At 41.7% G+C, this 60,948-nt stretch overlaps 2 protein-coding genes across 2 annotated transcripts in view; both read right to left on the reverse strand.

Moving 5' to 3' along the window:
• The window catches only part of LOC311130573 (lysine-specific demethylase 4B-like), a 67,249-nt gene extending 51,835 nt beyond the window's left edge, over nt 1-15,414 (reverse strand). Inside the window, exons 1-3 of the mRNA XM_084163340.1 lie at nt 15,298-15,414; nt 434-774; nt 1-52 (exon numbers count right to left, since the gene is read on the reverse strand). The exon at nt 1-52 is cut by the window's left edge and continues 124 nt beyond it. Coding sequence (XP_084019466.1) covers nt 1-52; nt 434-760 — 379 coding nt within the window. The 5' untranslated portion in view covers nt 761-774; nt 15,298-15,414. The remainder of the gene's footprint in view (nt 53-433; nt 775-15,297) is intronic.
• Nucleotides 15,415-17,322: 1,908 nt separating this feature from the next.
• Nucleotides 17,323-40,621, reverse strand: LOC311131405 (E3 ubiquitin-protein ligase UHRF1-like). Its single transcript, XM_084164369.1, has 17 exons — nt 40,546-40,621; nt 31,847-32,009; nt 31,480-31,746; nt 31,066-31,226; nt 30,203-30,418; nt 29,821-29,936; nt 26,398-26,584; nt 24,942-25,065; nt 24,279-24,386; nt 23,983-24,087; nt 23,566-23,672; nt 22,920-23,082; nt 21,490-21,627; nt 19,912-20,038; nt 19,547-19,701; nt 17,676-17,774; nt 17,323-17,566 (listed from the first exon to the last, which is right to left on the reverse strand). The coding sequence occupies exons 2-17, from the start codon at nt 31,997-31,999 to the stop codon at nt 17,420-17,422; spliced, it is 2,373 nt and encodes a 790-aa protein (XP_084020495.1). The 5' UTR covers nt 32,000-32,009; nt 40,546-40,621; the 3' UTR covers nt 17,323-17,419.
• Nucleotides 40,622-60,948: the final 20,327 nt, after the last annotated feature.

A 60,948-nucleotide genomic window follows, 5' to 3' on the forward strand; every position in this document is an offset into this window, starting at 1 on the left:
CCTCGATGGTGTCATACGACTGCCGCGGCTTCCAGCCGTTTGGAGGAATCACCTTCAAGAAGGGAGGGAGGGACGGTGAGAAAGTGAGTGAGGATGTGAGAGGAGATGAGAGTGAAAGTGACAGAGCAAAAGAGGGGACAGAGCAAGAGAGGGGAGGAGGTAGAGGTAGAGAGAGAGAGAGAGAGAGAGAGAGAGAGAGAGAGAGGGAGAGAAACATGTGGCCAAAGTAGGTGGCGCTACAGTAACAATACAGTAACATTGAATGGCTGAATTCAAACTAAACTGTCAGAATCTAGAGCACCCAGGAGATTTTCAATGTGAACTGTTGTATTGTTATACTGCAAAATATACACAATAGGACGACTTTTTCAGAGTAGGTCAGTTCTAGTAGGTCAGAAAACCATTTATATGAAAAGTGTGTACATGTATGTACCTTTGCCAGGCCTGCACGGTGTGCTCCTTGAGTCTCCATGTAGGCAATGTATTTGGCAAAGTCCTTGAATTCCTCCATGGTGGGCCGGAAGGTCATGATCTTACACCCCGGGTTCATGACTGGGACTGGAGGAGCAGTGGCAGGGGCTGGATCTGATGCTAGCTCTGGGGCTTGAGCTGAATCTGGGGTTAGTTCAGTGGCTAGCTCTGGGGCTAGTTCTGAGGCTAAGTCTGGAGCTGGATCTGGGGCCAGGTCTGGTGCTGGGGCGAGGTCTCGTGCTTCCAGCAACATGGTGGCAGTTGGATCTGGGGGCACTGCCAATGACATGGAGGCAGGTAGAACTGAAAATAGAAAGAGAAAAGAATGACAAACTAGAATCTAGAACAACAAAGCAATAAGACACAGCCAGACCTGTGACCATATGTATCAATTGTCTCAGAGTAGGAGGGCTGATATAGGATCAGGTCCCACCTGTCCATGTAAACGTATTCATTTTTATCTAAAAGGCTAAACGGATCTTAAATCAGCACTCCAACTCTGAGACGCTTGATACATACGGCCCCTGAACAACAGAGAGGTTTAGCCTAATGAATGACTACAATGACTACGAGGTTAGAATTTGATTCTAAACACTTCTACATTAATGTGGATGCTACCATGATTACGGATAATCCTTAATAGAACAGCGCCGGAAGAAGATGGCTGCCGTTTTACAGCCCTCTAACCAATTGTACTATTATGTGTGTTTTTCCGCGTTATTTGTAATTTATTTTGTACATAATGTTTATGCCATCGTCTCTTATAACCAAAGAGAGCTTCTGGATATCAGGACAGCGATTACTCACCTCGCGTTGGACGAACACTTTTTCTTCAACGAGGCGTTCGCGAAGGATATTCTACAGACTCCGGACAAGGCCCAGATCCCCGTCATTCGCGTGAGGAAGAGACGGAGATATCGTGGACGTAGGTCGGGGTGCCTTGTAAGGATCCGACGGCGAACGAGTAAACTGCCTCTCCCATCAATCCTATTAGCCAACGTTCAAGCTTTGGAGAATAAAATGGACGATTTAAGATTACGGTTATCCTACCAACGGGACATTAAAAACTGTAATATCTTATGTTTCACGGAGTCGTGGCTGAATGACAACAATGACAACATTCAGCTAGCAGGCTATACGCTACATCGGCAGGACAGAACGGCAGACTCGGGTAAGACGAGGGGTGGCGGTCTCTGTATTTTTGTAAACAACAGCTGGTGCACAAAATCAAATACTAAGGAAGTCTCAAGGTTTTGCTCGCCTGAGGTAGAGTATCTTATGATAAGCTGTAGACCACACTATTTACCAAGAGAGTTTTCATCTATACTTTTCATAGCTGTCTATTTACCACCACAAACCAATGCTGGCATTAAGATTGCACTGAATGAGTTGTACAAGGCCATTAATCAACAGGAAAACGCTCATCCAGATGCAGCGCTCCTAGTAGCAGGGGACTTTAATGCAGGGAAACTTAAATCCGTTCTACCTCATTTCTACCAGCATGTTAAATGTGCAACCAGAGGGGAAAAAACTCTAGACCACCTTTACTCCACACACAGAGACGCATACAAAGCTCTCCCTCGCCCTCCATTTGGCAAATCTGACCATAACTCTATCCTCCTGATTCCTGCTTATAAGCAAAAACTGAAGCAGGAAGCACCAGTGATTCGGCTAATAAAAAAGTGGTCAGATGACGCAGATGCTAAGCTACAGGACTGTTTTGCTAGCACAGACTGGAACATGTTCCGGGATTCTTCAGACAGCATTGAGGAGTACACCACATCAGTCACTGGCTTCATCAATAAGTGCATCGATGATGTCGTCCCCACAGTGACCGTACGTACATACCCCAACCAGAAGCCATGGATTACAGGAAACATCCGCACTGAGCTAAAGGGTAGAGCTGCCGCTTTCAAGGAACGGGACTCTAACCCGGACGCTTATAAGAAATCCCGCTATGACCTCCGACGAACCATCAAACAGGCAAAGAGTCAATACAGGTCTAAGATTGAATCATACTACACTGGCTCTGACGCTCGTCGGATGTGGCAGGGCTTGAAAACTATTACAGACTACAAAGGGAAGCACAGCCGCGAGCTGCCCAGTGACACAAGCCTACCAGACGAGCTAAACCACTTCTATGCTCGCTTCGAGGCAAGCAACACTGAAGCATGCATGAGAGCACCAGCTGTTCCGGACGACTATGTGATCACGCTCTCCGTAGCCGATGTGAGTAAGACTTTTAAGCAGGTCAACATTCACAAGGCCGCAGGGCCAGACGGATTACCAGGACGTGTACTCCGAGCATGTGCTGACCAACTGGCAAGTGTCTTCACTGACATTTTCAACATGTCCCTGACTGAGTCTGTAATACCAACATGTTTCAAGCAGACCACCATAGTCCCCGTGCCCAAGAACTCTAAGATAACCTGCCTAAATGACTACCGACCCGTGGCACTGACGTCTGTAGCCATGAAGTGCTTTGAAAGACTGGTCATGGCTCACATCAACAGCATAATCCCAGAAACCCTAGACCCACTCCAATTTGCATACCGCCCCAACAGATCCACAGATGATGCAATCTCTATCGCACTCCACACTGCCCTTTCCCACCTGGACAAGAGGAACACCTACGTGAGAATGCTATTCATTGACTACAGCTCAGCATTCAACACCATAGTGCCCTCAAAGCTCATCACTAAGCTAAGGATCCTGGGACTAAACACCTCCCTCTGCAACTGGATCCTGGACTTCCTGACGGGCCGCCCCCAGGTGGTAAGGGTAGGTAACAACACATCTGCCACACTGATCCTCAACACGGGGGCCCCTCAGGGGTGCGTGCTCAGTCCCCTCCTGTACTCTCTGTTCACCCATGACTGCATGGCCAGGCACGACTCCAACACCATCATTAAGTTTGCCGACGACACAACAGTGGTAGGCCTGATCACCGACAACGATGAGACAGCCTATAGGGAGGAGGTCAGAGATCTGGCCGTGTGGTGCCAGGACAACAACCTCTCCCTCAACGTGACCAAGACAAAGGAGATGATTGTGGACTACAGGAAAAAAAAGAGGACTGAGCACGCCCCCATTCTCATCGACGGGGCTGTAGTGGAACAGGTTGAGAGCTTCAAGTTCCTTGGTGTCCACATCACCAACGAACTATCATGGTCCAAACACACCAAGACAGTCGTGAAGAGGGCACGACAAAGCCTATTCCCCCTCAGGAGACTAAAAAGATTTGGCATGGGTCCTCAGATCCTAAAAAAATTCTACAGCTGCACCATCGAGAGCATCCTGACTGGTTGCATCACCGCCTGGTATGGCAACTGCTTGGCCTCTGACCGCAAGGCACTACAGAGGGTAGTGCGTACGGCCCAGTACATCACTGGGGCAAAGCTCCCTGCCATCCAGGACCTCTATACCAGGCGGTGTCAGAGGAAGGCCCTCAAAATTGTCAAAGACTCCAGTCACCCTAGTCATAGACTGTTCTCTCTGCTACCGCACGGCAAGCGGTACCGGAGTGCCAAGTCTAGGTCCAAAAGACTTCTCAACAGCTTCTACCCCCAAGCCATAAGACTCCTGAACAGCTAATCATGGCTACCCGGACTATTTGCACTGCCCCCCCACCCCATCCTTTTTACGCTGCTGCTACTCTGTTAAGTATTTATGCATAGTCACTTTAACTCTACCCACATGTACATATTACCTCAACTACCTCAACTAGCCGGTGCCCCCGCACACTGACTATGCAACGGTACCCCCCTGTATATATAGCCTCCCTACTGTCACTTTATTCTATTGTATATATAGCCTCCCTACTGTCACTTTATTTTTTACTTCTGCTCTTTTTTTCTCAACACTTTTTTGTTGTTGTTTTATTCTTACTTTTTTGTTTAAAATAAATGCACTGTTGGTTAAGGGCTGTAAGTAAGCATTTCACTGTAATGTCTGCACCTGTTGTATTCGGCGCATGTGACCAATAAAATTTGATTTGATTTGATTTGATTTAATGAATCATGAATAGTGGGTTCGATCCCCGGGACCACCCATACGTAAAAATGTATGCACGCATGACTGTAAGTCGCTTTGGATAAAAGCATCTGCTAAATGGCATATTATTATTATTATTATTATTATTATGAGTGAGAAAGTTACAGATGCAAAAAATATCATACCCCCAAGACATGCTTGAACCTCTCACCATTCCAATAACAGGGAAGGTTAGCATTTTTTGGGGGGTATGATATTATTGCCTTTCACTTTCTCACTCATCATTATTCACGATTCATTCAAGATTATCCGTAATAATGGTAGCACTCACATTAATGTAGTGTTTAGAAACATATTCTATTCTTATTTCCAATTAAAGTGACTCCAAAATGTCACAATACATTATTTACCATACATTTCTATTGGGCACAAAATAATCTGAAACACAACCAAAACAAACAGCAAATGAATCCCAAAAATGTGCAGTCACAAGCTTGATGTAGTCATTGCGTGCTATGAATATGGGACCAAATAAGTGCTGTAATTTCTAAACGGTTCACCCGATATGGATGAAAATGCCCTCAAATGAAAGCTGACAGTCTGCACTTTAACCTCATAGTCATTTCAAATCTAAAGTGCTGGAGTACAGAGCAAAAACAACCAAAAATGTGTCACTGTCCAAATACTTTTGGAGCTCACCTTATAGGCTACCCATTAATGTTCGTAAACAATGAATTTGTAAACAAGCAATGTATAGCCAAAATATGTTTATAAATGATTATTTTGGTCTCATCTACTGTCAATCCTTGCTTGGATAACTCCAACTCCAACTACACTGAACAAAAACATAAACGCAACATGTAAAAGTGTTGGTCCCATGTTTTATGACTGTTAGTCGCTTTGGATAAAAGCGTCTGCTAAATGGCATATTATTATTATTATTATTATGAGCTGAAATAAAAGATCCCAGAAATGTTTCATACCTACAACAAGCTTACTTCTCTCAAATGTTCCACAGCCAAAGCCATAAACCCCACTACTTTCTAAAATGTTTCTTCTTAAAATCTGATTTTAAACCTAACCCTTAACCCACTGCTAACCTTATGACTTACCGTAACCTTAAAGCGCATTTTTGTTTTCATACATTTTTACGATAGACAATTTTGACTTTGTGGCTGTGGTAACTAGTGACAACCGCAAAGTAGCCTAAACGGAAATTAGACGGCCACAATTATTCCAAAACGCAGCTCGTTGTTGGAACACATATTTCCCGACTTGAGTCAACCAGTCCATTTAGAATTTGTGATAAAACTGTTGTTATTTGGCAAGGAATGTAGCTTGTGTATCCCATCAGTTAAATACGTTTTTATAGTCACTCATTTCTGTAGGCCTAACAGGAGCACACGTAGAGGGAGTGGTCGGAACGCAATTGAGTGAGTTTGACATGGAGGGGAAAGGGAATTTAGGGAGAAGAACTGTTTGATGCTTGGCTTGGTTTCTTTTTTGTTGTGCCCCACAAATGCACATGTACAAATGGAACACTAGTCAAAGCAAATTAATGGCATCTTCAAGACATAATTTAGACCTAATAGTTTGACAGTATTTGAAAAAAAATTGATCTCTGGTTAAAGATCGAGTTTTAACGTCCGTTCGAGTACTAGATTACTCATGCCCATCCCTAGTCAGTTCATGACATTATTACTGAATCTGAACGTTTGACCCCAAGGAATTATTTCCCCAAGATTATTTTGAAGGCTCAGATGGTGTTGGGATAGGTGGTTGGTTAGCCTACTGAATTTACAATTTAGGTATAGTTCTAAAATCTAATCTGCTGAATATGAGCACATACAGCTCTGGAAAACAATTAAGAGACCACTTAAATCAGCATCTCTACATGTATGACAGCCATTCCATTCCAGTGTCTGTTGAATTCCAACACAGGCACACCTCATTCTACTGAATTAGGTACTGATTAGGTGATCACCTGAACCAAATCTTATTTAACGAGGAAAAGTATAAAAACCACTGCTGTGGTCATCACTATCCTCTTGCAATAGGACCAGCTGGATGGCAAAAACAGTGCTAATAGTACCTCAAAAGTAATATTAATCAAAAAATAACTATTGACCATGCCAAAAGAGTTGAAAAGGAAAGTTTTGAGTGAGGAAAAGAAGGGTTAAATTCTGGCTTTACTGGCAGAGGGATACAGTAAGCGTCAGGTTGCTTCCATCCTTAAAATGTCAATGACGGCGGTTCATAAGAACAAGTTCAAGCAGCAGACATTGGGGACAACAAAGCTACAGACTGGCAGAGGGTGAAAACGACTCTACTGACCGAGATGACCACCAACTCATTTGAATGTCACTCAACAACCGTAGGATGACATCAAGTGACCTACAAAAAGAATGGCAAACGGCAGCTGGGGTGAAGTGCACGACGAGGACGGTTCGAAACAGGCTCCTAGGGGCAGGGCTGAAGTCGTGCAAAGCTAGAAAAAATCCCTTCATCAATGAGAAGCAAAGAAGAGCCAGGCTGAGGTTTGCAAAAGACCATAAGGATTGGACCGTAGAGGACTGGAGTAATGTCATCTTCTCTGATGAGTCCAATTTTCAGCTTTGCCCAACACCTGGTCGTCTAAATGGTTAGACGGAGACCTGGAGAGGCCTACAAGCCACAGTGTCTCGCACCCACTGTGAAATTTGGTGGAGGATCGGTGATGATCTGGGGGTGCTTCAGCAAGGCTGGAATCGGGCAGATTTGTCTTTGTGAAGGACGCATGAATCAAGCCATGTGCAAGGTTGTCCTGGAAGAAAACGTGCTTCCCTTTGCTCTGACATTGTTCCCCAACTCTGAGGATGGTTTTTCAAGCAGGACAATGCGCCATGCCACACAGCCAGGTCAATCAAGGTGTGGATGGAGGACCACCAGATCAAGACCATGTCATGGCCAGCCCAATCTCCAGACCTGAACCCCATTGAAAACTTCTGGAATGTGATCAAGAGGAAGATGGATGGTCACAAGCTATTAAACAAAGCCGAGCTGCTTGAATTTTTGCGCAAGGAGTGGCATAAAGTCACCCAACATCACTGTGAAAGACTGGTGGAGAGCATGCCAAGACGCATGAAAGCTGTGATTGAAAATCAGGGTTATTCCACCAAATATTGATTTCTGAACTCTTCCTAAGTTAAAACATTAGTATTGTGTTGTTTAAAAATGAACATGAACTTATTTTCTTTGCATTATTCGAGGTCTGACAACACTACATATTTTTTGTTATTTTGACCAGTTGTCATTTTCTGCAAATAAATGCTCTTAATGACAATATTTCTATTTGGAATTTGGGAGAAATGTTGTCAGTAGTTTATAGAATAAAACACATACCTATAAATAGTAAAACAAGAGAAACTGATCATTTTGCAGTGGTCTCTTAATTTCTTCCAGAGCTGTATATGAACACAAATTAAAAGGAGCAATCTGGGGTTCAAACAACAAAGTGGTGACTCAAACACTTTTTTGTAAACAGCAAAGGGTTGGGGCTGAAGAAATGTAACCACTCAAATTCATAAAGGGTGCTATGGACGCAAGGACTGACCATCCAGGCAGGAGATCAAAATATGTAGGCCTACATTGTTTTCAAACAATGGAGTAAAATTAGCTTATTTTTAGAGTTCAGGTGGTGTAAGACAGTTCATGATGATGGATATTATATTATTCAAGAATATATACAACGGCTATATATCATTCACTTAAAAGTCCAAAGATGGATGTAGGCTAGCCCAATAATGAACTAAAACAGCCTAATGTTACTCCTTATAGTCCAAGGACCTTACATGTTCTGTTTCGAGAAGAATTAGCTCTGGCAGCAAAAACAGCCAAATACTCCATCTAAACATGAATTGAAACTCAATGGCGAATGTGCATAAAGATGGCAGAATTTAGATATGTCATTGTTTTAGCACTATCTACTGAGTTTTTAAACTACGGCACGCGACATGGTTCAATGTGCCAATAAATCAGCACAATCAACTTTTTCATTATAATTTTTTTATTGTCGTCATCTTGAAGCTAGAATTGGGAACATGTACACTGTGCTAATGACCATACAAAAAAAGAGTAACCGATAGCAATGTACAATACGGCGAACTTAGCAAATGCAAAATATAGACTGTTTTAACCGGTATTAACACAGCTGCAACCGACAGTATTTTTCAGGGACAACATGTTTGTGGTGTCCGTCTTTCATTCACACACGTGTTCGGGGAGCCACACTACATGGCCAAAGGTATGTGGACACCCCTTCAAATTAGTGGATTTGGCTATTTCAGCCACACCCGTTGCTGACAGGTGTATAAAATAGAGCACACAGCCATGCAATCTCCATAGACAAATATTGGCAGTAGAATGGCCCCTACTGAAGAGCTCAGTGACTTTCAACGTGGCACCGTCACAGGATGCCACCTTTCCAACAAGTCATTACATCACATTTCTGCCCTGCTAGAGCTTCCCCTGTCAACTGTATGTGCAGTTATTGTGAAGTGGAAACATCTAGGAGCAACTACGGCTCAGCTGCGAAGTGGTAGGCCACCCAAGCTCACAGAACGGGACCACCAAGAGCTGACGCACGTAAAAATTGTCTGTCCTCGGTTACAACACTCACTACTGAGTTCCAAACAGCCTCTGGAAGCAACGTCAGCACAAGAACTGTTCGTCAGGAACTTCATGAAATTGGTTTCCATGGCCGAGCAGCCAGCCGCACACAAGCCTAAGATCACCATACACAATGCCAAGCGTCGGCTGGAGTGGTGTAAAGTTCGCCGCCATTGGACTCTGGAGCAGTGGAAACACGTTCTCAGGAGTGATTAATCACACTTCACCATCTGGCAGTCCGACGGATAAATCTGGGTTTGGCGGATGCCAGGAGAACACAACCTGCCCCAATGCATAGTGCTAACTAGGGCTGTGGCGGTCATGAAATTTTGTCAGCCGGTGTTTCTCAAGCAAAATAACTGTCGGTCTCACAGTAATTGACCGGTAATTAACATAAACACATTTAGCATCTCCTGGCTTCCACACATAGCCTACAAGCCATTAAAAAAAGTATAATAATCCATGTAATATAGCCTACACCTTCACAATAAATCCATTACTTATTTTAGACAGGTCTAAAGAAGCATGATATGAAGAAAATGTAGTCTATTTCAGAAGAAAATAATAACATACTCTGAGTTGTCCTTATGTTAGATCCTGATGTGGCTATGCAAAATGGCTGTGGGCTACACTACTTCATTTAGCAGACTGGATTTGCTTATAATTCTGTGGCATTATTTTATAGTATAAAGAATACAATTGAACAAAGCTGAAAAATATATAAATATTTTCTCCAAGCGATTTGAGGGAGTGCGCACATGCTGCTATTCTGTGCTGAGCAGTTAAAAAATAAATAGGTACTCCTAGAGTGGCCTGCGAAAGTATTCACCCATTTTACATTTACATTTTAGTCATTTAGCAGACGCTCTTATCCAGAGCGACTTACAGTTAGTGAATACATTTTTTTTTTATATATACACTGCTCAAAAAAATAAAGGGAACACTTAAACAACACAATGTAACTCCAAGTCAATCACACTTCTGTGAAATCAAACTGTCCACTTAGGAAGCAACACTGATTGACAATACATTTCACATGCTGTTGTGCAAATGGAATAGACAACAGGTGGAAATTATAGGCAATTAGCAAGACACCCCCAATAAAGGACTGGTTTTGCAGGTGGTCACCACAGACCACTTCTCAGTTCCTATGCTTCCTGGCTGATGTTTTGGTCACGTTTGAATGCTGGCGGTGCTTTCACTCTAGTGGTAGCATGAGACGGAGTCTACAACCCACACAAGTGGCTCAGGTAGTGCAGCTCATCCAGGATGGCACATCAATGCGAGCTTTGGCAAGAAGGTTTGCTGTGTCTGTCAGCGTAGTGTCCAGAGCATGGAGGCGCTACCAGGAGACATGCCAGTACATCAGGAGACGTGGAGGAGGCCGTAGGAGGGCAACAACCCAGCAGCAGGACTGCTATCTCCGCCTTTGTGCAAGGAGGAGCACTGCCAGAGCCCTGCAAAATGACCTCCAGCAGGCCACAAATGTGCATGTGTCTGCTCAAACGGTCAGAAACAGACTCCATGAGGGTGGTATGATGGCCCGACGTCCACAGGTGGGGGTTGTGCTTACAGCCCAACACCGTGCAGGACGTTTGGCATTTGCTAGAGAACACCAAGATTGGCAAATTCGCCACTGGCGCCCTGTGCTCTTCACAGATGAAAGCAGGTTCACACTGAGTACATGTGACAGACGTGACAGAGTCTGGAGACGCCGTGGAGAACGTTCTGCTGCCTGCAACATCCTCCAGCATGACCGGTTTGGCGGTGGGTCAGTCATGGTGTGGGGTGGCATTTCTTTGGGGGGCCGCACAGCCCTCCATGTGCTCGCCAGAGGTAGCCTGACTGCCATTAGGTACTGAGATGAGATCCTCAGACCCCTTGTGAGACCATATGCTGGTGCGGTTGGCCCTGGGTTCGTCCTAATGCAAGACAATGCTAGACCTCATGTGGCTGGAGTGTGTCAGCAGTTCCTGCAAGAGGAAGGCATTGATGCTATGGACTGGCCCGCCCGCTCCCCAGACCTGAATCCAATTGAGCACATCTGGGACATCATGTCTCGCTCCATCCACCAACGCCACGTTGCACCACAGACTGTCCAGGAGTTGGCGGATGCTTTAGTCCAGGTTTGGGAGGAGATCCCTCAGGAGACCATCCGCCACCTCATCAGGAGCATGCCCAGGCGTTGTAGGGAGGTCATACAGGCACGTGGAGGCCACACACACTACTGAGCCTCATTTTGACTTGTTTTAAGGACATTACATCAAAGTTGGATCAGCCTGTAGTGTGGTTTTCCACTTTAATTTTGAGGGTGACTCCAAATCCAGACCTCCATGGGTTGATAAATTTGATTTCCATTGATAATTTTTTTGTGATTTTGTTGTCAGCACATTCAACTATATAAAGAAAAAAGTATTTCATAAGATTATTTCATTCATTCAGATCTAGGATGTGTTATTTTAGTGTTCCTTTTATTTTTTTGAGTAGTGTATATACTGGCCCCCCGTATAGGAATCGTGTGGGCAGAACTGAAAAATTGTGTGTGCGAGCAAGGAGGCCTACAAACCTGACTCAGTTACACCAACTCTGTCAGTTGCAAACGCCATGCTCTATCAACTGAGCTACATCCCTGCCGGCCATTCCCTCCCCTACCCTGGACGACGCTGGGCCAATTGTGCGCCGCCCATGAGTCTCCCGGTCGCGGCCGGCTGCGACAGAGCCTGGATTCGAACCAGGATCTCTAGTGGCACAGTTAGCACTGCGATGCAGTGCCTTAGACCACTGCGCCACCCCCTTGGCATTTTTCCTATTTTGTTGCCTTACAACCTGCAATTAAAATTTATTTTTGGGGGGTTTGTATCATTTGATTTACACAACATGCCTACCATTTTGAAGATGCAAAATATTTTTTCTTGTGAAACAATCAAGAAATAAGACAAAAAACTTGAGCGTGCATAACTATTCACCCCCCCAGAGTCAATACTTTGTAGAGCCACCTTTTGCAGCAATTACAGCTGCAAGTCTCTTGGGGTATGTCTCTATATGCTTGGCACATCTAGCCACTGGGATCTTTGCCCATTCTTTAAGGCAAAACTGCTCCAGTTCCTTCAAGTTGGATGGGTTCCACTGGTGTACAGCAATCTTTAAGTCATACCACAGATTCTCAATTGGATTGAGGTCTGGGCTTTGACTAGGCCATTTCAAGACATTTAAAATGTTTCCCCTTAAACCACTGGAGTGTTGCTTTAGCAGTATGCTTAGGGTCATTGTCCTGTTGGAAGGTGAGCCTCCGTCCCAGTCTCAAATATCTGGACGACTGAAACAGGTTTCCCTCAAGAATTTCCCTGTATTTAGCGGAATCCATCATTCCTTCAATTCTGACCAGTTTCTCAGTCCCTGCCGATGAAAAACATCCCCACAGCATGATGCTGCCACCACCATGCTTCACTGTGGGGATGGTGTTCTCGGGGTGATGAGAGGTGTTGGGGTTGCGCCAGACATAGCGTTTTCCTTGATGGCCAAAAAGCTCAATTTTAGTCTCATCTGACCAGAGTACCTTCTTCCATATGTTTGGGGAGTCCCACATGGCTTTTGGCGAACACCAAACGTGTTTGCTTATTTTTTTCTTTAAGCAATGGCTTTGTTCTGGCCACTCTTCCGTAAAGCCCAGCTCTGTGGAGTGTACGGCTTAAAGTGGTCGTATGGACAGATACTCCAATCTCCGCTGTGGAGCTTTGCAGCTCCTTCAGGGTTATCTTTGGTCTCTTTGTTGCCTCTCTGATTAATGCCTTCCTTGCCTGGTCCGTGAAAAAAAAGAAGAGGGTGTCTTGCAAGCTGAAGAACACCATCCCAACCGTGAAGCACGGGGTGGCAGCATCATGCTGTGGGGGTGCTTTGCTGCAGGAGGGACTGGTGCACTTCACAAAATAGATGGCATCATGAGGAAGGAAAATGATGTGGATATATTGAAGCAACATCTCAAGACATCAGTCAGGAAGTTAAAGCTTGGTCGCAAATGGACAATGACCTCAAGCATACTTCCAAAGTTGTGGCAAAATGGCTTAAGGACAACAAAGTCAAGGTATTGGAGTGGCCATCACAAAGCCCTGACCTCAAGCCTATAGAAAATGTGTGGGCAGAACTGAAAAATTGTGTGTGCGTACAAGGAGGCCTACAAACCTGACTCAGTTACACCAACTCTGTCAGGAGGAATGGGCCAAAATTCACCCAACTTATTGTGGGAAGCTTGTGGAAGGCTACCCGAAACGTTTGACCCAAGTTAAACAATTTAAAGGCAATGCTACCAAATACTAATTGAGTGTATGTCAACTTCTGACCCACTGGGAATGTGATGAAATAAATAAAAGCTGAAATAAATCATTCTCTCTACTATTATTCTGACATTTCACATTCTTAAAATAAAGTGGTGATCCTAACTGACCTAAGACAGGGAATTTAATTAAATGTCAGGAATTGTGAAAAACTGAGTTTAAATGTATTTGGCTAAGGTGTATGTAAACTTCCGACTGTATATATATATATATATGATGGGATGTATAGACATTATGGACAGTATGTGGATAGAATATTTAATATATCTGTAGGATACGTAGGATAGAATAGTATATATACAGCAATAGTTGAATAGGATGGCATTGACTAGAATACAGTATATACATATGAAATGAGTAAAACAGTATGTAAACATTATTAAAGTGACCAGTGATTCCATGTCTATGTACATAGAGCAGCAGCCTCTAAGGTGCAGGGTTGAGTAACCTGGTGGTAGCCGGCTAGTGACAGTGACTAAGTTCAGGGCAGGGTAATGGGTGGAGGCCAGTTAACAGTTATATAAACAATTAACAGGTCGGACATTTCCGACTTCCCTAGTTCCGACTAGCATGTGAACACAGCATTAGCTAGCCAATGTCACCATGACATCGCCTACAAGCGTGATCAGGGATTTCTATTGGAGAAGCAGTTTCTGCCTATCTTCATACTGTACTGTCTTTGTTACTATCGTCAATAGGCGCTAAATGTAGTTAGTGTCTATGAACGGGTTAGGATGTAGCCTACCAATCCCAGATTGCTCCTTTAACTATACGATGTTATATTTACTATACATCTAAATACCTATTAAAACACATTTAATCTATAATCAAAACACGTTTATCCTGTCACTTCTTAAAACTCTTTGTGATGTTATTACTATACAATTTTTATTTATTGCCTACATTATATTTTTTCTTCATTTTCATTGTAAATACTCTTGAGATAAGACATTGAAAAGCACTCACTAACCTTGTTCTTAAATTTATTCATACACTTTTTTCTAAATTCTGCATGTTGCTATGGTATGGCAGGACGCATGCCAGGCAGTTACAGCTGGCTATAACAAAAAAAAACAGCGAACTTAAAGCCAATAACGTTTTCTGACTGGCTAGCCAACTATCTTCGCAAATATTAGAGGAGCTATCAGTTGTAGCTAGTACTAACACACTGACTAAACTGGCAAACGTATTAAAGGAATTGAAAGTAAAGACATGAATAGCGTCATGGACTCGCGAGTTATTTGTAACGCTAGCATACTAGCACGTATTTCAAGGTAGCAAGCAAGCTAGCTAGCTACGTGCAGAAATAGCTCGCGTGCACAAGTATGATGACCGTCTTGACGTACCTAGCAAACTCGATATTCAGAACGAACAGTGGTTTACTAGCATGACATGTTATGGATCGATCAAAAACGATTGTGTGGTGTTACTCATGTAAGCGATACATGCTAACTACCTGGGTGCCAGAGATACGTAATTAAAGCTAAGCTAACGTTAGCTACTTGGCGCTAGCAAACCACAGCTGAAATTTCTTACAGCTATTTGCTAGCTAAAATTGGTGTTCTTACACTACCTGTAAGAAAACGCAAATTTCAACTGTTGGTAAACTCTCAAACGTTACGTGTCGAATGACCGTTTCGGAGTTCATTTGAATTTTGACAGCCAGTACTCTGTTGTACTCTACAACCCGTGCACAGTCAGCAGGCTGCCTTCCTCATTCCATAAAAGTCAACAAAACAACCGCACCACCATTGCTGCTGGCTTAGGCTAGCTACAACTGTTTAGATCACTTCGGAAATAACATGTGTATCTAAATGCACTTGATCCCACCAAAAATGAGCAAATCATACATTACCTCCTGCAGCAAATTATGTTCCTTTCTTTATTTTTCTCAATCGATTTCTCGTTTTATAAAATCCACACGATCGATTACCGTTGAGCATTAGCTACTTGGTTGCACACAGACGAGCTCGGGCTCATGCCCTCCTTCACGAGCTTCAGCTCAGTGATTGGCCAGACCATGTTTGTAGGTATTCACTATGGTTTTCTTTGGCTGATCTCGTTGATAAATGGATAGATTAACCAATAGCAAGAGCTAAATCAACGTTCTCCGGTTTTGAAGGGGTTAGTCTCAAGGAAGCGTCATTTCGCAATACCAAAAAAGGATTACATAAACGTGTACTACAAAAGTCCTCTGAACGGTGCTTCTCTGAAGAAATGTACAATTGATCCAAATGTAGCCATTTTATTAGGAACAGTGCAGCATCCTTTGAAAAAAATAAAATAAGAAAGACGTGTACATACTTTTAATAATGGTAGCGAAAACCTATGGATTCCAGCCAGGCAATGCGTGCCAAGAATGTATTGTAATACATGGCAGTATAACAAACAAGCAGTTTCAAATGGACATTCTGAATTCTCTATGCAATTCTTATTGTAAAAAAAAAAAAAAGACAGTAATCATAACATTGAACAAAAGGCACCATTTACATTCTTTATATTTCAGTTACATTTCAATTTAGCTATTTTTATTATTTAAAAAAGTATTAAGATTTATTGGGAAATTCTGCACTTGGGAAAACATGTGCAAGGAAGTTACTTCTAAAACTACAAAAACAAATGGTAAAAATATACACAATTTGAAAATATACATTTCCAGTCTATGCAAATGTTGTAAATATTTGAGGTATTACTAACATCTGCAGCCACTGGCATTCATTTAGCAATAAAACACACAGAAATATGAAATTGAGTTAAATTAAATTTCTGGATATTAAATATTTTTCTGTTGAACAACTAGGGTGAAGTTCAACAGAGCTATATGTTTAAGTTTTCCACAGCCCTGCCTTAAATCAAAGTGTTTCATGGAACACCTAAACAGGGTATTGTGCGCAACCCTACAATGGTTACACGTTTTACATCTTTGGGTTTGTTCAGATGGAAACCTTGTGCTTAGACAGCAGTTAAAGGGTTAAGGTGAAATACATTTTACAATTAGTGGATAATAACTACAAAATTGGAACAATAGAAAAATCAACAATTTTATAGATTAGTGAAAAGGTATACGTTTCTGTGGAGTATTTTTGCTCTGCTCAAATTTAAAATCAAATGTTCAGCAACTCCATCAGATAACACATGGTAAAATAAATGAAAAAAAAAAAAAGGTTTCTTAAAGAGTAAACACATTCATTTTAAAGTAAGTACGTTACCGGATTGTTAATTCAACACCTAAAATGATCACATCACCATAACTAAATCATTTTAATACAAAATAAAATAATATTTGAGGTTCAATATCAAATCCAAACCCATAATTCCTTCTACTATAGCCCACAGCCATGTACTGAAGCACAAGTCGTTGTGGATGCAGCAACGCCCGATGCTACATTACACCGTCAAGCAGTGGCTACATGTAAAACAAGCCATTGAGTAATGGCAGGCACAATCTAAGATCAGGACATTAACTCAAGCCCGGGATATGGAGGACATTTTCTCAAAATGGGGTTGTAACGGATTTATCAGTTGTGCTTCACTTATAAAATACACGAGCTAGGGACAGTACTATTGGACATAAAACTTAGAATATAAAATGTACATTCTATAAAGAGTGTTTCCTAAATACAAATGTATGCAATTGATTAACATCTGCTTTTCCAAAATGTTCTGCTAAGTATACATATTGTAGACATCTTAAAAAACTGCATGTGCTTGAAGGAATTCAACTTGATTTTGGCAAGTCAAGTTATAATGCATTGTTAACAGAAGAACGTTACAGATACATTTGATCAAGGCAGTTTCATAGCTACAGTTCGTTACAAATAGGACCGGAGAAGTTGAGGTGGCATTTCAGCCACCAAACAGACTGCGTTTTACATTTGCTAAATATATTAAGAAAAGTTACTTTTTTTGCCTGTACTGCTTAACTGCCCTCATAGTTCATGTACTCCCCATGCTGGTCAAGCAGCTGGAACAAGTTATCACCGTCCACTGCTGTATCCTGGGAAGAACTGGTTGAGAATGGCTTGGAGGGGTTTGTTGACAGTCATTGGGTTGTTTTTGCCCAGATCGTGCCTGCATGCTGGGCAAGAGTACACCTCTGCCTTGAAAGACCGCTGAAGGCATTCCTAAAATAAATGAAAAATGCACCTTTCAATACCTTGCTCAATTTTTCTTGCGCTCAATGGATGGAAAGGCAAAATCTCAGTGCAAGGCTAGCAAAGAAGATCAACTTACCCTGCAGACATTGTGTTGGCACTCGGTGGTGATAGGTTGAAATACCACTTCTTGGCAGCATATACACAAGAAAACCTCCTCAACTTTGTTCAGGAATTTCTGGAAAAGCAAAAGTAACTGTTAAGTACCTAGTACCCAAACCATGGTAAGTGAGGAGATTGATATGGACATTCAAAAAAAAGGTTCTAAGTCTTAATGCATGCCATTTCCTGGTTGCTATAATTCTAATAGTTTGCCTAATTTCAGTTTGTGACAAAACAAGCAAGTATAGTGTAGAGCAGGGGTCTCGAACAGGTAGATCCACCTTTGAGTAGCTCGCCAAGCGTTTCTGAAAGTACATGTATTTTTCTCCCCCATTTGTTCCATCACAAACTGTCATATACATAAAGCTCCCGGCTACTTTCCAAACCCACATTGACATTATCCCACCCCTGGTTAGCCACTATTGGCTTAAAAAAAGCTACCCGTAACAGTATCTGCAAATACATTTCCAGTGATATTGCCACTGTATGTCTGTTTGGTGTGCGCGTTTATCACTCCTTATGTAGCCAGTTAGCAATGATAATGATAACAGTCTTGTGGGTAGACTTTCCCCAAAAACCTTTCAAATTAAATGTTAACTGCAAAGTAGGCTTACCTGAGAACTATTTTATGATTATTTGTATCAACTGGGTGGCCATTGTTTTACAAACTCTGCCATGACGTGATGCAGCAGTAGGCCCAACAGAAACGTCGCTAGACCAACACATTCCTCTTTCTAAATGCGCAATTAAATGGGGAATTACTCAAATCCAAATTTGTTAGTTTTTCCAGACCTCAAATGGTCTTCTAATGCGATTTAAGCATTGACATGGACTCAGAACATACATTTACATTGTTTCTCTATGAATAATTGTAATAACAATAATCCCAAACCAGGAAAAATAAAATCAAGAGATTTATGGGGCCAGTCAGGCCAAATATAGTTTATTAACCATTATTTTACCAGGTATATTAACAGAAAACAAATCTCTTGTACACCAAGGATCTGGGGATGAGTTACAGGTGAGAAGAGAAGAATGTGCCTATTTAAAAGCTATAAAAATACATTGTAGCTTGTGACATGTAATAAATAAAAAAAAGTAGCTCTCATGATAGAAAGGTTTGGAGACCCCTGGTGTAGAGAATCATTGTACACCATCTAAACTGCTGTGAAATATATTTTCCATTACCAAAGTTATCGTATTTTCAGCTGGTGTACAAAACAGAAAGTAAAAGACGCAAAAAGGAAACTTAAGAATGGGAAGCATAGAAATAGCGCACATAGAACAGATCTACCGCTTATTAGACTCGCTTTCAATGAGAATGACAGATCCATAACACATTTCCATGCGAATTTGGTCACGTCACCCAAAACGTTACGTATTGGACATTTTACAGGATGATCCATGTCTATACACCACCTAAGCTTATATATATTTTTTATATCGGTGTAGTGATGAAGACAATTGAAAAAAAACAGCATTTCAACAACACCAATGCTTGCTGCATTCTAAGGTTCAGATTAGGGTTGTAAGGATACCAGTATCACAATACTAGGAAGAAAAGGAAACTAAGAAGACTTAATTTCTTGAGGAAAACAGTCCTAATGATGGAAAAAAAACAGCCTTTTTGTCACCCGGTCACGTGTTTATTTTGCAAGCTATAGCACACAATCTTTCACATAAAGTAGATTAAAAAAAAAAAAAAACATAGCGTTTAGATTGCTTTGTTAAGGAAAATCTGGTATAGTAGTATCGCGATAACCCTAGTTCAGATGGTCACTTCAAGACCCATTGGCTTTGCATCAGCATCAATTCCAATAGTGTGAAATCTGGAAAGGCTTCTCTTACCGGGCCAAGGGCCAGAGACTCCATGGCTTCGTCCCACACCTTCCTGTTGGGCTCGTCATCCTTGATCCAGGCCTTCTGTTCTTTGGTCAGTTTGTAAGCCTCCACCTTCATCTTCTTGGGAGTGCGCTTGGCTGGCGACGACTTCTCTTCAGCTTCTGCAACAAAAGACCACATGTCTTCTGACACTCTGGTGAAATTAAGAACACATTTAATCTTAATCCAGGGTCAATACAACCATAATTGATTAGAAAGGTGAGAACAGCCTGTTAAATTAGCAATTTGCAGCTGTATTCTCAGTTGGAAATCTGAAAGCTACCAGTGTCGTGTGGTTAAAGCTATTCTAGAGCTACTTTGAAGTCACTCACCATTAGACTGAGACTTTCTTTTCCGCTTCCCTTTGGTGGGTGTTTCAGTTACCTCCTCGTTCTCTTTCTCCTTGTTCTCCTTCTCCTTCCCCTTGGCAGCCTGGGCCTCCAGATAGCCTTCAGGATACTGAAACCAAAGATATTCCTCAAAACAAAACGCATAAACTGCACTATCACCTGAGCTAGTTAATAAAAAGGCACAATATGTAGAAATTGCTCTGTCATTACCTGGTTGCGAAAATTCTCTCATGTTCACCTAATTTCAGTTAGTCACAAAACAAGCAATGCATGTACCATGAGTCTCTAGTCTAAACCAATCTAAACCGCTGTGTAGTAGTGATGAAACAAATATTTAAATTCTAGAGTTACATAGTTATTATTTTGACGATATTATATTGATTTGACTCCAATTCGTTAGAAATAAAAAGCTAGGTAGCATTAGCTAGCGCTAGTCAGCTGTACCTGCGCCAAAACTCCTGTATTTTTCATCATATACCTTGTTCTCCATCTTTTTAAATAGTTAGCTGTTCGATTAAACACAAGAATGGACAAAACGAGTGACCTAAGAGACTGAGCGTGGTTTGATCGTCTGTGCCAGGCGCGCCGGATCCAGCGTCTCAGAAATGGCCACCCTCCTGGGCTTTTCATGCACGACAGTGTCTAGGGTTTACCAAAGAATGGTGCGACAAACAAAAAACATCCGGTCAGCGGCAGTCCTGTGGGCAAAAACAGCTCGTTGATGAGAGAGGTCGAAGGAGAAGGGCAAAAGTCGTGCAAGTTAACAGGTGGGCCACAAACAGACAAATAACGGCGCAGTACAACAGTGGTGTTCAAAACGGCATCTTGGAACGCACAACTTGATCCTTCTCACGGATGGGCTATTGCAGCAGACGACCACAACGGGTTCCACTCCTATCAGCTAAAAACAAGAAGCGGCGGCTCCAGTGTGCACGCGATCACCAACACTGGACAATTGAGGAGCGGAAAAATGTTGCCTGGAACATGACTGCGAGTTCAGTTTACTTGAGTGGCCTGAGCAGTCCCCAGACCTAAACCCAATAGAGCATATTTGGGATGAGATGTTCACAGCATGCATGTACTGCCGTCCAATCTGCAGCAACTGTGATGCCATAGCATCAGCATGGACCAACATCCCTGTGGAACATTTCAGACACCTTCTAGAATGCCCTGAAGAATTCAGGCTGCTCTGGAGGCAAAAGGGGGGTCCGACCCAGTACTAAGATGGGTGAACCTAATAATAAATATGTTTTGAACATCAAATCACAATATCGAATCGCAATACATATCGGCATCTAAGTATTGTGATGTCTCTTTTCAAAAACCCAATATATCGTATTTTCAGCTGGTGTACAAAACCGAAAGACAAAAAACGCAAAACTTAACAGCGCACAAAAACAGATCCTCCACATAGACTTGCTTTAAAAAAATAAATAAACATTAAGACTTGCTATCATTGAGAATGACAGATCTATAACTCACATTTCTATGTGAATTTGGTCAGGTCGACAAAAAAACCTTCATACTGGACATTTTACAGGATGATCCATGTCACTTTACCTGCATGGTGAGTCCCAGTTTCTTGATGCGTTCCTTGCCGTCCCGGGTCCATGGCGCTGGCTCGTCGTCATTTCGCTTGAGAAGATACCTCCAGACGAGGAAGCCGGACTTGCCCTTCTCTGGCCAGTATTTCACCACCTGGAAAAGAGGCGGGCATTTTGAATAGTCCGCATGGAACGGAGACCCCATTTACACTTGGTATTAATGTGTGACTAATGCAGAGATAAGACATAATGGAAACAGGCTTGTAAATTGCTAATAGGGTTACATTACAGAGGACCATATGGAACCTAGGCTTGGGCGGTATCCCGATTTTCATAGTCCTTTTCTCATCCCGGGATTTACGGTATTACCGGCATAGCACACAAGGGGGCTAAAAAATGCAAGAAGAGCCCATTGGGATCTTTACCAGAATGCTAACAAAATATGCTAACTAATTGTGAAATCACAGACGCTGTTAGCTAAATGCGTGGACATTTACAACTAAAGTGAATGAGAGAAATTGTGCAAATTAATACAAATTGTGATGCATGCGGTTCTGAAGACAGCAAAAAAAATAAAAACACTAGTTGGTGATAGATTAATTTGTATTTTAAGAATAATGACTAAAGGATTTCACCCCAAATACAGTATAAATGTGTGAACGGTATAAGAGTTATAATGTAGTGTCAACCCACTAACAGAGGGGGAGGAGTTAGAAACTGTTGAGAAAGCATTCCAGGGTGAAGGGGACTAAGAAACGGTTTAAAGGTGGGCGGAGCAAAGTGCCTTTGTGTGTCAAGGGGTATAAAAGCTGTATGTATGTTTTTTGGCGCCAGAGCTCTCCATGATTAAAAATACAGATCATTCTTGCTGGTTGCGGACCTTTGTTTAATTCATGATTAAACCAGAGAATTTACACCCTCTGGGAATTATTCAGAGCATTACGTTTGATTAATTAGAGATAGAAATTCTCGTGACAGTTGGAAGCACAGGGAAGAAATCCAGAGCTCTTTGACTTCTGGCAGAAAGCCATAAGATATGATTGAAAACATTTAGTAGTGAATTGCATTCAAGTGCAACTTCACCTCATGTGCGCCGCACAACAGACTCGCCGATGGATATAGAATGCTATGGACTCACCAGCTCCCGCCGTGCTATTTACAAACACGTGACTGGCTCAACTGTTCTGGGGAACTACGGTAAGCTTCATAATGTGACAGGTGAAATTAAGAACGCAATCTGCATTATCTCAAAAACGTATTGCACAAGTTGACTGCAGGTATTAACTTAAAAAGTAGCTACAAATATTCAAATTTATTGAAAAACTTCAAATAAATAGTTGACGGTATTGAAAAACCATCCTGTGTTTTTTTCCAAATACCCCAGTATAACGCCCAAGCCTAATGGAACCTAATTTCACATGAAACATAAAAAACAAGAATTCCCACCTTGTAGATTCCGTCGTATCTGTTGCCGTCTTCCGGGCTGAACTTGCTGTGTTTGCGGCCCTTGGAGCTGCGCACCACCCTGACCGGCTTGCCTGCCTTCCAGTCTTTTGCAGTGGCCCCGTCCTTCTCGTTCACCGATGCGTTGCAGTTCAGAGCCAGAGCCCTGGGTCACAGGCAAATTAAGATTGGTTAATTCAAATGAGAATCAAATTGTGGACTGCAGTGAATAATCAAATAAATACACTCACAGTTTAAACATAAGTTCATATGTCCTATTTGAATAATTTAGAGTTCTAGCGATTCAATAAAAGGGGAATTGCTAGAACAAGTCACGATTGTTAAAAACAGTCACAAACCAGTGCTCAAAAGAGGCATAGACATGCAAAGCCAATAAGCCCGGCCTTCTGCATATCACCAATTTCCCCCTCATACAAAACCACTGCATCACACATGTAGAGAGTTAATAGTGGCATGGGAAAGAGTTGTGCTGGTCCGCTGAATACATGTAGGAGAGAAGACAGCTCCCCCAATGCAGAGGTAACAGACCACACTTCACTGTAGCACAGATATGGAGACCAGGGAGAGCTACACAAGCATCCGTGGGTGTTCTCTGTGCAAAAAGATCTGATTCGTTTTGCTCACTAACCTGTTCATATTGGTGAGCTTCTGATCACACGACTGTTCGGCTGTCCTCTTGTTGCCAGACAGATCGCGCCCTCCAGAGCCGGTGTAGGTGAACTCGTTGCCGTCATCCTGGGACCAATTGAAAACCAGCATTAGTACAGTGACCATTCATGCTTAGTGTTCCAACCCTGCAGCTATTTTGTTGGGATGGGGGCTTGTAATAGATGTACATGACGTGCACCACAGGCGGCCGGTGGAACCTTAATTGGAGAGGACGGGCTCATAGTAATGGCTTGAATGGAATAAATTGAATGGTATCAAAAAAACGTGTTTAATACCATTCCATGTGTTTAATAACATTCCATTCACGCCCTTATTATGAGCCGTCCTCCCCTCGGCAGCCTCCTGCGATATGCAATATGGAAGATAGTCTAAATACCTGGTCGTCTTCATAGCCCCCAGCCAGCACTAGGGAGTAAGCTCCATCGTTGCTTCTCCCGTGGATCCCAGCAACATGTGGCCTGTGGCAACCAGACTCACTCACCTGCCAAAACAAAAATAGAGGAGCGAAAATGTCAGCGGACAACCTACCAGGACCTAGTCATTGAAAAATAATGTAAAAAGTATATTTCAACATGGTCAAATTATGTTAGAATTTCTTTGAGTACATTATCCAAAAAAGGACTGCAGTTATCGCTTTCCTCTTCAGCCTATTGCAAAAAGAAGACAAATCACCTGGACCCTGAACTTCCAAATACTTCCGACGGGGACGCCAGGGACAGGGCCGTAGTGGTTGGAAGGGACGATGGTGCACTGCTTGCTTCGGCCAACACAAGCCATGCCCTGATAGGAGAAGATGTAGTGTAAAAACACAAGAATGTACTCAACTAACAACAAATCGATGTACGGTTTAGAAGCGTGACAGTGGCCATGTCTTAAATCTAGCTTGCCTACTTACTTAAACTGTATACTAATTGTACAACATTATTTAGAACATACTGTTTAGTAAAAAAAGGGAGTACACAACAAATATCAGCATTCTAAGCTCATCCTACTGAGAATGAGTCATTAATGTGGAATTGCGTTTATTCCCTCCATTCGTGCAATTTGGCATAGCGCGTCCCCTTAGCTGTTGTCAGACACATGGGTCTCAAGAGGATTCTCTTCCTGAAGAGAGTGCAACGAATTCGACTAGATGAAAAGCCTAAATGTGCACGACAACCTGGCATTTAAAGCATAATACATTTTAGAAAATGTCACATATTATAAAAAACGTTATTTTTTGCATTCCCAAAATGCCTACTATTTAGAGCGCAAGTACAGTTATTCGGACACGGCCACTGTACTTTTTCCACTAAGAGGTACACCCTCCCCTGCCCCATTTCTCAATGCGCTTACCTTTCCCCAGTCCCTCTGGCTGGTTGAGCTGGCGGACGCCATCTTGGATTTCTTCTTGCTGTCCTTGAGTTTTTCTCCTGCTAGCACCACCTCACTGGCATCGTTGCGGCACTCGGGACAATACCTAGCGGGATTTAAATAAATACAGATCAGAACAAGCAGGCAACAACAGAACAGCCAAAATGTGTGATGCAATACAAAACCACTGCATCACACATGTAGAGAGTTAACAGTGGCATGGGAAAGAGTTGTGCTGGTCCGCTGAATACATGTAGGAGAGAAGGCAGCTCCCCCAATGCAGAGGTAACAGACCACACTTCACTGTAGCACAGATATGGAGACCAGGGAGAGCTACACAAGCATCCGTGGGTGTTCTCTGTGCAAAGAGATCTGACAGAAATGTTCAAGTCATTTGTACAGTACACCATGAACTTGTGCTCACGATAGAAAGCCACTCAACTGAATGCTCAACTCAAAATGGCCAAATCAAAACAGCTTGAAGAAACCATCACATGCTCACCTCAAACTCCAATTAAAAACAGTTTAAGTGCCATCTGACACATTGGTATGACTAAGACCATCACATAAGCAGCTCTAGAAGCGGACAATGGCCAGACGGACAGAATACCAGCCCAGACAGCAGTACTGTAGTATAGACCAATGTGTGTGTTTACAAACAGACGTCAAGTACGAGTGATGCGCGCGCATCCCTGTACCAAAACGCTCTGTAGCAGGATCGCATAAGCGATCCTGCTACAGGGGACCTTGACAAACTTAAAGATTCCACTCAAAAACTCTTTAGGTATTAGTTTCATTAGTCCACGGTTGATAGTTCCAAAATGTTTTGCATGTCAGCAATCAAGTTTAAGATACAGAACTTTCATAATACAAAGTGTCACAGTATGATGCATTTTGAATGTTATATTGTTTTTGTGAATCTCTCAGCGATGTTCTATCGATTCCTAGGGTCTTTTCATGTTTTCATTTGAGCCATTGCCGTTCAAGTAGGCAGAAATACAGCCGGTATGATGAGTTTTGCATCATAAGATGCAAAACGCGTCACACTAGCTATGACAATTTGCATTTTGAAAGTTCTACATCTTGAAAACTTGATTGCTGACATGCAAACATTTTGGGACTGTATCAACAGTGGACGAATGAAACAAATACCAAAAGTTGAGTGGATTGTTCCTTTAACAGTGAGTGAGCGATGACCATGAAAACACCTAAGACTGATGGCTATAGCGAGGTTCAACAAGTATTCTTCTGGCTTTATCTAGCTCCATTTGTGATATTTAACCTTGCTAGATAATCAAATTATCTGATGACTTTGCGACATAGACGATAACCATCTGATTACATGTTACTTGCACAAGCTGCTTTTGAAGTTGCATGTGATTGTATCCACTGCTATGCAACTTTTCAAAACGTGGCAGGGAAATGGGTCTATACTAACCAGTCGTCGTCATCGGGGAGGCTGGTCAGTGGGGGGTTGAGGCAGTAGATGTGGAAGGCCATGTCACACTCGTCACACAGCAGCTGCTTGTCCGGGTCCTGCTTCACGCCGCACACATGGCAGTTGCACCAGCGGCAGTTCTTCTTGGGGTCGTCTTTGCAGTGTTTGCACTCGGGTCCGTTTGACCCTGGAGAGAGCAGGAGCAAAGAGAACGTCAGCCCTTTTACTTAAAAACGTTATGGGTACTGTAACCCCTCCTGTAAGAGCTGCACCAGTGTATTGGATGTATCTACATAAGCATACAAAATATGGTAAGTACTTTGCAAACCACTAAGAGGTTGGTGTGCAGCCATAGCAACTAACATTCATCTTATGCATCATGAACCTAGTTTACATTAATCCCAGAGTTTCTATGGTAACAATAGTGTCTTGTCGTTTTCTAACATATGACACTAGTGCATATGGCGGAGGTGCGAGTGAACGCGCAAATGGAGGGCCGAGGGGAAGGGAAAGGGGATGATTTGGGATTCAGCCATTGCTTATTTTCAGGAGATCAATGATCATAGCAAGCAGACAGATCTCTTGCATTTCTTCACTCAAATTTACACTTAGACCAGGGGTGTCAAACGTACGGCCCGCGGGCCGGATCAGGCCCGCAAACGGGTTTAATCCGGCCCGCGAGATGATTTTTAAAAAAATTAATAAAAAAATTAAAGTATAAAAATGCGCTGCAATTTTTCAATAAAATAAACTGCTGTTCCAATTGCGTCCACTGGATGGCGCAATAGCAATTGTGTTAAGCAAGCAAACTGTTTATACCGGGGCAGAGCAAGTAGGTCAAGCACGTGCAGCCAATGAGCTACTTTGTTTTGCCCGCGATATTTATTACGGCTTCTACTTTTAACATTATGTGCTTTGGCACCCTCATTGCCCCAATATGTCTCTGTCAAAAAAGAGAAAAGTGGACGCAGAGTGCAGAGTGTTCCAAGAAAAATGGTCATCCTATTTAATCACGGAATTGAATGGGAAAGCTGTATGTTTGGTGTGTTCAGAGCATGTTGCAGTGCTGAAAGAATATAACCTTCGTCGCCACTATGTGAGTCTTCATGCCGACAAATATGACAACTTTCAAGGACAGCGGAGATGAGAGAAGGTGAATGAACTGTTGGCGGGTCTGAAGAAACAGCAGTCTGTGTTTCTCACAGCCGAGACATCAGTGACGCTGCAGTGAAAGCTAGCTACCTCATTGCTAATGAAATCGCAGTGGCTTCAAAACCATTTAGTGAGGGTGAATTTGTAAAAACATGCATGATGAAGGCAGCGGAGATTGTGTGCCCTGAAAAGCGGCAGGCTTTTGCAAATATCAGCCTGACAAGATACACAGTTGCAGACAGGATTTCCGATCTTTCAGTGGATTTGGACAGCCAGTTGAAGCAAAAAGTAAAGTCATTTATTGTGTTTTCGGTTGCAATTGATGAAAGCACGGACATTACAGATGTTGCACAACTGGCCATTTTTTCATCCGCGGAGTTGATGACACATTGACCGTCACAGAGGAGTTCGTGGAGTTGGTGCCGATGTCAGATACAACGACAGCAGCTGATATTTTTACCGCACTCGTCGGCGCGCTGGACAGGGTCGGAGTGGACTGGTCCCGCGCTGTCAGCCTGGCTACAGATGGTGCGCCCTCAATGATCGGGAAAAAAGCAGGCGTTGTGACAAAGTTCAGAGAGAAAGTGCAATCTGCAAATGGAGGACGTGATTTTTTGACTTTTCACTGTATTTTGCACCAGGAGGCTTTGTGTTGCAAGTCATTAAAGATGGATAACGTCATGAAGGTGGTCATCCAAACTGTTAATTTCATCCGATCCAGAAGCCTGAATCACCGTCAGTTTGACAGCCTTCTCAGAGAGAAAGACCACATCTATGGCCTGCCATACCACACTGAGGTAAGATGGTTAAGCCGAGGTGCTGTGCTGAGGCGTTTCTTTGATTTACGAGAAGAAATTGAACAGTTCATGGAAGAAAAGGGCAAACCATTGTTAGAATTTCATTCCGCAGAATGGATGCCGGACCTTGCATTTATGGTGGATGTTATAGAGCACCTGAATAACTTGAACAAACAGCTGCAAGGGCGCAACAAAGTTGTCACGCAGTATTATGACAGCATACGTTCTTTCAAGTTGAAGCTGTCATTGTGGGAGACGCAACTTGCCGGTGGTGATGCAGCTCACTTCCCCTGTCTGAAAAATGTGTGCGCGACCCAACATGTGGCAGACATGAAGCGGTTCAAAGATAAAATAACGGGACTGTTACGGGAGTTTGAGCAACGCTTTCAGATTTATGTTTATATGTTTTTATGTTGATGTGCTATTGTTTTTAATTGATTTTATTTTATTTGTATATTTAACCTATTCTTGACTCTGTGGTTCTTGCACTTGTTTGGGGAACAGGATTTCATTATTTTTATCTACATTTCTGCCTGAGAAATGACACCCTGATATAGTTCTGTGATCTGTGATATACTTCTGTGAATCACTGAGGCATTGTGTGTTTGTGTGTTCTTTGTCCTCAGAACTTTCAAATAACTTGAGGTGTTTTATGATTAATAGTGATGTTGTGCTTTTGGACACTGTCCTCAGGCTCCAGCTTTATGTTTATATGTTTTTATGTTGATGTGCTATTGTTTTTAATTGATTTTATTTTATTTGTATATTTAACCTATTCTTGACTCTGTGGTTCTTGCACTTGTTTGGGGAACAGGATTTCATTATTTTTATCTACATTTCTGCCTGAGAAATGACACCCTGATATAGTTCTGTGATCTGTGAAACAGTTCTGTTAATCACTGAGGCATTGTGTGTTTGTGTGTTCTTTTTCTTTAGAATTTTCAAATAAACTTGACGTGTTTTATGATTAATAGTGATGTTGTGCTTGTACTATTTTGGACACACTGTCCTCAGGCTCCAGCTTTATGTTGATCGTATTAAAACAAAGAAAACAATCTGAAGTTGTTGTTTTTAAGTTATATATACACACACACACCATGATTTTTCCGGACCGGCCCACTTGGGAATAGATTTTCCTCCATGTGGCCCCTGAGCTAAAATGAGTTTGACACCCCTGACTTAGACAGTGAACAATTTAATGCATCTCAATAGGAAATACTTATTTTTTACACATTGTAGAAACCTAATATTCCACAAATTACTTTGTATATCTCAATGACAGGTATTTGTAGCAACATTTTAGCTTTTATAATAAACATGTCTTTACAGGATTACATTTGTCTCTAGGGCTTCAAAAGTAGCTTGAATTCTTATAGGCCCAATATAGGCTGTATCTCAATACATTTAAGTCTCCTAACTTTAAATTGCTACCAATTACATTTTATTTAAAGCCCTGCAAACAGCTCCAACTTACTTTTCAATGGGCTATCAGATCCCGCTCCAGATCCATCCAAGGCGCCAGGCTCCTCGATTTTGTAGATCTCAGTCAAGAACATGATGCGACAGTCGTTCAGGGAGTCACCGGCAACCCTGAAATAAACATGAGCTCTTAGTATACCCTTCATGGTCCTAATATGCAAAACAATTATATAAATGGCAAAACTTTGACATTAACATAATACTAAAGTACAACCCATACTGTGTAGATCAATAATGTATAACAAGTCATCAATGCATTTCAACAAATCAATAGAACACACCATTCAATCAGATGAGTCACTCCTTTAATGCCATAACCATCATGGTATGAACATTTAAGGGGGGGGGGGCTTACAGCTGAGACTAACATATATTACCCAAGCAGTATTTTGGCATGGATCTCGTGCACAGTGCGCGTCTCCCTCTTCTTCTGGATCTGGGCGTCATACCAGTAGCCGCGCTCCTTGGGTTCGTCTGGGTTGAAGTTTACCATGACCACCATGCCCGCCTCCAGCTGGTGCCATTGGTAGACTGTGCGAGCGCGTGGGCGCACATCCTTGGACTGCAGCGGCACCACGCCGTTCTCTGGGTAGCTAGAGAGACCACACAGACAGAGGCAGTGTCAGTATTCAGCCCAGATACACAGCAGGTGCTTCCTACATAATGGGGCTTTTGTAAGATGATTGACATATCGGAGAACAGAAGCGGGTCAAATAAGTGTTTAAATTCTGAGAGCCTTGACTGCTGGAAACACATCGAGTAATACGAGTCATCGTTCAATTCAATGTTCCTCCGGTTCTTACACTTGCAAGCAATACAATGTGGAAGGGCAAGTTGCAAATTATCAAGCACAAATATGTATTTATTTGCCAATTGCAGTGTTATGGAATTGTACATTATTTTTTCCATATACTATTATCAGGAAAGACATGGATGGAGTGGTACTGCATTCAAAAAAAGCAATACATAAAAAGTCAGAGTAGGAGACGGAAATGGAACAAATAGTGTTCTGCCGCGGATACGGAAACCAAGTGGTACCCTGTGGTATTGACACCCTGGCGCCAAAAACCAATGCCCCCATTGGTCCAGCTCATCGATAGACAGCAATACCTTCCACACGGACATTCAATTGTTTTTCTATACATGTTCATTGAGGGTGACGGTCAAAACACTGTCACCAATGAGGCATAATGTCTCCAATCAGATCTTTGAAATATGGAATGCATGAGGAAGTTCTCACTCTTCATATTTGACATGGTAGTGAATAACTTCCTCTTCGCCGGGTTTAGAATCAGAGCCCTCTTCCTCTCCAGGTGTCTTTGTGGTCTTTGTAATGTTCACAATCTGGGCCTCAAACCAGGCGCCCATGTTCAAGTCTCTGGCGTCAACAAACTCATTAATCTGAAAAATAAATTTAAAAAATGATACTGTAAAGTGAACCATACAATGCTACTGTCACGGATTTAAAATAATCTGTATTGCAACTTAAAATTAAGCCTGCTTCTATTGTATTCAACGCCAATTCAAGAATGCGCCACAATATTGAAGCAGATTTACCATTTTAGATTTATCCAGTTAAAAGCATCCTTTCACCCCATCAAATGATACCAGTACAGCAAATATTCATCCATTTAGAGACGTTCCCCACGTTTACCTTGTAAAAGCCAAATCCCGGGTCGACCAGGTCTGGTGTGTCGGCTTGGGCCGAGGTGCCAGCTGCCTGCACCTCTGTCTCCCAGTGGGTCGAGCTCTTGTCCGACTCGCTCTGAGCCGAGCCACAGCCAGAGTCAGAGTCAGACAGCTCGGCTTCTTTGTCCTTGCTCTTGAGGACAGCAGCAGGGGGCGCAGCCTGTCTAACAAGCAGCTGCACTATATCGTTCAGCCCCACGTTGTAATCAAAGATGGTGTGGATGTCCTCCATCTGGGATCAGAAACAGAACATATATATTCAGACATGATTAGTAAGGTCCTCAGCAACCCTGTTGTAACTGAATTGCAACAGAAGAATCCATCTGCCCCACCTGCTTGCCCCGGTAAAAGAGCCTCTGCCTTTCTGGCTCAACCTTGAAGAGCTCAGAGATCTTGAGGCGCAGCTCATCCACCTTGGTGAGTTTGGACAGTGAGTCAATCCGATGGGTCTCCTTGCCATCCATGGTGCGCACTTGAATCCACATTGCAGCTGCCCTGTGCAAAAGGGAGCCAAACTGTGGGTTAACAGCAGCATGGCACCTGATACAGTCGAGTTGAAAGAGCAGTGTGGTTCAATGTTTCTCCACTTCTTTCCTTTGAGTACTGTATTACTGTGCCAACTATTGATTAATACCATTGATCAAGTGGATAAATAATCAATGTCAGTAAAGAAAGACTTCAAGTCATTTCAATTCCCATTCACAAAGACAAGGCAAAACATTCAAGCCATGCTGATTTTAATATAGCGCGGGAAACTGGGTTACTAAGCCAATCCTAACCCTTTTAAAATGCAGCTACTGCAACCCCATCCAGGCGCGAAGGCAGCGCTTGTATCAAACAATGTGGCTTCACTTCCTGACAATGTGTTAAGCGCACTGTTTCAACACATTTTAACATGGTAAGAGACCATTTATGCTTGATCCAAAAATGTGGTCGGAGGCTTCGTATGGAGGGTGTGACGCAATTGTGGAGCCTCCGGAGACATGCAGAGGCCAAACTCAAGCTCCGTACCGCATCTCTGTGCACCTCTCAAATTTTGTAACAATGCAGAGGGCTCCGTATAGCGCCGCATTGACATGATTGGTTGACGGTAGGTGGGGGCGGGAGGTCGTGTATAAACACAAACTCACTTCCTTGACAGCTTTGCGCTGCTGCGTGAAATGCAAGAAGTATGAATGCCCTGACTTCTGCAGAGGCTGTATCACCGTAAATGCTGCATGGCCAATGCAGACTTCGGATTGACCATGCAGCGCCTTTAAGGGATGTCAAAGGTTCAGGCTGATGCAGTCACTATGTAAGCTCTTGTCTAGAGTGCCTGGTTAAATTGTGTTTAGGAGCATTTAACTCTCTCAATGGTTAAAGTATTGAGAAATAGAAGTCATTGTTGTAAAAATCTGTGAGTGTGCTTCATTTACTATCATCCTAAATAGTAATGTAATAATTGATATTATGAATGTTATATATAAATATAGTATAATAATTGGTGGACAGAACGTGTTACTATATTACACAGACTAACGTTTTCACCACAAGAGTTACAGGAAATACACATCCTTTTTAACTCAGATTGGTGATGTTGGTATTAAAGTTTGTAAGATCGTGATGACCAAAACCTATTGCTTAAAAACAGATCAATATCTTTGATTTAGTACCAGCTTGTTATACACAGTCTGTAGTGGGATTTCAGACCCCTGTGGCTAGAAGAAACAAAAAAAATTGGCCACTCCTCACATGTTTAGTCATCTTTCAAATGAAGGCAAACCCCTTTTAAACAGTACCTACACCCCACATTCTTGCCCCATTTTACATTACATGTTAGTCATTTAGCAGATGCTCTTATCCAGAGCGACTTACAGTTAGTGAGTGCATACATTTTCGTACTGGCCCCCCGTGGGAAACGAACCCACAACCCTGGCATGGCAAGCGCCATGCTCTACCAACTGAGCTACAGGGGACTATTGGAGTTCAACGTGATATCAATGAGTGATTAAGAAAATAGTGTTGCGTTGACCTTTCCGTGTTGTCTACCCACTTGAAACAAAATGCAACAATCCAAAATGTAGCTGGCTGTCTTCAACCAGTGATATACATATTATTCCCAGATGCCGTGTGATTTCAGTAGTGTAGTCCCCCCCCCCCAATCGATAAGAGATTTATTGGCACTTGTCAAAACAGGGTTTTTGGTGCGTTTGCAGTTCATAAGGTGTAACCATTACATGTACTGTATGTGTAGACAGTACATTTTGTTTCAATATATTTTCTTTCTACATATTGGTTATTGATTTGGACACGTTAAACTGTTTGACATTGGGCTATTTATCAAAATGTCTTGTCAACGGGAAGCAGCGACAGCATCATTTAACTTAGGTTTAAGGAATATACTTTGAACATGAAAATGTCCAAATGGTACTGTAATTAAATCTTTTTTTTTTTTTTATATATATATATATATATATATATATAACATGCTGAATGAGTACAAAAACGTGCTGTGACAGATTATGATATCAAAATAAGTTTACCCTGCTAAACATAACTATCGACTCAAAACTTGAATATAAGCTAGGTTCGGCGTACACTACACGATTTTGGCCCCGATTTAGATTACCAGGACAAGTTGAAATCGGAAAACAAAATCCCCATGTTTCCTACTCGGGGCACAGCAATCACAGACGCTTGTTTAATGTTAGCGGGTCAGAGACGCAATCTGAGGGCTACCGATCCAGTCTTTGAGCCGTCCCGATATTTTCAAACGTTTGATTTTAATCGGCACAAAATCTTCAACGCTCGTAGTGGGAGGTGTGCAAAGAAAAGTTTTGAGAATGTGAAATGCTCACCAACTTGTAGTCCTAAAAATACAGATATTAGTTACCTCTGGTTCGTTCAGCTATTCCTATGGGGTAAATGGGAGTTTTGGAATAAATTCAGAAAATAAGTTCTGGGGTTAACACATGCTTAGTTTTATAGGTTTTGTTCTGAGATATCAGTCAGTTAACATGACCTTTATGAAGCCTTTGTGCTTGTTTTGATTACATAAATGCGTCATAAATTCACAAAATGTGACACTAGCTGATGAGGATTCTCATTGTACAAAACCTATAAGATCTAAGCCGGTGTTTACCACAGACCTTATTTTCAGCATTTAACAAAAACATTAATTTCCCCATAAAATTTGACCAACGAGCCATGGCGAAGTTTGTGCCTACAAAAAGTCACCATTACTATTGCTGATGAGAGCTCGCCAGAGAAGAAGCCAGTGAAATTACGTTGTTTCGCATCACCCAGAATGTGTAGACTTGAGCAGGAGCGATGACTAACTCAGGGCCTTAAATAAAAGTTTTGGTACACCAGCCACTGTGGCAGGTAGATGAAAAAATATACACTACCGTTTAAAAGTTTGGGGTCACTTAGAAATGTCCTTGTTTTTCATGAAAACATACATGAAATTAGTTTGAATAGGAAATATAGCAAATGTAGTCATTGACAAGGTTAGAAAGTGATTTTTAATAGAAATAGTGTCCTTCAAAGAATGCTCCATTTGCAGCAATTACAGCCTTGCAGACCTTTGACATTCTAGTTGTCAATTTGTTGAGGTAATCTGAAGAAATGTCACCCCATGCTTCCTGAAGCAACTCCCACAAATTGGATTGGCAATTCTTATGTACCATACGGTCAAGCTGCTCCCACAACAGCTCAATAAGGTTGAGATCCGGTGACTGTGCTGGCCACTCCATTATAGACCGAATACCAGCTGACTGCTTCTTCCCTAAATAGTTATTGCATAGTTTGGAGCTGTGCATTGGGTCATTGTCCTGTTGTAGGAGGAAATTGGCTCCAATCAAGCACCGTCCACAGGGTATGGCATGGCGTTGCAAAATGGAGTGATAGCCTTCCTTCTTCAAGATCCCTTTAACCCTGTACAAATCTCCCACTTTACCACCACCAAAGCAACCCCAGACCATCACAATGCCTCCACCATGCTTGACAGATGGCATCAAGCACTCCTCCAGCATCTTTTCATTTGGTCTGCATCTCACAAATGTTCTTTGTGATCTGAACACCTCAAACTCTGATTTGTCTGTCCATAACACTTTTTTCCAATATTCCTCTGTCCAGTGTCTGTTCTTTTGCCCATCTTAATCTTTTATTGGCCAGTCTGAGATATGGCTTTTTCTTTGCAACTCTGCCTAGAAGGTCATCATCCCAGAGTCGCCTCTTCACTGTTGAGACTGGTGTTTTGCGGGTACTATTTAATGAAGCTGCCAGTTGAGGACCTGTGAGGCATCTGTTTCTCAAACTAGACACTAATGTATTTGTCCTCTTGCTCAGTTGTGCACCGGGGCCTCCCACTCCTCTTTCTATTCTGGTTAGAACCAGTTTGTGCTGTTCTGTGAAGGGAGTAGTACACAGCGTTGTACGAGATCTTCAGTTTCTTGGCAATTTCTTGCATGGAATAGCCTTCATTTCTCAGAACAAGAATAGACTGACGAATTTCAGAAGAAAGTCGTTTCTGGCCATTTTGAGCCTGTAATCGAACCCACAATTGCTGATGCTCCAGATACTTAACTAGTCTCAAGAAGGCTGGATTTATTGCTTCTTTAAATCAGCACAACCGTTTTCAGCTGTGCTAACATAATTGCTAAAGGGTTTTCTAATGATCAATTAGCCTTTTTAAAATGATAAACTTGGATTAGCAAACACAACGTGCCATTGGAACACAGGACTGATGGTTGCTGATAATGGGCCTCTGTCCGCCTATGTAGATACACCATTCAAAATTAGCCGCTTCCAGCTACAATAGCCATTTACAACATTAACAATGTCTACACTTACTTTCTGATCAATTATGTTATTTTAAAAATAGACCCCAAAAAAAGAAGCTTTTTTTTCAAAAACAAGGACATTTCTAAGTGACCCCAAACTTTTGAATGGTAGTGTATATATATAAAATACATTCTACCAGCCACGCAGATCTTTTACCAGCCCAATTTTTTTTGCCATAGTTACATAAAAAAAAAACACTAAAACAGATGACCAAGCTTTGTAAATGTTTCTAAAACAAGAAATGTATTAATAAGGAATGTGGTATATTGCTACATTTGATTCATTTTTTTGTGACCCAAGTCTTTTAACCAAAATATCAGAGACAATATTAAGTTGCCCTTTTAAGGGCAGGGGGTTACTGCGGTAACGGGCCACTCGAGTCTGAGATTTGGGATCAGAGTAGGGCGTCTCTTCGCTATCAGTTGAAGCAACAGACTAACGTTGAAAAACAAACTAGCTTGTGAACAAAACAAGGTAAATAGCCAAGAAACATAAGGATAAAGTTCCACTTTGTAAACTTGAGTAAATTAGACCAACTTTTATGCCTCCAAAAATGAATCAGCACTTCACTCAGTGCGCACAGCTCCCCTGCCAGGCAGCGTTACTGCGCCAGTTGGGTTATAGTATTTGTATTTCTTTGTGCCATTAGCAGCTATGAAACAAAAACAGCAGAAATACTTTGAAAACAGCTACTGCAGCATTTTTCAAACACTAACTCGCACATGCTCATACTTGACTTTTTATTAGCAAATGTAATACTTGCACTTCACCACCCGCCAACGTGGCTGGTGAAATATACATTCTTACACGCCGATACCTAAATCTACCTGCATTTGGCGGGAGTTAATTTTATGCCCTGCTACTACTAGTAGGCTATGCGCTTGTACATGCCTTTAACTAAAGCGTCAAATTGTTACAACTCTGAAGTTCACAAGCAATGTTATTCAATTCAAAATGTTGGTTAGATAGTTCAACTCCGTATGGCAAGCGTGAATGTCTGACTGAAAACGTTTGAGGCTGCTTTGAGCCACAGCTCGTTCTCGTACTCCTTGAAAAACGTCAGCGTAGAGCCCTGAACTATAATAATTAGCCATATCACTCAGCAATTTGTGGCAGGGCAGGCACTTTGTTGATTCTTGATGTTCAGTTGTAGAACTGTTTCGACTATTTTAACATACATTGGTTAAAAGACGCAGGTCACGGGGCCTCCCGAGTGGCGCAGACATCAATACAGCCCAAGGTTCGATCCCAGGCTGTGTCAAAGCCGGCCGTGACCGGGAGACCCATGAGGCGGCGCACAATTGGCCCAGCGTAATCCAGTTTAGGGGAGGGTTTGGCCGGCCGGGATGTCCTTGTCCCATCACGCTCTAGCGACTCCTTGTGGCGGGCAGGGCGCCTGTAAGCTGACATCAGTCACCAGTTGGACGGTGTTTCCTCCAACACATTGCGGCTGGCTTCCGGGTTAAGTGAGCAGTGCGACTTGGCAGGGTCGTGTTTCGGAAGACGCATGGCTCTCGACCATTGGCTCTCCCGAGTCCGTAGGGCAGTTGCAGCGATGGGACAAGACTAACTACCAATTGGATATCACGGAATTGGGGAGAAATAGGGGTAAAATAAAAAAACATCAAAATAAATATTATAACAAAATGTATATTTTTTTTGTCGCAGGCCACAAGAATGAAATTAAGCTATACACCACATTACTTCTTACTAGAAATACATTTCTTGTTTTACAAACATTAGAAAGGAGGCTCATCCGTTAGTGTGAGTTTTGGTTCAACATGTTTTTTTATTTTGATCTACCTTCCAGTGGCTGGTGGACCAAAAAGTTAATTTCCCACCCTGGATACACATTGTAGTGGCTGTACTTATGTTAGCAAGCTACTTGACCAGTATACTTTGACTTGTTAGCTAGCTACAAGTTAATAATAAAACACTATTGGGGAAACAATTTACAAGTAGCTAGCTAGTTATTGTAGCTAGTTATTTCAATATCTCAACCAGGGGATTGAATGCATGCTTCAAGAAAGCGTGCCATTTGCTTTCTCGGCTGGTTAGGGAAAACCTAGTCCGTTGCACAACTGAATGCATTCAACCGAAATGTGTCTTCCGCATTTAACCCAAACCCTCTGAATCAGAGGTGTGGGGGGCTGCCTTAATTGACATCCATGTCAGCGTCCAGGGTGCAGTTGTTGTTGTTCAGATCTGCCTTACTCAAGGGCAGATTTTTACACCTTGCCTGCTCAGGGATTCAAACCAGCTCTTAACCGCTATGCTACCTGCCTATTGGCGTAGCTAGCTATACAAGTGAACATTAAAATCAGCAAGTAATATCTCCATAGCTATTGTAAACAAACTATTTTGCAATAGCTACCTAGCCATCTTAGGAAGTTATAACTAAATTAGCTAATCATTCTACCTAACAGCTAATGGGTAGCCATTGCAATTCAGAAGCTAACTAGCTAGAAGCTGCTAGCATCCACACATCAAGTCTGATTAAATCAGGCTCTAATACACAATTAATTGGTATATACAGCCTGAAACGAATGCCTGTAAAATTGTGTTCCTTACAAGCCAGAACGTCGAATAAAATTACTCTACCAGTTGTCTGTGCAGTTTGATCTTTAGCTGCTCAAAATATCTACAGGAAAGTATTATTACCCGACTTTTTAAGAGGGCCAGTAGGTATATGGTTCAGGTTGGCACTGAGGTAAAATTAATTTTGTATTGGATATTCGGTTCCTTCTCATCAATAGCTACTGAACCAAGCATGACAATGAAAATGGTATATTCTGAATCGGGGATGGAAAACAATGCAACATCTGTGTGAATTTTAGATTTTTGTATAGATTAATAAATAAAAAAAGGTGTTGATCGTTCTCAATCATCCCGATTCAGAATATACAATATTCATGGCATGCTTGGTTAAATTGCTTTTGACAAGAAAAAAAACCAAATATCCAATATAAAACTAGCCACTAAACTCCACGGTGAAGTAAGATTGATGAACTCAACTGAGTGGAGCACAGACCAGGCTTTGTGGAATTCAGCGCAAATGAGCATGTGCCAATTGAATCGCAACAGGGAAACAGATGCAGGGCTCTATGCTGACATTTTTTTTTACAAGAAGCACGTGTGCTCCTAAGCTGAAAATGTAGTAGAAAAAAGAAATGTAGGAGCAGAAACATTATTTTTTTGAGGTATTAATAATATAAAATTGCCAGCAATTACAAAATCGTTTTTCCCCCCTGGAGCACTGGTGCTCCCAAATAAACATTCCAGGTAGTACAGGAAAATATTTAGGTGCATTTGCGACCAAAATGGTAGCACTGTAGAGCCCTTAGTGGTTGTATTGGACTAACGTTTATTGAAAAAGGTATGGATTTCAGCAAACAAACAAAGGCACTCAACTACAGTGGACAAACATAGGTACAAGATAAGCATTTCATTATTAACATTTGTTTAAGTTTTGATCTTAGGAAAATCGATGTAGATGGAGCTGAATTCCACAAAGCCTGTCCGACCCTAGTGCAGCTGTAAGGAAGCGGATCCGAACTGCTGGCTACCTCGGTGCCAAACCATATAACGATACTGTACCTACAGGCTATCTAAAAAGTTGCGTAAAGAATACTTTTTTCCTGTGGATATTTTGTCTCAGATTTCGATCGAGCAGTTGAAGCAAGGACAAACCGCACAGACAACCGGTAATGTTAGAACTGAGTTGAAATGTGATTTTATTCAACATTCTGGCTTGTAGGAAACATTTACGATTTCAGGCATTAGTTTCAGGCTGTAACTAGCTATACACGTACCAATTAATTGTGTATTACAGCCTGATTAAATCACACTACTTTAGTCGATGTGTGGTAATCGACATTGACAGCACACCACGTTACATTAGCCTAGCTACAGCAGCTACATAACGCTACAACATAGCTAAGATTAGTAGCTAATAAATTGGAGTTGAAGTTGCTCGCTAGGTAACCAAATGAAATACTGTTAAATTGATCACACTGACACGTACCTAGTGAGTAATGTTAAGCATGTAAACTTTGTCGAGGGAAATTAACGTTAGCTGGAATATTTCGAATTCACCCTCCCAAATGTTAGCAAAGTTAACGTTAGCTAGCTTATTCACTGTGCCAAGTTTCAGCTAGCCAGCAACTTTTAAAATACCAAACTTGCCGAAGTAGAAACATTATATTACCTGTTTTTTCTTCCAAATGCAAATAATTAAATGACGTTTAGTAATCCGTACACAACTCCTCTGTATAGACTGCTTTTAGGCGACTGAATCAATAAGAATCTTCAACGGTGTGTTTCCCCGCCTGCCAAAAAATCTTAGTTTCACTATTGGCTATTACCACTTCTGAGTTTCTCTCTGAGGGGCTATAATGCCTGTCAATCAAAACTGTGACCGGAGTTTAGCCTCAGCGCGCGAAACTAGGGTCTCTTGTCTTCCGAGAATTTGGCGCGAGATTACATAAATTGGAGTACAATCAAAGACAGAAACGGAACTGTGTTCTACAAAGTTCTATCACCACGTTATGCCTGCGAGAACACAGATAGGAGTCGGACACCACACGATAGATAGATCTGACAAAACATTTGCTATTTGATTTCTTACAACTAAAAAATGCATAAACTCCTTTCTCAGCATAGCAAACTGTAAAATGCATAAACGCCTTTCTCAGCATAGCAAACTGTGTTTAGTTAGGGATGGCAACAGCCATGTGCTGCTGGAGCGTGATGTTCTGCATCCAGTGTTCGTGTTTTGTTGTTCAGTTTGGCGGGAGAATATAATGCCAAGCGTGAACAAAGTAGTCCGTTGTTGTTCACACAGTTCACATAAGACGTTATGAGATAACAAAGCCTAATCAAATTTGACATTTTACCTATCCCATAATAGTTTTTACCTACAATGTTTCTGAATGAGAGTGTTTGTCTAGACTAACATTTGATGTTGATTGGGATGAGTGTTTGTTGTAGGCTAGTACTAGGATAAAAATGTGGCAAGGATCTACTACCAGGACAAAGATTCAGATTCAGATCTTTTTTTAAACTGTTTTAGTCTTGATTTTTATGCCTCTCGTCCATTTTAGCACCAAAACCATTCGCCATGTTTTAAAGGACAGCATCCTGCTCTACATTGTTCTAACTAACCACTACATTACATAATCGGCTCTTTCTAACCACTTGTATCCTGTCTCCCAAATCCTAGCATGCTGACCAAACCGCCGGCATTGCGTGCACTAGCATTGCAAAAATAAATTTACACATACAGTGCCTTCAGAAAGTATTCACACCGCTTGAATTTAAAATGGATTCAATTGTGATTTTTTCCCCCCACTGGCATACACACAATACCCCATAACGTCGAAGTGGAATTATGTTTTTAGAAATTGTTTCAAATTAATAAACATTTTAAAGCTGAAATGTCTTGAGACAATAAGTATTCAACCCCTTTGTTAAGGCAAGATTAAATAAATTCAGGAGTAAACATTTTCTTAACAAGTCACAAAATAAGTTGCTGGACTCACTGTGTGCAATAATAGTGTTTAACATTATTTTTGAATGACTACCTCATCTTTGTACCCCCCACATACAATGATCTGTAAGGTCCCTCAGTCGAGCAGTGAATTTCAAACACAGATTCAACCACAAAGACCAGGGAGGTTTTCCAATGCCTGCATCATGTTATGGGTACGCTTGTAATCATTAAGGACTGGGGAGTTTTTCAGGATAAGAAAAAACACAGAATGGAGCTAAGGACAGGCAAATTCCCAAAGGAAAACCTGGTTCAGTCTGCTTTCCACCAGACGCTGGGAGTTGCTTACCAAGAAGACAGTGAATGTTCCTGAGTGGCCAAGTTACAGTTTTGACTTAAATCTACATTTAAATCTATGGCAAGACCTGAAAATTGTTGTCTAGCAATGATCAACAACCAATTTGACAGAGCTTGAATCATTTAGAAAAGAATAATGGGCACATGTTGCACAATCCAGGTGTGGAAAGCTCTTAGAGACTTACCCAGAAAGACTCACAGCTGTAATCACTGCCAAATGTGCTTCAACAAAGTACTGAGTAAAGGGTCTGAATACTTATGTAAATGTAATATTAAATTTTTTAATTTTTAATACATTTGCAAAAATTTCTAAAAACCTGTTTTGGCTTTGTCATTATGGGGTATTGTCTGTAGATTGATGAGAAAAACAACAACAATGTAATCTATTTTAGAATAAGGCTGTTACGTAACAGAATGTGGAAAAAGTAAAAGGGTCTGAATACTTTCCGAATGCACTGTAAATGAGATATTTCTGCATTTCATTTTCAATAAATGTGCAAAAATGTATTAATAAATGTTTTCACTTTGTCATTATGGGGTATTGTGTGTAGATGGGTGAGAAATAAAATATATTTAATCAATTTTGAATTCAAGCTGTAACACAACAAAGTGTTTAATTAGTCAAGGGGTATGAATACTTTCTGAAGGCACTATTCAATAATTTCATCCAAACTCGCCGCCTCATCCATCTACTTATTGGTTTTTAGGCGCATAGATGGGTTAGCTGTCTTCTAGTCAATGCCACTCCGACATTGCTCGTCCTATTTATGGTACCATTCAAAAGTTTGTACACACCTGCTCATTTAAGGGTTTTTCTTTATTTTTACTATTTTCTACATTGTAGAATAATAGTGAAGACATCAAAACTATGAAATAACACATATGGAATCATGTAGTAACCAAAAAAGTGTTAAACAAATCAAAATATATTTTATATTTGAGATTCTTCAAAGTAGCCACCCTTTGCCTTGATGACAGCTTTGCACACTCTTGGCATTCTGTCAACCAGCTTCATGAGGTAGTCACCTGGAATGCATTTCAATTAACAGGTGTGCCTTTTTAAAAGTTAATTTGTGTAATTTCTTTCCTTCTAAATGCATTTGAGCCAATCAGTTGTGTTGTGACAAGGTAGGGGTGGTATACAGAAGATAGCCCTATTTGGTAAAAGACCAAGTCCATATTATGGCAAGAACATCTCAAATAAGCAAAGAGAAATGACAGTCCATCATTACTTTAAGACATGGTCAGTCAATGCGGGAAATTTCATGAACTTTTAACGTTTCTTCAAGTGCAGTCGCAAAAACCATCAAGCGCTATGATGAAACTGGCTCTCACGAGGACCACCACAGGAAAGGAAGACCCAGAGTTACCTCTGTTGCAGAGGATATGTTCATTACAGTTACCAGCCTCAGAAATTGCAGCCCAAATAAATGCTTCACAGAGTTCAAGTAACAGACACATCTCAACATCAACTGTTCAGAGGAGACTGCGTGAATCAGGCCTTCATGGTTGAATTGCTGCAAAAAAAACACTACTAAAGGACACCAATAAGAAGAAGAGACTTGCTTGGACCAAGAAACACAAGCAATGGACATTAGACCGGTGGTCTTTGTGAGATGCGGAGTAGGTGAACGGATGATCTCCGTATGTGTGGTTCCCACCATGAAGCATGGAGGAGGAGGTGTGATGGTGTGGGGGTGCTTTGCTGGTGACACTGTCGTGATTTATTTCGAATTCAAGGCACACTTAACCAGCATGGCTACCACAGCATTCTGCAGCGATACGCCATCCCATCTGGTTTGCGCTTAGTGGGACTGGTGGGTTACTACATGATTCCATATGTGTTGTTTCATAGTTTTGATGTCTTCACTAATATTCTACAATGTAGAAAATAAAGAAAAACCCTTGAATGAGTAGGTGTGTCCAAACTTTTGACTGGTACTGTATATATTTCTTAATTCCATTCTTTTACTTTGAAATTTGTGTGTGTTGTTTTGAATTGTTAGATACTACTACACTGTTGGAGCTAGGAACACAAGCATTTCGCTACACCCGCAATAGCATCTGCTAAATATGTGTATGTTACCAATAAATGTTGATTTGAACGAGGTTTCCCCTTTATTACATTTTAGTCATTTAGCAGACGCTCTTATCCAGAGCGACTTACAGAAGCAATTAGGGTTAAGTGCCTTGCTCAAGGGCACATCGACAGATTTTTCACCTAGTCGGCTCGGGGATTAGAACCAGCGACCTTTCGGTTACTGGCACAACGCTCTTACCCACTAAGCTACCTGCCTTTATCTGTGGATTAATTGTCGGAGTAGAGAACACAAGATTTTGTATGACTCAAAATGGGTAAAAATTCTACAAAGATCCAGCAAAAAAAGGACCATATACATTTCAGGTAAAATAACAACCCAATGTTTATCTCCCAGGACAAATTAGCAAGCAACAGCAAGCTAGCTAAATGGCCATGAATGTTTCATGTGTTTTTCAACCTTTCCCCAAATTAATATAGTTGGTTCACAGTTGGTTTTAGTATTTTAACCTGTGTGTCAGGAACGCATCTGGTGGGGATATGGGGATAGACAAAATCACGATGGCGCACGCAGACTCACGCGCGGAGCCGGTTTGGTCAGCATGTAACATTTCATTATGTTTTAGTCTGATGATGAGTTTACTTGAACCTAAACCCTTGTCCATTTATTTTGCCAAGTGATTGTTGTGAATCAGTTCATCAGCAGCAGCTGAGAAACCTATAAAAAAGCATTATAAGCAGAGGAATATCCAAAGTCTTTGAAATTAATGGGAACCTCATTACAGTGATTGCTACTCTGTCTAGAGGCCACGAATGAGAAAGCATGTCATTTTCCAGAAAATGTAGTGACAAAGTTGTTACAAAATATCAGTTGTTGTTATTATAAATTGTTTGTCTTTTCACATTGTTAAAATTTTTCTGAAGGTCACAGTTGCCCTCCTGCTGGCTTCAGTGTGTGCGTGCGTGCGGTGTGGTGTGGACGTGGACATGTGTAGAAGTGTGACCTCTGGTCACCCCAGCTGGAGAGAGCTGCTCTCCATCTCCTCCACTGTTTGTGCCCTCCCAGTCCCCTTTATGACCTGAGATTGTGTGTGTGCATTTGTGTCCTTTGTCTAATGAGTGCTCTCTGTAATGGAGGAACAGTGTCCAGATGACATTATTATTACTCATATTCAGCAGGTCAGAGAAGGTCTATGAACTGAAGCTCTCTGCTTTATGAGAGTAGAGGTATTCAGTGCTTCCCCTTCAGTTAAGTGGACTGATGCCTAGCTAGCTCTGTTACACTTCCCCCATATTCACATACAATAAAAAATGCATGATTTTGGGTCTCCAATTGTGGAATCAGTGTATTTCTCCAACACGTATTTCTCTAAACACAGACACTGCCATAAACATGACTTTATTTTTTTTATAGATTTTTTTGTTGGTTTTTCTATGTAATACTACTAGCCACCTAGCAATATGTTCCCAATCTCCCAACCTCATAACTGGCTACCAAGAAGCCATGTCAGGCTATCAATCAAGTTAGAGTAGGTAGCTTGTCTAATTATCTTAGCTGGTATGCCTACTGGCAAGGTTGGTAGACTTTTAAAAAGCAAGCAATTACTAAATGTACTGAATAAGACTCACATTCCTTTCAATCTTTTACACAGCTTTTTGCAGCGATGCAGAGAAGCATGTTTAGTTTCTTTAACAAAATAACCACCAATCAGGAGGATACAGACAGCTCAAAAGGTATGGTTAGATATGCAGAAAAAGAAACATATTTTTTTACATAGAATTGAGCATAATGATTATGGCTCTAAATTAGCAGGAAAAGGCTGTTTCAGGTGTTTGAAAAATGCTAACTTCCTGACAGGGCCTAGCCCCCTTCTGGACCACCCCCCAGGTATCCTCACATGCCCCCTTTTGTGCCCCCTCAGATTTTGGGGGTGCATGACGCCCCTGATGAAGTGTATGTTTTTAACCAGAATTTTGAACATCATATATTTAATGGATGTTAAAGCACAAGAAAGAAGCAGTGATTATCAGACCTTGGTCAAATACGTCTGTGAAATATTTTCAAATACTTTGAGGTGCGCTTGAATTTTGCAATTGGAGATTTGTTGTAACTATCCCATATACAGTACTTTACAATTTACTGGACAAACTAAATGAAGTAGCACAAGTATTTGAAAAATCTATTTGACTCCCATATCTGAGGGTTATAAGTGATTTGTTTGTTGGAGGTGTGGTCTTCTCTGGGACTTATTTTGATCGATCAGTTTGGTTTATCTTCTATTGAGGATTTGCTGCTGCTCCTGCTCTGTTTGCTCCCAGATCGTCTTGGTTGGGATGAGGACCTTTGGTCCTGTTTTTCCTTTCTTCGTTCTACTTTCTTCTTCCTTGGCTTTCGTTCTAACATATTTCAGTCCAGGCACGGGGAGTCCTGCTCTACGAATCTCATCAGCAGTGTTTCTCCCTCCATTACATTTACATTTTAGTCATTTAGCAGACGCTCTTATCCAGAGCGACTTACAGTTAGTAAGTGCATACATTATATATATATTTTTTTTCATACTGGCCCCCCGTGGGAAATCGAACCCACAACCCTGGCGTTGCAAACGCCATGCTCTACCAACTGAGCTACATCCCTGCTGGCCATTCCCTCCCCTACCCTGGGCCAATTGTGCGCCGTCCCATGGGTCTCCCGGTCGCGGCCAGCTACGACAGAGCCTGGATTCGAACCAGGATCTCTAGTGGCACAGCTCACTGCGATGCAGTGCCTTAGACCACTGCGCCACACGCTGTGCTCCCCCCCTGCCTAAAAGAATTAGGCTTCTGTTCGTTTCAATTGAAAATGTTGGTTAAAGAGACCCTGGTTGTTTTTTAGTAATGACTCCACAGAGATTGGAGAAGGATTAACTCACCTGATCACATCTGCTGGGCCTGTTCTGGCTGAATTGTCGTTTCCATTTGAAGGGGAGGAGGACAGAGTTGTTGAATATGTGACACTTTTGGATTTTTTCCAACTACTAGCCTGCAGCGGTGGATAATGCATAATGGCCTCAAAGAATAGAGCATCAGTGTCTATTATTATGTTATTATCCATATCATATTATAATGAAATGGGTCAAAGTCTACAGAACCAGCAGCTACAGTCGTCAGCTTCATGTCTACAGGTGGGATAGACTAAGACAGACGAGGCGGATTGAGAGAGAGAGAGAATATATATGTAATATTCCATATGTTCAATAGTAAAATAATGTCCAGACACAGATCGAGTTGATGGTCTTTTATCTAGAAGCGTTGCATGGCTCACACACACATGTTCAGTGGTTAGCTGACTACCATAGACTGTAGTACTATGGATCCACCATGAGGTGCCGTATTAGGTTAGTGTTGTCGTAAACAATTATCAGTCTTACTGCACTAAACATTGCCTAAACATTACAATATATATACTGAACAAAAATATAAATGCAACTTGTAACAATTTCAAAGATTTTACTGAGTTACAGTTCATGTAAGGAAATCAGTCAATTGAAATAAATTCATTAGGCCCTATTCTATGGATTTCACATGAATGAGAATACAGATATGCATCTGTTGGTCACAGATACTAAAAAAGAAAGAAAAAGGGGTAGGGGTGAGGATAAAAAAAACAGTATCTGGTGTGACCATTTGCCTCATGCAGTGCGACACATCTGCTTCGCATAAAGTTGATCAGGCTGTTGATTGTGGCCTGTGGAATGTTGTCCCACTCCTCTTCAATGGCTGTACGAAGTTGCTGGATATTGGCAGGAACTGCAACACAAACATGCTCAATGGGTGAAATGTCTGGTGAGTATGCAGACCATGGAAGGACTGGGACATTTTCAGCTTCCAGGCATTGTGTACAGATCCTTGCGACATGAGGATATGCATTATCATGCCGAAACATGAGGTGATGGCGGCGGATGAATGGCACGACAATGGGCCTCAGGATCTCGTCACACACCCCTGAGGGGCCCCAGTGTTGAGGATCAGCGTGGCAGATGTGTTGTTACCTACCCTGACCACCTGTCAGGAAGTCCAGGATCTAGTTGCAGAGGGAGGTGTTTAGTCCCAGGGTCCTTAGCTTAGTAATGAGCTTTGTGGGCACTATGGTGTTGAACGCTGAGCTGTAGTCAATGAACAACATTCTCACATAGGGGTTCCTTTTGTCCAGGTGGGAAAGGGCAGTGTGGAGTGCGATTGAGATTGCGTCATCTGTGGATCTGTTGGGGTGGTATGCGAATTGGAGTGGGTCTAGGGTTTCCGGAATGATGGTGTTGATGTGAGCCATGACCAGCCTTTCAAAGCACTTCATGGCTACCGACATGAGTGCTACGGGGCAGTAGTCATTTAGGCAGGTTACCTTCGCATTCTTGGGCAAGACAAAGGAGATCATTGACATGGCTGTAGTGGAGCGGGTCGAGAGTTTCAACTTCCTTGGTGTCCACATCACCAACAAACTATCATGGTCCAAACACACCAAGACAGTCGTGAAGAGGGCACGACAACTACTTTTCCCCCTCAGGAGACTGAAAAGATTTGGCATGGGTCCCCAGATCCTCAAAAAGTTATACAGCTGCACCATCAAGAGCAGGGGTGTCAAACTCATTTTAGCTCAGGGGCCACATGGAGGAAAATCTATTCCCAAGTGGGCCGGACCGGAAAAATCATGGTATATATAACTTAAAAACAACAACTTCAGATGGTTTTCTTTGTTTTAATACGATCAACATACAACATAAAGCTGGAGCCTGAGGACAGTGTGTCCAAAATAGTACAAGCACAACATCACTATTAATCATAAAACACGTCAAGTTTATTTGAAAATTCTAAAGAAAAAGAACACACAAACACACAATGCCTCAGTGATTAACAGAACTGTTTCACAGATCACAGAACTATATCAGGGTGTCATTTCTCAGGCAGAAATGTAGATAAAAATAATGAAATCCTGTTCCCCAAACAAGTGCAAGAACCACAGAGTCAAGAATAGGTTAAATATACAAATAAAATAAAATCAATTAAAAACAATAGCACATCAACATAAAAACATATAAACATAAAGCTGGAGCCTGAGGACAGTGTCCAAAAGCACAACATCACTATTAATCATAAAACACCTCAAGTTATTTGAAAGTTCTGAGGACAAAGAACACACAAACACACAATGCCTCAGTGATTCACAGAAGTATATCACAGATCACAGAACTATATCAGGGTGTCATTTCTCAGGCAGAAATGTAGATAAAAATAATGAAATCCTGTTCCCCAAACAAGTGCAAGAACCACAGAGTCAAGAATAGGTTAAATATACAAATAAAATAAAATCAATTAAAAACAATAGCACATCAACATAAAAACATATAAACATAAATCTGAAAGCGTTGCTCAAACTCCCGTAACAGTCCCGTTATTTTATCTTTGAACCGCTTCATGTCTGCCACATGTTGGGTCGCGCACACATTTTTCAGACAGGGGAAGTGAGCTGCATCACCACCGGCAAGTTGCGTCTCCCACAATGACAGCTTCAACTTGAAAGAACGTATGCTGTCATAATACTGCGTGACAACTTTGTTGCGCCCTTGCAGCTGTTTGTTCAAGTTATTCAGGTGCTCTGTAACATCCACCATAAATGCAAGGTCCGGCATCCATTCTGCGGAATGAAATTCTAACACTGGTTTGCCCTTTTCTTCCATGAACTGTTCAATTTCTTCTCGTAAATCAAAGAAACGCCTCAGCACAGCACCTCGGCTTAACCATCTTACCTCAGTGTGGTATGGCAGGCCATAGATGTGGTCTTTCTCTCTGAGAAGGCTGTCAAACTGACGGTGATTCAGGCTTCTGGATCGGATGAAATTAACAGTTTGGATGACCACCTTCATGACGTTATCCATCTTCAATGACTTGCAACACAAAGCCTCCTGGTGCAAAATACAGTGAAAAGTCAAAAAATCACGTCCTCCATTTGCAGATTGCACTTTCTCTCTGAACTTTGTCACAACGCCTGCTTTTTTCCCGATCATTGAGGGTGCACCATCTGTAGCCAGGCTGACAGCGCGGGACCAGTCCACTCCAACCATGTCCAGCGCGCCGACGAGTGCGGTAAAAATATCAGCTGCTGTCGTTGTATCTGTCATCGGCACCAACTCCACGAACTCCCCGGTGACGGTCAATGTGTCATCAACTCCGCGGATGAAAAAATGGCCAGTTGTGCAACATCTGTAATGTCCGTGCTTTCATCAATTGCAACCGAAAACGCAATAAATGACTTTACTTTTTGCTTCAACTGGCTGTCCAAATCCACTGAAAGATCGGAAATCCTGTCTGCAACTGTGTTTCTTGTCAGGCTGATATTTGCAAAAGCCTGCCGCTTTTCAGGGCACACAATCTCCGCTGCCTTCATCATGCATGTTTTTACAAATTCACCCTCACTAAATGGTTTTGAAGCCACTGCGATTTCATTAGCAATGAGGTAGCTAGCTTTCACTGCAGCGTCACTGATGTCTCGGCTGTGAGTAAACACAGACTGCTGTTTCTTCAGACCCGCCAACAGTTCATTCACCTTCTCTCATCTCCGCTGTCCTTGAAAGTTGTCATATTTGTCGGCATGAAGACTCACATAGTGGCGACGAAGGTTATATTCTTTCAGCACTGCAACATGCTCTGAACACACCAAACATACAGCTTTCCCATTCAATTCCGTGATTAAATAGGATGACCATTTTTCTTGGAACACTCTGCACTCTGCGTCCACTTTTCTCTTTTTTGACAGAGACATATTGGGGCAATGAGGGTGCCAAAGCACATAATGTTAAAAGTAGAAGCCGTAATAAATATCGCGGGCAAAACAAAGTAGCTCATTGGCTGCACGTGCTTGACCTACTTGCTCTGCCTCGGTATAAACAGTTTGCTTGCTTAACACAATTGCTATTGCGCCATCCAGTGGACGCAATTGGAACAGCAGTTTATTGAAAAATTGCAGCGCATTTTTATACTTTACAATTTTTTATTTTATTTTTTATTTTAATCATCTCGCGGGCCGGATTAAACCCGTTTGCGGGCCTGATCCGGCCCGCGGGCCGTACGTTTGACACCACTGCTCTAGTGGTTGCTTCACGCGCTCTCACTCTCGTGCTAACCAGTGTTGCCAATTTAACGACTTTGTCGCTATATTTAGTGAGTATTCAGACCCCTCTAGCGACACCTTTTCAAAAAATCGACTAGCGACAAATCTTGCGACTTTTGCTGGTGTTATTGGAGACTTTTGGAGGCTCTGACGTGAAAGCACGTATTGTTCTTACTCTTCTCAACAAGCAGCTGGTGCTGCCATGGGACCCACCCCACTCAACGAGCAGCAGGTGCTACCTGCAAAGCACTCACAGGCGGCCCAGTCCTCGCGCAGCAGTCACTCCCAGCTGCAGTCAGATCAGGAGATGTTCACCCCTCCGCATCCAGACTGCAAATGAATCGCGCATGCGGGAAGCCACCGCTGGCTGATGTAAATGTAAAATGTTCTTTGTCTAAAATAAATCACTGCACAAAAATAAATCACTGCATTTGACTCACACAGCCTCAGTCACTTACTCACCTCGTCCACTGTGTGTGTGCCTCTGTGACATAAGCTAAACATCTAGCTGGCTAGCTCATCATGTCTCAGTCTAAACTGTATACTCAAAAATACAGAAAGAAGTGGGAATCAAACACTGAATTCAAAGGCTGGTTGAAGCCATTTATGGGAGATGATACACTGGCATACTGCCTGTATTGTAAGGCTGATTTCTACGCCAAACTTAGTGATGTAAAAAAACTCAAAAACTCAAAAACATACTCAAAAGGCAAAGCCTTATAACAGTTCCACCCAAAACAAGCTGCCATTTATGGTTGGCTCTCCATTGAACCCGCGGTTCACGCATTTTGGACCAATGGGAAGAGCTTAGGCTGCATTTCGCAGTCCCAAAGTCCAGTGAACACTGCTACATGGCTGAGGTTTTATACTCCATGTACAGTGATCCTCAAAACATATTGTATCTGACTTTTTTGAAGTCAGTGCTGGGTGAGGTACAGTTGGCCATCAAGGCTTTTGAGGGAGAACAAGTAGATCCTCTTAAGCTACTTGACAGTTTGGTTAGCCTGATCAAGTCTGTGAGCAGCAGGGTGCTGAATCCAGTGGCAAATGTTGATGTACTCAAAGGGCGAATAGATGGATACATCAGTCCCAAACCGTACCTTGGTTACCTTTTTGAGTCAAAGGCAGCTGAGCTCCACCTTGCGCCTGAGGATGAAAACAATGTCCGAAAGCGGTGTGTAGCCTTCAAAATTTCCCTCACTAATGAGTTTAAGGTGAGACTGTCGGATAACATCGAAGCATTGCAGTACATGTCAGTTTTCAATGTGTAGGAAACTCTAAAGCACAATAAGAGCCCTGGAGAAATAGAAAAAATAGTCAAGCTCCTTGGCTACTCCCCTGCAGAGATAGACTAGATTGTCCAGCAATGGCGTGCCATCCATCTTAGTAAATGGAATGAGACAAAAATCACAGGGGGCTTCTGGAGTGAGATTTGGACGTTCAGGGTATTCAGCTAGATGAGTGTGGTAAAAAGCAAACTTAGAAATCGGATGTCCTTGCAGACCCGTAACTCCATCCTGTACATTCGATATGGACTGAAGCTGTCTGGTGAGGCTTGCTATGAGCACCAGCTGCCTGATAATGTTTTGCAGCTTTTTGGCACATCACCTGCTTACTCATTTAAGTCAGCTCCCTCAGTTGCTGAACCTGCCAAAGAGAGCCTTGACCAAAATGACGATGACCCACTCTTTCTGTAAGCCAGCACAGCCTGTGTGTGTGTGGATGGGGTTCTGAAAAAAACAAACAATTAACCTGAATTAGGGCCAGACTAGTTACCATCATTTTCTCACATTGCCATTGACAGTTTTTTCTATTGTCTCTTTTTTGGTCCATTTAGATTGTTAATGTAGATTGTATACAAAAAAATGTTTGAAATGTTATGATTAAAAGTGTTCATGTTTTACTGTGACTTGTTGTAGGCTCCTAAGTGGACCATAAGGTTAAAAACCAAACCAAACTTAAGAAAAATAAAATAAAGAAATAAAAAAATAAATAAAAAATTTAAAAAACGAAGTAACTCCACCAGAGTGTCTCTTTTGGGTCACTTTTGCCGGTCCCAAGCCCTGATAAAGGAGGAGGGAAAAAAAACAAGAATCGACAGAAGAAAATTCATTTGTAGTTCTTAACATATTTAGGGTGTTTTTTACTCACTTTTTGTCTCTCCCACAACGTTATTCCTCTCTCCTACAGTGTCCATCACAATTACATGCACATGGCCAATTATGCAAATTAGGTGATGACGTCATTCAGCAACTTCTAGCGACTTTTAGGACAGCCAATAGCTACTTTCCTTACTGAGGAGTTGGCAACACTTTATTTTTTACAATTTTCTAGATTGTAGAATAAGAGTGAAGACATAAAAACTATGAAATAACACATATGGAATTATGTAGTAACCAAAAAAGTGTTAAACAAATCAAAATATATTTTATATTTGAGATTCTTCAAATATTTCCCCCTGGCTTTGGTGTCAGATTTGCTAGCCAAATGGAAATGGAATGAATCGCAAGACTGTAACATTAAAACTAGCCACTGCCAGCCGTAGTGAAAGGTTTGCCCAGAGTAAGTAAGTGAGTGAGTGAGTGAGTGAGTGTGTGTGTGTGTGTGTGTGTGTGTGAGGGAGATAAAACAGTGACAACCCTAAATAACTATTCTCATAACAATACCTTAAGCCTAGTCCCAATCTTGCCTGATACCAGTTGGTTGGTTGACATAATTTCAAATTACAATTTTCATACACCACAAGTCAAAAGTTTGGACACACCTACTCATTCAAGGGTTTTTCTTTGTAGAATAATAGTGAAGAACTATGGAATAAACTATGGAATAACACATATGGAATCATGTAGTAACCAAAAAAGTGTTAAACAAATCAAAATATATTTTTTATTTGAGATAGCCACCTTTTGCCTTGATGACAGCTTTGCACACTCTTGGCATTCTCTCAACCAGCTTCACCTGGAATACTTTTCCAACAGTCTTGAAGGAGTTCCCAAATATGCTGAGCACTTGTTGGCTGCTTTTCCTTCACTCTGCGGTCCGAATCATCCCAAACCACCTCAACTGGGTTGAGGTCGGGGGATTGTGGAGGCCAGGTAATCTGATGCAGCACTCTATCACTCTCCTTCTTGGTCAAATAGCCCTTACACAGCCTGGAGGTGTGTTGGGTCATTGTCCTGTTGAAAAATAAATGATAGTCCCACTAAGCCCAAACCAGATGGGATGGCGTATCACTGCAGAATGCTGTGGTAGCCATACTGGTTAAGTGTGCCTTGAATTCTAAATAAACACAGACAGTGTCATCAGCAAAGCACCCCCACACCTTAACACATCCTCCTCCATGCTTTACGGTGGGAAATACACATGCGGAGATCATCCATTCACCCACACTGTGTTTCACAAAGACACGGCGGTTGGAATAAAAAATCTCCAATTTGGACTCCCGACCAAAGGACAGATTTCCACCGGTCTAATGTCAATTGCTCGTGTTTCTTGGCCCAAGCAAGTCTCTTCTTCTTATTGGTGTCCTTTAGTAGTGGTTTCTTTGCAGCAATTCGACCATGAAGGCCTGATTCCTCTGAACAGTTGATGTTGACATGTGTCTTTTACTTGAACTCTGTGAAGCATTTATTTGGGATGCAATTTCTGAGGTTGGTAACTCTAATGAACTTATCCTCTTCAGCAGAGGTAACTCTGGGTCTTCCATTCACGAGAGCCAGTTTCATCATAGCACTTGATGGTTTTTGCGACTGCACTTGAAGAAACTTTCAAAGTTCTTGAAATCTTCTGGATTGACTGACCTTCATGTCTTAACGTCGTTTCTCTTTGCTTATTTGAGCTTTTCTTGCCATAATTTGGACTTGGTCTTTTACCAAATAGGGCTATCTTCTGTATACCACCCCTACCTTGTCACAACACAACTGATTGTCTCAAACGCATTAAGGTGGAAAGAAATTCCACAAATTAACTTTTAAGAAGGCACACCTGTTAATTGAAATGCATTCCAGGTGACTACCTCAAGAAGCTGGTTGAGAGAATGCCAAGAGTGTGCAAATCTGTCATCAAGGCAAGGGGTGACTATTTGAAGAATTACTACATAATTCCATATGTGTTATTTCATAGTTTTTATGTCTTCACTCTTATTCTACAATCTAGAAAATTTAAAAAAAGAAAGAAAAACCCTTGAATGAGTAGGTGTGTCCAAACTTTTGACTGGAGACACATTATGGAGAGGCTCCTGTACAGATTGCAGCAGGCCATGCAACGCCTTCCTCGTGATCTTGATTACTTACGGTTTGTCTGCACCAATGAGATTATATTCATCAGCTCACTAGCAAATCAAGTAGACTCAAGAGGTAGTGCAGGGTCTCTCCACCCTGTGTAGCCTAGTCAATGCTGAAATGGAAGAAAGATGTGCTCCATTAATTGTTGTTGATGAGCAGGATGGCGAAATGGGATGTCCTAAACCGACTGTGTCAGAACAGCACCTTCGACAGCTGATTGAAATGGATCTGCCTGTACCTTGCATCGATAAACTGCTTGGCATCTCAACACAAACTGTCCAACGCAGAATGCAGGAATACGGTATCGCAGTGAGGGGAACATACAGCCAAATGACAAACGAGGAGCTGGACAATCTGGTGGCCACAATCAAGAAAAGTTAACCAAAATTAGGATGGTGAGATGACGTCTGAAAGCACTGGGTCATCGAGTCCAGTGGTCCCGAGTGTGTGACTCAATGCATCGCGTCGATGCTGCAGGAATACAGGAAAGAATGGCACGACTTGGATGTGTTGTCAGAAGAACCTACTCTGTTCAGGGTCCTCTTTCCCTCATACAGGTAAGCTTAGACCCCCTTCAGCTTCGGGAGTACACATTTAGTCATATAACTCATAACCCATACAATGCTGCCTCTGTTACAGTGGGGAAAAATAGTATTTAGTCAGCCACCAATTGTGCAAGTTCTCCCACTTAACTATGACAGACAAAATGAGAAAAAAAAAATCCAGAAAATCACATTGTAGGATTTTAATGAATTTATTTGCAAAAAAGTTTCTCAATACTTTGTTATATACCCTTTGTTGGCAATGACACAGGTCAAACGTTTTCTGTAAGTCTTCACAAGGTTTTCACACACTGTTGCTGGTATTTTGGCCCATTCCTCCAAGCAGATCTCCTCTAGAGCAGTGATGTTTTGGGGCTGTCGCTGGGCAACACGGACTTTCAACTCCCTCCAAAGATGTTCTATGGGGTTGAGATCTGGAGACTGGCTAGGCCACTCCAGGACCTTGAAATGCTTCTTACGAAGCCACTCCTTCGTTGCCCGGGCGGTGTGTTTGGGATCATTGTCATGCTGAAAGACCCAGCCACGTTTCATCTTCAATGCCCTTGCTGATGGAAGGAGGTTTTCACTCAAAATCTCACGATACATGGCCCCATTCATTCTTTCCTTTACACGGATCAGTCGTCCTGGTCCCTTTGCAGAAAAACAGCCCCAAAGCATGATGTTTCCACCCCCATGCTTCACAGTAGGTATGGTGTTCTTTGGATGCAACTCAGCATTCTTTGTCCTCCAAACACGACGAGTTTAGTTTTTACCAAAAAGTTCTATTTTGGTTTCATCTGACCATATGACATTCTCCCAATCCTCTTCTGGATCATCCAAATGCACTCTAGCAAACTTCATACAGGCCTGGACATGTACTGGCTTAAGCAGGGGGACACGTCTTGCACTGCAGGATTTGAGTCCCTGGCGGCGTAGTGTGTTACTGATGGTAGGCTTTGTTACTTTGGTCCCAGCTCTCTGCAGGTCATTCACTAGGTCCCCCCGTGTGGTTCTGGGATTTTTGCTCACCGTTCTTGTGATCATTTTGACCCCACGGGGTGAGATCTTGTGTGGAGCTCCAGATCGAGGGAGATTATCAGTGGTCTTGTATGTCTTCCATTTCCTAATAATTGCTCCCACAGTTGATTTCTTCAAACCAAGCTGCTTACCTATTGCAGATTCAGTCTTCCCAGCCTGGTGCAGGTCTACAATTTTGTTTCTGGTGTCCTTTGACAGCTCTTTGGTCTTGGCCATAGTGGAGTTTGGAGTGTGACTGTTTGAGGTTGTGGACAGGTGTCTTTTATACTGATAACAAGTTCAAACAGGTGCCATTAATACAGGTAACGAGTGGAGGACAGAGGAGCCTCTTAAAGAAGAAGTTACAGGTCTGAGAGAGCCAGAAATCTTGCTTGTTTGTAGGTGACCAAATACTTATTTTCCACCATAATTTGCTAATAAATTCATTAAAAATCCTACAATGTGATTTTCTGGATTTATTTTCCTCAATTTGTCTGTCATAGTTGACGTGTACCTATGATGTAAATTACAGGCCTCTCTCATCTTTTTAAGTGGGAGAACTTGCACAATTGGTGGCTGACTAAATACTTTTTTTCCCCACTGTATATTTCACCGTAAAATGGCTGATTTGGCAAGTATACAAAACTGTCCAAAACTATCTTTCAACAGATATGGCTTTGTAATATTTGGTGGCATAGACAGCTTCTCAAGAAAGGTAACCGATTGATCTCCCATTGTATTTGAAGTTGGTAATGTTTGTCTGACTCAATCTGGATAATCCAATGCTGTCTATTCAAAATGGTTTTGAATTGTACAACAGCCCAGCTGTTTTTGTATACATGTGTTATTGTTATGTATTACACAATCAGTTTTATAATGATATCCTATAGATCATGTACCTCAGTGCAGCAACCAACAACAAAGCATCAACTGCCCTTGGTTTCTTCCTGGAGTCTGTAGAGAAGCATGGCTTTCCATTAAGGTAACAGCATCATTCCCTCAGTAGTGCTGTGTGGAATCAGGCATTTGTTTGTATATGGACACCATTGGTTACTTTGTATATGGTCTCGAATCAGACCATATGCCAGGTCTGCCTGAGGCCTTGTCTATCAAGATGAAAATATATTTATGTTGACCAAGTTTCATACAGAGTGATTGAATTACACTTTGAATTATGATGAACAGTTGTCTTGATTATAATTCTAGTGTCTGTGTCTGTCTGTATGTCAACATCTAGGGTGAGAGCAGACCAAGGCGTGGAGAATGTGGACATCGCAAGATGCATGTTTCATGTCCTTGGTTGTGGCAGGGGAAGCTTTATCTCTGGTAAAAGTGTCCACAATCAACAGTCATTTCCACCACTATTTGTGTGTGTGCTGAATACATAGATTATGACCACATATCATTCAAATTTGACTGGTACTATACTTTCTAGAGTATAATTAGGCAGGTGGCCTACACCTAAATTATAATCCCTCCCCTGAGTAGAGAAGACAAGCTGTGCTGTTTCATGCATAACTGGTATTTATTCAAACAATGAGTGCCTTCTAGACCACGTTTCCATTCACAGGTTTTAGGCAAGTGAAGTCATACCGTTAAAAAAAATAATAATGACAGCTGAGATGGAAACAGGAAGTTTCGGTACAATTAGATAAATGCCGTCAGTTGTATCTGCAAGTTGTTGGCTATAGCGCACGTGCCAAGACCAGTGGGCACATTTGGTATTTAACGCAACAGTTTTTGTGACAAAACTATCAGTAGAGTTGAATGCGATGGATTTTGTGTACACTACGTCATCACGCACTGATTTTGTATCTTCAACAAGTCCGTTTGGTGGAAACACCTCTGATGGAAATATTTGCATATTTTCTTAATGCAGACTTCAGAATATTCATATGAAAATCTGTCGCCAATTGGATGGAAACCTAGCTATAGAATCCAATGTCAAGTCAATCTCTTACATGCATTGAAGAAAACTATCTTTAGAAACAGTTAAATTCAACAGGAGATGTGAAGTAGAAATGCAAAGTGCCTTATAATACTTTGACCAATTACATCTCCTTATACTCAGAAAGGTTAAAAATAATAGTAATGAGTTGTGTAGGACAGAGTACTGGGTATGATGTTGAATGTTTCATTATGTTGCTTCAAATGTTCTATCTCGCTTTCAGGGTTGAACGGTTATGGCAGGACGTGTGGATGACCATGTCACATCTTTTACAATGTCCTACACAGTTTGGAAGATGAGGGCTCCCTTGACACGTCAAACAGCCTTCACCTATTCTGTGCGCACTATGTATTCCTCCCATGCCTCCAAGCAGAGCTAGACACTTTTACCAATGGATGGGATAACCATTCCCTGCACACCGAGCAAAATCTGACCCCCAACTAGCTATGGGAAATGGGACAAGCACAGAGTCCTGTCACCTTTTCTGGCAATATGGAGGTATAAATGTAAAGGAGCCACTATGAAAATGTAATTAGTCTTATCTGAAAAAAGGTGGTTGTTTGAAAATTAACATGAATTTCTATGTTTAGTAGTTAAACAACTTGGAGGGGGACGATGCCTGCCTCCCGGAGGAGCATGGCCAGGTAATTGTGGTCCCACCAGTGCAGTGGCCACTGACAGAGCAGGATATGACACTGCTCAGAGCAGCCATCGACCCAACCTCACTATCTCAAGACTATGGACAAGATATTTATGCATCTGTTTTGAACTATGTGTAGCTACTTACTGAATTATCCTTATGGCTGAATGATCCTTATACCTCTGCTTGATACTGTCGCAAGGAATATCTGTCTAGGCCAGTAATTTTTAATTGCTGCAATGTTATGAAATGTGGTTGCAGCAAAATTAGACCAATTTGATGATTTTGATTGGTTACTAATGTTATGGAAAATGAGATACAAAGATTAAGGCAGACTATTTAGTTGTATAATAGAACAATCTTTAATCAAACAGCTGCAGGGGGGATCTATCTCTGATTTCACAGGGAAAAACTTGAAGAGTAAATGGTTACACGTCCCATATATAGTGGGAGGTGATAATACAATCATATTGTTTACACAACAGTTATTTTATACAGGCAACAGTTCCAGAACACAATAGCCTTGTATTAGGGTGCAGACATAACAGGAGTCTATGAAAGGCATAACATCACAGTCTAACACAGAACATATCCCTTGAAGTTACAACAGCTCACCCCAAATTCTGCCACCACACTATGGACAACTGAATCAATGTTTATTTACATGACTAAAATGTAGTCTAAAAGTGTTTGAATACAAAAGAGCTGCAGTCATCATTCATTAAATGTGAAAACTTTTCACTTTCCTTCTCAATTAATTTTTTTACTATATGGGAAAAGGTTATACGGTACTTTTGACAGAAAATAAACCTTCAAATAGAAAAGATTGACACAGAATGTCATGTGATACAATATGTAATGTAGAAACAAAACAAAAGTGATGCAATTAAGCACGTGGAGTAATGAGTAGGATTCTGTCTTGTATCATTATGTTTTTAAAATCTTCATAAGACGTCAGGTGTGCTGTGGGGAATGTGATTGTGTTTGAGCAAGCAAGCACTAACTCTAGGGTGTGCGCTGGCATTCGAACTCGACACTCATGGTCAAATTTGAAGACAATTTTAAAGGATGCTGTTCAGACAGCAGTAGTGACCTGTACCCATGATCCGTCAGCCATTGCATAACTTTAGGGACAGTGGGAACTGTTAGTCTGGAT

Source organism: Coregonus lavaretus (assembly GCF_964263955.1).
Source record: "Coregonus lavaretus genome assembly, chromosome: 6".
NCBI lineage: Eukaryota > Metazoa > Chordata > Actinopteri > Salmoniformes > Salmonidae > Coregonus > Coregonus lavaretus.

Bases quoted from the DNA above. Each gene is read 5' to 3' on its own strand.
- LOC311131405 (XM_084164369.1), bottom strand. From the start codon at position 31,999: ATGTGGATTCAAGTGCGCACCATGGATGGCAAGGAGACCCATCGGATT. The intron at 31,227-31,479 runs GTAAACGTGGGG...TTTATTTTTCAG, and splicing joins CGGGATTTGGCTTTTACAAG to ATTAATGAGTTTGTTGACGC. The intron at 30,419-31,065 runs GTGAGAACTTCC...TGGTCTCTCTAG, and splicing joins TACCATGTCAAATATGAAGA to CTACCCAGAGAACGGCGTGG.